Source organism: Acomys minous (genome assembly GCF_964271855.1).
Source record: "Acomys minous genome assembly, chromosome: 8".
In the NCBI taxonomy this organism is placed as follows: domain Eukaryota; kingdom Metazoa; phylum Chordata; class Mammalia; order Rodentia; family Muridae; genus Acomys; species Acomys minous.
Window position 1 is genome coordinate 46,605,046 of NC_140489.1, and position 72,089 is coordinate 46,677,134.

Consider the following 72,089-nt stretch of genomic DNA (forward strand, 5'->3'; position numbering starts at 1 on the left):
GTTAGTGTTAAACCACCATTCCTATTAGAAATGAACTACTTTAATAAATGAATTATATAAAGTCAAAAATAAATGCTCAAAATTAACTTTAAAAATATTTGACTATTTTGCTAATATGTGTGTTTTCAAGGTTGCTTATGTCTCTTGTGTACATATGGACAAATAACATGTGGTGGTGGATACTGGCTCTGAACTTCTTGGTCCTTCCTCTTTTTTGACAATCTTGGGCTTCAACAGAGGCTGGAGGACAGCCATGATGCCGCAAAAGAGATGCCAGCCACCTTGTAGGGTAGCGCCGAGGAAGAAGGAAGAGGTGGCAGTGCACAAGGATGACTGTTAATTTTAATTCTCAATAGCTATGGTTATTTGTTATTTCTGATTTTTTTTTACTGTTTTTTAATTTTCATTTTGTATGTACAAGTGTTTTTCCCTACATGCATGTAAGTGCTTCACATACCTGCAGTATCTATGGGATCCAGAAGAGGGCCTCAGCTCCCTGGGATTGGAGATACAGAGTTCCTGAGCCCCATGTGGGTGCTGAAAACCAATGCATGAATCCTCTACTAGAGCTGAGAACCATCACTCCAATCCCAGCTTATTCACTTTTAAGATCTGTATTCTTTCCTCTCTTCTTCAGCTCCATATCTTTTTCTTCCTTCTCCCCCCAACCTCCCTGGCCTAACCCCTAAACATAAAGCGTGGGTATGGGACAATAGCACAATTACTCAAATCTGTTTATTTTTCTTTCCTGCTAACCTCTCACTGCCTTGATAACAAGTCAACACCCTACAAGAGCTGAAGTGAGTAGACCTGCCTTGACCCAGCACTGGATCCCCAGCATATAGCAACACATGCGACACACATTAGCCTTCAAATAACCCTTGCTCTCCACATCCACCCAAGGACAGGCAGGTTCTTCTATTTACTCTGACCCTCTACTTGCCTATTTGATTTCAGATAGCCAACCTTGTAGTTAGGAACTGCAGCTTTCCAATCACTTCCAGGATTGACCGAAAGACTTAGAAAATATTCCAGAACATTCCAGAAAGTTCTAGATAAAATTACTCCAAGCAGCTGTGAATGGCAACACTCTTGGGTGAAGAAGGATGCTTATCGGATGACCTTGTTAAGACTTTCCTTTGCTCCCATCGAAGGTCTTCCTTTTTGCCCTTAACTATTGTGGATGCCTCATTAAGAGCTTCTTTTCAGAGGCTTGCCACCCAGCTGCCTTTGCTGTCAGCAGCCCATCTAATGACCTGCTTCGGTTCCTTCTACTAGAACTCCCTCTGTCCCGTGGCCTTATTCAGCTCTCACTAACTTTCCTTTTAATGCACCTGGTCTTGGATGCATTTTATTTAAAATTATAGGTGACGATTTTGTCCTAACTTAAACCAACACCTACACCTGAATTTTGTGTTGCTGTTGAGCATGTAGAAATATGAAATGGATGCAGTTCGACTGTATATTTGCAGGAGAAAGCCATTTATAACTCCTAAACTGCAGATTATTGTTCAAGGGATTTTTACGTGAGTGGTTTTTGCCTCCATCCCCATAATCTTCCTAAGATATTTTATGATAAAAGTGCTTCAGGCATCTCTACCTAGTTCTTTTATTGATGCCACCAGGAATAATTTGCCTAAATATACAAATTTATATCTTCAAATAATCAGAATGAGAGAAATGAAATTGCAAGATGGAAATGCCCTTTCAATGACCTGGTTCCTAAGTTTCTAAATAACCAACTTGGCATCTTTTATCTTAAGGTTTCACTGCCCAGGTTATTTTTAATAGATTACAGATCATCACTAACACATCCTTTGGGAAGGTGGTTCAGCATCTGGCTTAGGCATGGCCATCTTTGGGGATAATTTAATTGTTTAACACAGACCTTGGTGGTGTCCCAGCTGCAGAGCAGATGGTGCAGCGAGCAGAGGGCAGCTGGGGCGGGGGCAGGGGGCCAGCGGGTGGCAGGGGGCAGCCTGGGTTTGCAGTCACAGGCAGCAGTAGTCTCTTTGTCTCTCTCTGTGTCCATATACTTGTTTCCTTTCCATTTATTTCCCACTGTAGGCTCAAAACCAGCCCCTTCTGTCTCTCCTCCCCAACTCCCAATACAGACTGAGATGAAAGATGACTTTTTGTGCAATAAAATATTGTTTTTGAATGTAGGGAAAAGGCCTGCGCTCAGGGGTTTCCCTCAAGAGCAGGTGTTGCAGTATGTTTGAATGGTGTGCCATCTGCTAGGTCACTGCCACCTGCTGGTCACAGCTGGCTGCCTGACACGTTGGGGGTGTCCCTGGTTAATACATTACACGAAATGTATTAACACTGTGGTTGTAGGTCATCATGGCTAGCCTGGCACGGAGTTTAAATGAAGAGAATAGGCCGTAAATTGCTTGCTGTGCGTTGCTGTGGTCTGATGTGGCAGCTTGCGTTTTTCTATTGAGCACTGCTGCATGAAGCTAGGAACCCTGTCATTTCCTCTCTTACATTATGACGTTCCAATGACATTAATCTTACAAAATGTAAAACTCTTCCTCTATAAAAATGGACATTTTTATACAACCAGCTGATGTTCTACCCAAAAGCATATCTCCCAGAGCTCTAACTCTTTAGAAAAAAAAAATCTCCCATCCTTAAGCCAGAATTTTGTAGTGTTACCAGAATTCAGGATTTGATTTCATGACTATATATGACTGTAGTATGTTACCTTGTTTTGACTTCACTTGAATAGGGCTCTTCTGTCTCATAGTTCCTGCTCATTTTTCTGAGTAGCATAGATATGTGGCCATTTGCAGCCATTATCTCCATTTTCAGAATATTTTCTGTGTTATCTGGGAGATCTGCTGACTCCTCTTACATCTTTCAGACAGCAAGTTACTGTCCCAACTCTCTACCATGAAATGCAGCTGACAGAAACTAAGGAGGCAGTTAACTAGGGGGAAACATTATGAATGGATTATAATTTTCATTTCCAAAGGGAACACAACTATTTAGACATGGGAAATATGCTGGGGAACATAAACTGAGCGGCAGGAGCAACTGGATCCAGAATAAATGACAGATCTTGTGACTTCAGTGAAATTAGAAAATCTCTTTCCCATGAAGGAAGTCATAAATAGAGCACTGTGTTCTGTTTTCTTTTTCAGGCTCTTCCTGTTTTTGCAGGAACTACAGTCGTGAGTCATTTAAAGATGGGGGTGCATCACGCGGCAACGTCACTTCATCACTGGATGCGTTTACGCAGACCTAGGTGGTTCGCTGAATAACTCATTGTGGCTTCTCAATGCGCTCCAGAGTCCAGGTAGATACAAGATGTGTAGGGCTACTGCCCGAATGACATGGCGTACTGTTTCAGTTACATGTTCCTTTAAGAAGTAGCACTGCACTCTAAAATAGCATCAGAAGTGTAGTGTCAGGTATTATGTGTTGTACATAACAATGCGTCATGTGTTTCTCTATGACAGACAGTAAATTTGTTTACACAGCAGACACAAGCCCATGAATAAGGTATTACACTGAAAGGCAGATCTGGCCAGACCCTCATAACGTGGGAATTTCCCGGCTCCTTTTCAATCTTAGGGAACAACTGCTGTGTACGCAGTCTGTCACCGGCCATGTGGTGCGTGACTGTACAGATGGACTACAGTCATGTAGCCACACTCCTCAGGAGCAGAAGTGCCACTGGCAACAGAGTTTCTGAGTTTCGCCTAGAAATCCTCATCCAGGCCCCTTTCTCCTCAGTGTAGAGCCAACCAGGTCTCCAGGAGTCCGGGAAGCTAGGAGGAAGATTTCGAAATAAGATCCAAATGTCTCATGGACTCCAGCTGATCAGTGTGGGCCTCAATATATAATCAGTGAAGGCATTCAAACAACAGCAGTTGGGAAAGGGGGGGAAGAGACTGAAGAGAAAAACATAGGAAGAGATAGTTCACACTTCCATGGGAAGAGCCCACTTTTGGGTGAAGGGGGAGGGGGAGGGGGGTGGGGTGGGCCTCTTGGTCCCTGCACTGGGGTAATGCCCACATACATGAAGTCTACATAAGAATATTGACACTAAAGTCCAACTCCCTGGATCCTCTCCATAAAATGGAACAGCCTTCTAGCAGCAACTCAGTCAGGCTTTCTCTTAGGGCATGAGAGAGGGTGACACAGCTGCTGTCATTCATAAGTAGTGCTAGGACATTCTGTGGCTTATTAGCTGCATGCCCTCTGGATGACACAACTCTACAGAGAATCTGATTCTAACGAAGATGGACATTATTATAATTAGATAAACTAAAGGTTTTTTTCTCTCTAAAAACAAAATATAAATTTAAGATGCTGTACGCAGCTGATGAAGGGGAGCGGAAATCCGAGCTGTGAGCTGTGTTCTAAGGAGGTATCTTTTGCAAAAGCAGGGAGGGATACAAAAATAGAAATCCTGGCAGTGGCTCACAGCCAATTTTATGCCATTTGTATTGAGAACAAATTGTACCACCACATTCGTCTTTAGTAAAGAACACATCCTGCCCAAATAGGCTGCCTGAGTATGATTTATGGGGCACTTTTAAAGAAAACTTGACTTCTGGGAAATAAATGAGAGGGAATCAATGGAACAGCTGTAAACAGTGATTATTAAAATTCAGGAAGGAGCTGGGCATGGTGGCACATACGCCTTTAATCCCAGCACTCGGGAGGCAGAAGCTGGCAGATTGATGTGAGTTCGAGGCCAGCCTGGCCTACAAAGTGAGTCCAGGACAGCTAGGGCCACACAGAGAAATCAGTCTCAGGGAGAAAAAAAAAAAAAAGACAAAATTCAGGAAGAGAATTCTGGAGCCACATAAATGGAAACTTAAGCAGGAAATGTACAGATGAAATAGCTTCAGACCACAATGCATCTCAGGTTCTTGGAGATGAAATTAGCATAACCAAGTCACACTCCTGGCATTTTTCCAAAGAAGATAAATTATAATTGTGTATGTCCTGAAATTACAGCTGTTTCAGGCTTCTATGTACTTAGTGCACACACACACGCACACGCACACTCACACACACAAGCAATTTCATAGTTAAGAGAAAATCACTCACCAAAAGGGCATCCTGTCCGCTTAAGAAGGTCAAGTTTAGAAAAGTGTAGGTCCTTTTAAGGATGCAGTAATTTAAATAGCTCAGGCGCGCTGGTCTGAAATCCTGGAAGGATCTTCTGCTCTCAGTCGCTTCTGATGGGATGAAGCGATTCTGTATTTGAGAGTCGCACCAGATTCTTAGTTGAGGGAATTCTGAGCCATCAGAGCTGTGGTTCAGGCTGGACTACAATGAGACCACACTCACGCACACACACGTGGCTATACATGCATACCTGGCTACTCGTTCCGTGCTCCATTTGACGCACAGAGCTCCTAAAGGAGTAAGACATCCTAAGAGGCAGGGGTGCTGGGCACATCTTTTGGTGTAATGTTTGGTTTGGTCCCTGCTTCTTAGTACAGAATTCTCTCTCTCTCTCTCTCTCTCTCTCTCTCTCTCTCTCTCTCTCTCTCTCTCTCTAGATTCCTTGGGAATTTCACATCATGCACCCCAATCCCACTCACGTCCCAGTCCTTCTGTATCTTCCCTCCACCCTTGTAACTTCTCCCCAAAAGAAAATTAAAAAAATAAGACGAGCTGGGAGTAGTGGCGCACGCCTTTAATCCCACCACTCGGGTGGCAGAGGCAGGCAGATCACTGTGAGTTCAAGACCAGCCTGGTCTACAAAGTGAGTCCAGCACAGCCAAGGCTACACAGAGAGACCCTGTCTCAGAAAACCAAACCAAAAGCCAAACACTCCTCCCCCAGTCTCATCAACACCTCTAGGCAATGACCTGTCCTCTGCCAACCCCTGCCTTCTCTCTCTCACACTGTCACAGCTGTCGCGTCTCCAGTTCCACTGTGCACGCACGATTCCTTTCTCTCTCCTACCTCTCTCTCCATCATATATTCCGTTGGTGTAGAGGGTTAGAAGCTTCCATGTGTCAAGCCGTAGCCCTTTTGCTCAAACAGTTGTTCTGTTTGTTGGTTTGGTTTGGTTTGGTTTTTGAGACATGGTTTCTCCGAGCCCCAACCCCTAGAGTTCAGGGATTTTGTGGCAGCTTCATCATGTAGGTGTGACCAATTAGCAACTCTATCTCCAATCTTTCTCTCCTTGGAAATACAAAGGTAGAGGTGAAAGTTCTGGGCTTTTATTCTGGGCTTAATCCTTCTAGTAACCAGATCCCATCAAGTAACTTACCCAGAGTTACCTCTTTAGGGCAAAGTAGGCCCATACTACCCAGGAAATCCTATACAGTTGAGAACTCTGACTGGAGAAGTGACTGCGGAGAACGGCCTGGTTTGTTTCTTTGTTTGTTGTCTTGTTTCGTTTGTTTGTTCATTTGTTTGTTTTTTGGTTTTTTCGAGACAGGGTTTCTCTATGTAGCCCTGGTTTACCTGGACTCACTTTTTAGACGAGGCTGGTCTCGAACTTACAGCAATCCATCTGCCTCTGCCTCCCAAGTGCTGGGATTAAAGGCACACACCACCATGCCTGGCCTACAACAGCCTGATTTGAGTGGCCTGCACTGCCACCTGAGATCATGGCGATGCCTGTGCTCCTGTCAAGAGCTGTGTCAGGGTACATGATCCTACTGTAGCCAGGTCTGTGTCCGTGGCCCATGTTACCACCAAAGGCCATGTGAATGAACATCCATGGTCTGTACCGCAGCCTAAAGCCATATTAATGTCCAAAGCCATTTGAACCAGCCCCTCACCTGCTGCTACATGTGGGAGAGCTGGCCACGTCCCTCACCTGGATGGCAAGGGAGAGTGGGACATGGCGGTACAGGTGCAGGAGAGCCGACAGGATGACCAAGTCAGCTACCATCCAGGCTCAGATCCAAGGCTTTGAGTTGGCCCACCCCAATATCTACCCTATGTAGGAGCTTCTAGAACGTATGTAGGAGCCAATCCTGCAGAACCAAAGCCACAAGATCTCTATGACACGGGGTAACATCAGGATATTTGAGAGGAGTCTTGGTGAGGATTCAGTATTGATGGGGTAGCAGAAGCCAGAGGCCATGAACCAGACCAATGACTCATTGCAATGAACATTTACAAGTAAAGCTGTTTAGGCAGCCGGGTGTGGTGGCACAAGCCTGTAATCCCAGCAGTCAGGAGGCAGAGGCAGGCAGATCTCTGTGAGTTGGAGGCCAGCCTGTTCTAAGAGTGAGTCCAGAATAGCCAAGGCTACACAGAGAAATCCTGTCTTGAAAAACAAAACAAAACAAAAAACAGTTAAGTAAATGTTTCCATTAATTCTTTGAATCATTCCAACAAATTAATTGAACCCCAAAGGGGCTTCTTGGGAACCCCTACTTATAGTCGTTGGTCAGTACTTCTGGAGACACAGACAAAATTGGCATCTGAAGTTGGAGGCAGTGTCATAAAGCTGAGACTTGAAGCTGTAGCATCTGACTCTAACTCCAAGTAGACAGTGCTAGAGTTGAAGTGTATGGCGTCCATTTGGTATCTGCGCAAGACTTCCTTGGTGGGGGAAAATCTCGCAATCTGGTGTCAAGTGAAATACGATGATGAGCAGTGAGTGTGAGAACAGGAGAAACGATTGAGTTTCTTCTTCTGTATAACAAGCCCTCAGTCCACGCTGTGAACAATCTCTGGCTATGGCAGTGATGCAACTCTTCCCCTGCCTTCATCTTCTCTTCTCATAGCCTGCTTTCTGGCCACTACTGGCTGCTGTGGCCACTGTGCAGCATTTGTTAACATGACAGAAGGAGCAGTGAAGAATAGGAAGAGCCAGTGCCGGTGGAGGATGGGACCCGAGCTGTTCTTCACCAGGGAACTGCCCCTAGTCTTCACCTGATTCCGGCATGTCTTCAGCGCCCATGGGTGGGGTCTTGGTCTTCCAGTACTTGCTTGTGGATGGTGGGAGGTACTTATGGCAAGGAGCGATGCCCATCGTTTTCACCATGACTTTAAGAGATCATGATTTCATCATTTACAAGAGAGAACTGCCAAGCTGAAGTACTGTTAAACCCAAGAGCACACCAGCTAACTTCCAGCTCCCCACCAATATGCTCCCATACCTCAGAGCCAGAATTTCTGAATAAAAATGTGGTCTCTGTATAAAGTGACTTAGCAAGGGGGGGGGGGGAGGAGAGAGAGATTCAAATGTGATAAATGTGTAGTAAGAAGGAAATGTATACAGATTGCATTCAATTTTTCATTGATATTTTTTCTCAGATATTCATAAGGAAGTGAGATCTATCTATCATCTATCTATCTATCATTTAACTGTTGACTATGAAGATTTTCCAATATCTCCCAGCACAAAGGTTATTACTTTATGTAAATGTAATGAAATAACAATAAGCAATAGCTTATTCTGTGTTCATAAGTATTACAAAATAATAACAGTGGTGAATAATAATTAATTAAGAAAATATAAGTATGGTAATCACTCTTTAATATATTTGCATAAATATTTTAAGCCATGCGTGCAAGGAGAAATCTGCCCTCACTCCAAGACTTGATTTTTAAAAACAAAATAAAGATTAAAAAAGATTTTTACATTCTTAAGTTGAGTAGTCTCGAGAATTTCAAGGTCTCTTATGAGTTAGACTCACCTAAAAACTAAAATAATCAACATTTTTACTACACTAATTTTGTTCCTGTATATTTTTTCCTGGATATAAACAGGAACTCCCACATAAACTTCATTTGTAGTATCTAAAAAAACTATTAATAAATGAAAATAATAAGTAAAATTGACATATGTCAGGGGAAAATAAGAACTATTGTATCTCACAAGTGCCACTAATTTAGAGCCCTGTTTTAAGGTCCTGTATGTGAAAGGGCCCTGACTTGCTTAATGGACAATAAGGGGACTTGTATCTGATGTTTAATAAATTATTCTGCACACTTGAAACGTGTTTTTATTAAAATTCTATGTAATGAAATTTATACCGGTGCTTCACATATTCAGAGGGGCTGTGAGCACATGCTGCTGGAGACCTGGATCTTAAAGGCTTGTTAAACTCGCTCACTCTCCACCTCACCTGGGGTAATTAGAGTGTGAGCCAGTAAATTCTACGTTTACCCACTTGCCATGTTTTGCTTCTTTCTTCTGATACTGTGGGAGTATGTTACCGTTAAAGGTAATGTTCTTTCTGGAAATAATACATGGGGAAGAAGCCAGAAATTATTAGCTATGAGTGAGTATTGTACTGCAGGTAGGAAGCCTTGGGAATTCAAAGCCTTCTCATGAAACCAAACTCCCGGGACATCCACCCCTCTGAGGCTTTGTTTCCCCGTGGAGGTTCTGCTGTGCTTCTCTTAATAATTCTTGCTTTGCTTCCTGTGGGATATGGGTGGGTAAGAGAAAAACCCAGCCATTTCAAGCTAGGAAGGGAGTCCCATGCATCACTGTGTCCTGACGCGGTCTTTAGAAAAGCTTGTGCCAAAAGGCTCTGGAAAGGGCATAAAAGATCACACAGCAGATTCCAGCTAGACATACAAAGAACCTCCTAAGAGCCCAGAACAGGCTGTGAGCTGGCTTTTACATAGAAGATATTTATTAAAAATGTCATTGTCTACTTACTTTGGATAACCATAGCAGCTTAGCTACAGGCAGTAGCTGATGAGTGTGGACGGCTGTGCATCAACAATGCTTCCTATAGGGGCTGTTTACCCTGAGTGAAGCTCCCAGTTCAAGGCCCAGCTCTGGGAGGGAATATTTGTCTCCACAGAGCTTTTTGGACAGCTAAGAGAAATGCTGCAGGGTATGCGTGTGGGCATGTGATTATGTGGGCATGCAGGTATGTGGAGGCCGGAGGTTGACACTGCCTATCAGTTACTTACTGTTCACTGTACTTTTTTGAGACAGGGTCTCTCACTGAGCTTGGAGTTTTCTGGTTTGGCTGACCTGGGTAAGAAACAAGCTCCAGGGATCCTGATGTCTCCACCTCCCTAGTCCTGGGATTGCAGCTTATTTAGGTGAGCATTGGAGGTACGGGGAGTACCAAACTCACATCCTCACGCTGTGCAGCAAATAATTACTGAGTTATCTCCCTGCCCTCTACACCCGACATCCCTTTTTAAATTGCTGGTACAGCATACCTATGCTCACAGAAATATTCTGATCACAAAACACTGGGAGACTGATGAACCAACTGACTTCTGGGACAAGAAGACAAGCTGTCTTTCTGTCTGTTTTCAACAAAGATAATAGATTAAAAAGGGAAAAATACTTATTTTTTTTGTCCACATATGCAAGAATGTCTTGCATTCCTCAGGCTTGAATTCATTCAAGTTTATTTTGTATTCATCTAGTACATTCATTTCCCAAAAGATTATTTCCTAAGTTATACTTAAAAGCTTAAAAGAAACGGATGGATAATGAAATAAAGAGAACTGTGGTAGTTTGAACGAGAACAGCCCTCCTAGGCTCATATGTTTGAATACTTTGTCTCCAGTTGGTGGAACTGTTTTGGAAGGGTTCAGAGGTGTGGTCTTGGAGGAGGTGCATAACTAGGGGTGGGCTTTGAGGATTTAAAAACCCGTGTCATTCCCATGGTGCTCTCTGCCTCCTGCTTGTGGATGAAGATGTGAGCTCTCAGCTACGACTCCAGCATCAAGCCTGCCTGCTGCCATGCTCCTCACCATGATGGTCATGGACTCACTCCCTGAAAGTTTAAGTTCTCAAATTAAACACTTCCTTCTCTTAGCTGCCTTGGTCATGGTGTCTTATCACATCAAAATTGAAAAAAAAAATAACTGTGGAAGCCTGTGTAAAAAAATCTGTAAATTTACTGTGAACTACGGATTGCCACATCAACTCTAGTAGATTCTGGGTGACAAGTTCCACAGACTGAGGCATTAACTTCAAAGGAAGGAGGTCTCCTGGAACCAGTTGTAGAACTCTTGGCTGGAGAAAAAATATTGAGCCATAATTCTCATGGCAATTAATCTATTCTATTCCTCTTCTTATCTACGAGATGTTCCTGATAGCCTAGGCTGAGATTTTTAACAAGAAATTGGACAAGAAACCATCCCTTGAGATCGAGTGGCCTTATCTCTGGGAGAACCAGCGCTTCATTTTATAACTCATTTATAAAATTACAAAACAGTATTATGATTGATAAAAACTTTCCCCAAAACAAAATTTCATATGGTTCTACATGTGTTGTCGCAAGTGGGCTTTGGTATATGGTTAAGCGAGCCTTAAATAAAACATTAAAATAGTTTAAATTCACCCCTTGAAGATTCACAGAAATATAGGTTAGATACTACTGACCATAAGAATTTTTAACCTGCCCTCGGAATTATGCCATTTGCCTTGGATAATTTTGTACTTTCCTGTGCCTAATAACAATGATGTTCTCTGTCCTATCCGTGATTGCTTCACTGCACACGTCTTCTGTGTTCTATTTGTGATTGCCTCACTGAACACATCTTCTAAGAGTTATAATACTTGTTTCACTGTGTATAAAAATCCTTGCTTGAGAGCTGCAAAATACACTCAGATTCAAACTGCCTCTGTTTTGTTTGTTTGTCACCACTGAATCCTTACCCACCTAGTCTTCTAGGATCTTCATCCCAAAGACCCCCACACCCGGCTGGGGTGGTCCATGGCAATGGATGGGGCAGAGAGCAGAGTATTCTCACAAAGTAGCCTAGAAAGAACTGCATAAACCGTAGGCGAATGCCCTTGAAAGCAAGGACATAAAGGGGCTACCTTAACATGTCCACATTACCTCTGTGGGAAAGACAAAGGCCTGGGAGGAATAGTCTTGAATCTTTTCACATGACCAAAGATGATAAGACATAACAGCAGGTGTATTCCTGCACTGTGCTTATATTTGTTTAAGCGAACTGTTAACAGCACCTCATGTTTTCCTGCTTTAATAATAAAAGTGAGAAGTGGTCTTTTTCGCTCCTCTTGAGCTCAAAATGCTTGGAGTCTTCTGGTTATTGCACAGGTCTTTGGCACAGCCTCCAGCCAATGGAGACCGTACCCTTACTAGCCAGGAGAGGACAGCAACTAGAACAGGGATGAGTAAGTGTGCCCTGTGATATCTTTGGGAGAATTTGTTGAAGTTGCTGGCTTAAAATCCCCTTATGAGATAAATGCTCTTTCTATCTACTCTGTGTTCTAACATAGAGAAAATTAAGTTAACGGAGATTAAATTGCTACCTGAAGCATGATTGGAGATATTTTTGAAAAGGAAATGTCAAACTGCCTTAAGATTCCAGATGCGTTAGGATCACTGCTTACGTTGAGTTCTTCCTCAGAGAAGAACACAGGCAATTGGAAGGAATAAAGTTAGTGAAATATGGCTGATCATGTGCAGAAAAAGAGAAGGGAGTCACATCTAATCCCAGGGCAGCGATAACTAGACTAAGGCCACAAAGTGGAAGGAATCCCTGAGTGAAATAATTAGGGGAAGGATGAAAGCACCTGTCTCTCTCAATGACAGAGATTTCTTTTTTTTCTCCAGTGTCAGCACACCAGTGGAAAGCTTGTGTTCTGTCCTCTCCAGCACCTAGAGACAGCAACTTCTGATTATGACAGACTTCCAGACCATCAGCCGCATCCTCTGGTTATAAGGTGATCCACAAAGGAAACACACTGCCACACGGGCTCAGCTGCTGTCACAGGACACTAGTCAGAATGGCTAGAGAAAGGAAAACAAGGTGAGTTATCAAGATCTGCACTGCACTCCCTGCAAGTGATAGCATAGAAACAAGCTGTGCATGTGACTTCATAAAGAGTTTGTCCCAGTGAGTTGGCCAGCGACTGCATCTACTTAGTATCCAACAATAACTTTGTAGGCTGCTTGGTCTTGTCCTGTCTCCTTGTGTTGTATTTTGTTTTGAGTTGGGCTCTTTGAATGGGCCCAGTTGGCATAGGATTGGGATTCTCTTTGCCACAGCCTCCTGACTGCAAGGTTGCTTTATGTTATATGACTAACTTCTTTATCCCTCCCTCTTTGCATTCTACCTTAAATTAGAACAGTCATAATGCTTCCCTTATCCTTTAGAATTCTCCTTCCTATTAACTTGTTTCTCTTCTGTTTTTATTCACTGCTCTAATATTAATCACAAGTCCTACTCAACTTATTTTTGTTCTGTTCTTAACTAACACCTCATACAAAACACACCGTCATTGCTCTTTTATTCTCCAAAGTTATTAGAATTGAATGGGTGATTATTTTTGATTGACTATTTGCCTATTTCCATAGCATGTCTGTATATCAGCTTTGATTGCTTCTGCACTTAGTATTCTCCTCTTGGAGTGGTGCCTAGGGCTGTGTGAGCACCATGCACATTTATGTTATCCCCAGTCCAGTGGAAAGGAACAAACACCTCAATGTTAAGTACAACATAGTCCAACTTCAGCATTGTAAATATTTCCACTGAAATAATAAAGGTGGTCAAAACACTCAACCATCAGCCTAACAGCAGATGTGAAAATCTCACTATAGAAACACAAGAAATCAGGCCTCCCCATAGACCTAGGGGAGGGGAATGGGATGAAAGCGAGAGGGAGGGAGCAATGAGAGAATAGAAGTGATGGGATAACAATTGAGATGTAATCTGAATAAATTAATAAAAAAACAAATTACATACAGTCACCTAAAACAAACAACAACAACAACAACAACAACAAAAAACACTGGCATAAAGCAGTTAAGTAGCCTTGACTATCCTGTTTTCTTTAAGCTAAATAAATTCAGCCCAGAACTTAAAAAAAAAAAAGAAACACAAGAAACATATAAAATCAAGGCAACATGACTCCTCCCAATACAGCAGATACCTTAATAACGAGAGTAAATTAGATTAGTTCCCAGATAAAGAATCCAATACAATGATTACAAGAATGCTTAGCAAAACAAGGAGGACAGATATAAATTTAGATAGTTCAATGGCAATATGAATAACTAAGTGAAACAAGGATCAATATAAGATATGGAAGAAGACTTCAATTAAAGATAGAAATACTTAAAGAAGTTACACTGACATCCAGAAATAAAAACCTTAGTAAGGCAAACAGAAACTTCAATATAAAGCCTACCAATGGAATGAACTACTGGAAGACAGAATAGAACATATTGAAAACAAGGTAGATGAATTAAAACATTTAGACAAGAGTAAAGATAAGGGCAGTGGTCTGGAGAGATAGGTGTGTAGTGTTTTTACAGAAGATGGAGTTTGGTCCTCAGTACACATCAGGCACCTCATGATTGCCTGAAGCTCCAGCTCCACAGGGATATGAAGCCTCCAAAGGCACCTTCACTCACATGCACATTAACTCACTCAGACACATGTACACCCACATCATTAAAAATAATAAACTATTTAAAAAGATAATAATATGAACAGAATATGAGCTTTCTGGGGTGTCATTAAAAATTAAAACTATGGATCATGGACATAGAAGGAGAAGTATAAGCTATAGGTATAAAATATATTAAATAAAATCATAGCAGGAAAAAAATTTAAATCTAGGGGGATAGACTGTCATCCATGTGCAGAAAACATTTAGAATACCAAACAGACAACACAAGAAAAGAATCTTCCCGCATTGCATTATAAAAATACTAAGTACATTTAACAAAGAAAGAATGTTGAAAACTTAAAGATGAAAACACTAAGCCACACAAAGACAACCACATCAGAAAGTAGCAGACTTATAAACAAAAGCTAAAAGCCAGAAGGGCATGAGAAAAAATATTTCAAGCTCTGAAAGATAGCATGTGTCAACCCAGATTACTATACCCAACAAAACTATCTTTTGAAGAAAAGAAGAAGTAAGAGTAGAAGGAAAAAAGGAGGAGGAGGAGGAGGAAAATCTTTCCATAACAAACAGAAACAAGAATTAACGACTGCTAAGACAGAAGGATAGAAGATACTTAAAGGAATTTACAGACTAAGAAGAAAGATAAATACATCCACAAAGTCTCCAGAAAGAGTAAGCTGCACTAGAATAGAAGAGAAGCAATTAAATATTATGAATGTACCAAACATGAAAAATCAATAAAATGACAAGAATTAATGTCAGGCCCCAAAGAAACTCAGGACAAATGGCTAACTGTGTTGCCTGTTAACATACCAAAGTGCACACTGGTGACCAGGCTCACACTACCTCTGTCTCATCTCTGCCCTTCTCACCCCACCCCCTACCCTAAACATCTCCAGCCCAGGGCTATGTTTCCTTCTCCAGCTTCTCTTTCCTACAAAATCCTGCCAATTTAGCCACACATTCTCTTTGTCCTCTCGGTTCTTCTTCTCTTGCTCTCCTCTCTTGCTCCTTTCTCTTCCTCTCTTGTTTGCCCTCCCCCTCCTCACCCCTCATGGTTCAGTCTATTGGCCATGTTCTTTCTGGACCCTTCCAGGTGCCTCTGGCTATGCTTCTCATATCCGCAATAAAAACCTTCTCTTTAATTATGTCAAGGATTGATCATGTCCTCATTTCCAGTCAACTAATACATATCTTTCCACTGGAAGTTTAGATGGCCATGGTCCCAACTCTCCAAACAAAAGGAACAGAGTCATAGAATGGATTGAAAAACAGGAGGCATCTATTTGTTTCATACAAGAATTAGGGCCCTGGTGCCAGCCTGATTACCTTGGCTTGTTAGGGTTGTCAGGACTCAGGCACCGAACCCCTCTAATGACAGGTCCATCCCACTTTGTGAAGTCTGCCACCTGGAAAGTAACACTTACTAGGAGAGACTCTCAGCATCTCCCCCACTCCTTAGGCTGGACTCTAAGTGGCTCCCCAATGTTGATGAATATTAATAATTAATATTTATTCATATTAACTTAGTGACTCCTTAGTCAGCAATTTCCCCAAATAACCACACATGGAGACTATGATTTATTCAAAAGCTAAACACAGACCTGAGCATAGAATCTAATTTACTATCAGTTTACCTTCCACCCATCCAAAGTCCCCAATTCTTGTGGTTATTATCTTCTCTGGAATCAGTCCTTTCTCCTCCCTCTTGCATCTCTCTCCTCATGGTCCCTCTCTTGACCCCCCACCCTCCACCCCACCTTCACTCTGCCTCCCTCTCCCTGCTCATCCCAATGTCAGCAATTTTATTATCCAATCAGGGATAATTTGAGAGGCAAGAGTTACAAAGGTCATTTTGGGTATGTGAGTGGAGTGTCTGCTCATAAAAGACAGCAAGCCCACCTCTAGGGAACAAAATAATTAACATTAGAGTACATAGCAACAGACCAACCCCTAACATCCCAAAGTCCTTCCATGGGATAAGCTCCAGGTAGCACAGCTTTTTCTTCCTCTTCATTCTCTTATTATTGCTTCTCCCACTCAAATAAAGAACGCAGGAACATTCTGGTCTAACACGGGGAACCCAGATTAGCCAAACATCTAGAAGTTCATTGTGTCTATGACCACTATAGACTAGTAAAATACATTTGATTAATTAACCTCATTATAATTTGATAATATTCTATTTGCCTTATAATATTTGCTGTTTCTCTTTTCAAAGATGTATATGCATATTTTAAAAATATTTTTTATTAATTTATTCATATTACATCTCAGTTGTTATCCCATCCCTTGTATCCTCCCATTACTCCCTCCTTCCCACTTTCCCCCTACTCCCCTCCCCTCTGACTGTGACTGAAGGGACATCCTCCCTTTGTATATGCCCATAGGGTATCAAGTCTCTTCTTGGTAGCCTGCTATCCTTCTTCTGAGTGCCACCAGGCCTTCCCATCCAGGAGACATGGTCAAATTTGGGGCACCAGAGTTCATGTGAAAGTCAGTCCCCACTCTCTACTCAACTGTGCAGAATGTCCTGTCCATTGGCTAGATATGGGTAGGGGTTCAAAATTTATTACACGTATTGTCCTTGGCTGGTGCCATAGTTTGAGCAGGCCCAGATCCGTCCATCATAATGTTCTTCTTATAGGTTTCTAGGACCCTCTGGATCCTTCTATTTCCCATTCTCCCTTGCTTCTCTTACCTAGAGTCCCACTAGGAAGTCTTCCCCTCTGTCCCACTTTCCTGGTAAGTGAAGACATTTATGGGACATGCCCCTTGGGCTACTTATATCTGGACACTAGTATACATGTATTTTAAAAACCATACATACAATGTCCTAACTCAGTGTTCTTTCACTTCCAGTATTTCTTTTAGATGCATTTGCAAATTAGAAAAATATTACTTTACAAGAGAAATAACACTTTACTACTGGTAGATAGCTACCACTGGATGCTTAAGGAAAAACAGGAAAAATAAGGCTGTTTTGGAAGAAAAAGTGTGAGGTGAGATAGGAGGTTGAGACTGACTGTCACTTAAGAGATTGTGTGGTTGAAGGTGCTAATTACTTCTAGCACTGAAAACAGGCCAGATTGTCTTTGCCGGTGTCCTGCTAAGTCACTGCCTAAAAATTGCTCTAGAATTGGAAAGTTCCGAGGGTTTCTTTCGTCTTTATTTTTTTTTCCTTTAACTGCTGTAGGAAAATCATCTCAGTGTTTCCAGAGCTCCACACCTTACATGAGAAGAAAGGGGAATGTCGGGGTTGGGGGGGGAGGACACTAGTCCCACCCTGCATAGTTAATGTAGTGCCTTACCCATGGAACACCCTTACTAGGCAGGTAAGCGGTCCAGGTTTTTGTTTGTTGTTTGTTTTTTGTTTTTGACACAGGTTTCCTCTGTGTAGCATTGGCTGTCCTGGACTTGCTTTGTAGACCAGGCTGGCCTGGAACTCACAGCAATCCACCTGCCTCTGCCTCCCAAGCACTTTGAGTTGGGGTGGGAGGTGGGGGAGGGGGCCCCCTACTAGAGAATCCAGGCACTCTTTCCCGTTTCCCACGCAACCATACACCAGGAAGAGAAAGTGGCCGCCCTAATTAGATATGCTGATGCAATAACTCTGATCAAAACTGGTGACCCACCTACACTAGCGCCAAGCAGATTCATTCTGGGAAATGTGCCTGCTGAGCCAAGACATTTCAGAGGCCTTTCTGGGGCAGCCACAGGGTGATCGTGTGCTGTCTTCTGTTGGCTCCTCAAAGGTCAAGCAGGAATAGGATTTGCATAGTGCCTTGGGCCATCTCCATTCCAGAGCAGATTCTCTAGTTTTTCTAAAGACTCTTGTGCCACTCCTCTCACTGGACCCACTATTTTCTGCTTGACCTAGCTAGAGTGAATTCTGTTTACCTGCCACCAAGAACGTATTCTTTAAATGAAGAGCTATAAAGAGGTTGGGTCTGTGAATTAATAGTAAGAGGGTGTCCTGACTGTGCATGTGTGAACTTAATATAAGCTAGAGTTGTCTGGGAAAATGAACATCAACTGAGAGAATGGCTCCAATCAGATTGCCTGTAGGCAAGTCTGTAGGGAATTTTGTGATTAATGACTGGTGTAGGAAGGCCCAAACCACTGTAGGTGGTACCACACCTGGGAAGGTGGTCATGGGGTGTATAAGAAAGCAAAGTGGAGAAGCCAAGGGGAGCAAGCCAATAAGCATCACCCCTCCACGGACTCTGATTTAGTTCCTGCCTCCTTGTTCCAGCCTTGAGTTCCTTCCCTGACGTTTCTTAATGGACTGCTACTTAAAATACACAAGTCAAATAAAACCCTTTCTCCTCAAAGTGCTTTTGGCCAGTGTTTTATCACAGCAATTTAAGACAGAAATGCGACCCCGGGTTTTGCAATGTTGAGGTGGCAGACCTGAACATGTTGTTTTGGGGAAGACTGTGGAAAGACTCTGGAACTCTGGTCTGGAAAAGCCACTGAGTGCTGAGAGCTTAATGCACTATTGTGGGAACTTGAAAGATAGGCATGTTGAAAGAAATGCAGATAGCAGATTTGTGACGTTTCAGAGGGAAGCAAAGACTCTCTTGGGCCAATTTCTGTGATGTTTTGAATTATGACTATGTAGTGTCTGGTCAATCTGGGGCTGAAGAAATGGATGTGATGAATAAGGGACCAGCACCACTAAAATAAAACCTTTGCTTGCTGGAGCAATCCATGCAGGTTAGCTGGAGCTGAGACATTACTGGTGATTACGAAGAGGACAAGAGAGTTGAGGTGACATCTTCTGGGAGCATCTCATCAGAATCACACACAGCAGCTGTGCTCCAGAGGGGGAGAAGCTTGTATCTATGCTGGCATTTGAACTTGATAATGTGTGACAGTCACCTGGGTGACACTGGCATCAGTTTCCATCAGTTGCTGGGTGAAGCATCACTGATGACAGTTATGCTAGGCTCCGGTCTACAAGTACAGCAGAATATCATTAATAGTATCAGGGATGGGCTTCCTCCCAGGGCATGGGCCTCAACTGGGCTCATTGATTGGCTCTTCACTCAAATTCTGCTCTGTCTTTTACCCTTGCACATCCTGTAGGCAGGAGAAATTGTGGGTCTAAGGTTTTGTGGCTGGGTTAGTGTACCAATCCCTCCGTTGGAAGTTTTACCTGCTTACAGGAGATGGCCGGTTCAGCAATCCCCAGTGCTAGGAGTCTTAGCTAGAGTCACCCTCATAGATTCCTGGGAGTTTTCATTGTCCTGGGTTTCTAGCTCATTCCAGAGATACTCCCCAAATCCAGTTGTCTCTCCCAGTGTTCTCTCCCTCTGTCCTCCCCCACCTTATCCCTTCTGTTCCCATCCCCACGCCCTCTCCGTCCCCTCCCTCCATCCACCGCCATTGTCTAGTCTATTTCCCCTTCTCTGTGAGACTCAGTTTCCCCCCTTGTTACTTAGCTCCTTTGAGTGTGTAGTTTGTAGCATGATTATCTTGTACTTTATGACTAATACCCACTTATAAGTGAGTACATACCATGTGTGTCTTTCTGAGTCTGGATTACCTCATTCAGAATGATCTCTTTTAGGTCTATCCATTTGCCTGTAAATTTCATGATATAATTGTTTTTAACAGCTGAGTAATACTCCATTGTGTGAATGTCCACATTTTCTTTCTCAATTTTTAAATTTCTTACTATATATTGTTTATTATCAAAAGAAATGGCATTTTTTATTTAGACAGAAAAGGGGAACTTTTGGGGGTTGGTCTGGTGCTATGTATTCTAATGTTGGTCGACTTGCTGTCTTTTTATGAGTAGATGCTCACATACCCAAAATGGCCTTTGTAACTCTTGCCTCCCATATTATCCCTGATTGGATAATAAAATTGCTGACACTGGGATGAGCAGGGAGAGGGAGGTGGAGCAAAGGTGTGCAGCTTTGCGGAGTCAGGAGAAAGACCATGAGGAGAGAGATGCAGGAGGGGGAAGAAAGGATGGATTCCTGAGAATATTACAACAGCAAGTATTGGGGACTTTGAATGGGTGGAAGGTAAACTGATAGTAGGGTAGTAGATTAGATTTTATGCTCAGGTCTGTGTTTAGCTTTTGAATAAATCATAGTATCCATGTGTGGCTATTTGGGGGAAATTGCAGACTAAGGAGTAATTAAACTATATTAATACTATGAATGAATAATCATTATTGATATTCATCAACATTAATGAGTTCAAGGCCATTCCACACTTTCTCTTCTATCAGATTTAGTGTATCCTATTTTATGTTGAGGTCTTTGATCTACTTGAACTTGAATTTTGTGCAGGGTGATAAATATAGATCTATTTGCATTCTTCTACATGCAGACATCTGGTCAGAGCAGCAACATTTGTTGAAGATCCTTTCTTTTTCCTCATTGTATAGTTTTGGTTTCTTTGACAAAAGTTAAGTGTCCATAAGTGTGTGTATTACTTCTGGTTCCTCAATGTGATTCCATTGGTCAACCTGTTTCTTTTTATGCCAGTGCCATGTGACTTTTATTACAATTGCTCTGTAGTACAGCCTGAAATCAAGGATGATGGTATCTCCATAAGTTCTTTTTTGTACAGTATTGTTTTAGCTATCTTGGGCTTTTTGTTTTTCTACATGAAGTTGAATATTATTCTTTCAGAGACTGTAAAAAATAGTGTTGGAATTTTGATGGGAATTGTATTGAATCTGTTGGTTGCTTTTGGTAGGATGGCTACTTTTACTATGTTAATTCTGCTGATCCATGAGCATAGGAGATCTTTCCATTTTCTGATATCTTCTTCAGTTTCTTTCCTCAAAGATTTGAAATTCTTGTCATACAGATTTTTAAGTTGCTTGGTTAGAATTATACCAAAATATATTATATTATTCATAGCTATTGTTAAGGGTATTACTTCCTTTTGTTTTTCTCAGCCCACTTATCGTTTGTATACAGAAAGGCTATTGATGTTTTTTTAAGTTAATTTTGTATCCAGGCTCTTTGCTGAAAGTGTTATCAGCTGTAGGCCTTTCTTGGCAGACTTTTGGGGTCACTTATGTATACTATCATATTATCTGCAAATAGCTATACTTTGACTTCTTCTTTTCCAATTTGTATCCCTGTGATCTCCTTTAGTTGTTTTATTGCTCTGGTTAGAACTTCAAGTTTACACTGAATAGGTACAGAGGGAATTGAAAGCCCTGTCTTGTTTCTAATTTTATTGGAATCGCTTTGACTTTTTATCCATTTAATTTGATGTTTGCTATCAGCTTGCTGTATTTTGTCTTTATTATGCTTATGCGTGTGCCTTGTATCCCTGATCTCTCCAAGACTTTTGTCATGAAGGAGTGTTAGATCTTGTCGAAGTCCAGAATCTAATGGGATAATCTTGTTTTTTCTTTGTTTGTTTATATGGTGGGTTATATTGATAGGTTTTTGTATGTTGAACTATCCCTGCATCTCTGAAATGAAGCTTACTTGATGGTAGATGATGTTTTTGATGTGTTCTTGGATTTGGTCTGTGAGTATTTTATTGAGTGTTTTTGGGTCAATGTTCATAAGGAAGATTTGGTCTGAAATTCTCTTTCTTGGTTGAATCTTTGTGTGGTTTAGGTATCAGGGTGACTACAGCCTCATAAAATCAATTTGGCAGAGTTCCTTCTGTTTCCATTTTGTGGAATAATTTAAGGAGTATTGGTGCTATATCTTCTTTGAAAGTCTGATAGAATTCTACACTAAAACTGCCTGGCCCTGAGCTTTGCTTTTTTTGGGGGGAGGGGGGCTGGAAGTGGGAGACTTTTAATGACTGCTTCTATTTCCTTAGAGGTTATAGATATATTAACCTAAATATTGTTTACCTGATCTTGATTTAACTTCAGCAAGTGGTATCTGTAGGCTTTGACCTTTTAAAAACCTACTTTATTTGCAGCTCTTTAATGTCTCTACCTCCTTTCCAACCCATCTACCCTAGATAGGAGAGGAAGAAGGTTAGTATGGACAGTAGACTTTTTTAGATTCAGTTCCTTAGGGACAATTCTGCTCTTCGTAGTTAGGATTTCAACAGCAAACACAACAGCAGGAACAAAGAGCAGTGGAACTCAAAGTGTTCTCTAAAATGTTTCTGTTTAGGGGTGCCTCAAAGCAGAGTGATGCTCAGCCAAGGAATTCAAAGCAATGCAAAGTATGCAAAGTGATGTCTTTCTGTTTTCTGGGCTCCTATTTATCTCCTCTCAGAGTCTGTACCAAGATGTTTTACAACTGGCAAAGACCATGTGAGCCCTCTCTCAAGTCTATTTCTGGGGGACAAATAACATACACTCTCACATGAAGCAGTTTCATATCCCACACTTGGGATCAAAACAAAAACATGTTTATATCCACTACAAGTATCTATCAGGAAAACAATCCATTTCATTTAGATTTTCAAATTTTATGGAGTACAGGTTTTTGAAGTAAGACCTAATGATTCTTTGGATTTCCCAGTGTCTCTTGTTATGTCCCATTTTTCATTTCTGATTTTGTTAATTTGGATATTGTCTCTCTGCCTTAAGTTAGTTTGGCTAAGGGTTTGTCTATCTTGTTGATTTTCTTGGAGTCAACTTTTTGTTTCATTGATTCTTTATATTCTCTTTTTTTCTATTTTATTGATTTTACCACTGTGTTTCATTTCCAGCCATCTGCTCCTCTTAGGTGTGTTTGCTTCTTTTTGTCCTAGAGCTTTCAGGTGTGATGTTAAGTTACTAGTGTGAGATCACGTTAATTTTTTTATGAAGGCACTTGGTGTATGAACATTCTTTTAGCCTTGCTTTCATTGTATCTGTAAGTTTGGGTATGTTGTGCATTCATTTTCATTGAATTCTAAAAAGTCTTTATTTATTTCTTCATTGACCCAGTGGCCACTAAGTAGAGAGTTGTTCAGTTTCCTTGAGTTTGTAGGCTTTCTGTTGCTTCTGTTGTTGTTGAAGTACTGTTTTAATCCCTGGTGGTCTGATAAATTGCAGGGGATTATTCCAATTTTCTTGTATTTATTGAGACTTGTTTTGTGACCAAGTATATCGTCAATTTTGGAGAAGGTTCTGTGAGCTGTTGAGAAGGAGGAATATTCTTTTGTGTTTGGCTGAAATGTTCTGTTGGATCCATTTGAATCATAATGTCTGATTCAGAACTGAGATGTCATCTTGGTGGATTTTTCCTTTGATGAATATGAAGTGTCCTTCTCCATCTCTTTTGATTAATTTTGGTTGGAAGTCTATTTTATTAGATATTAGAATGCCTACTCCAGCTTGCTTCTTGGATCCATTTGCTTGGAAAATCTATTTCCAACTCTTTACTCTGAGGTAATGCCTTATGTTTGGTGTTGAAGTGTGTTTCTTGTGTGCAGCAGAATGTTGGATCCCTTTTTTGTATCCATTCTGTTACCCTGTGTCTTTTTATTGGAAAATTGAGTCCGTTGATGTTGAGAGATATTAATGACCAATGATTATTTAATCCTGCTATTTTTATGTTGATGAGGGAAGAGAGAGAGAGAGAGAGAGAGAGAGAGAGAGAGAGAGAGAGAGAGAGAGAGAGAGGAAACATGAGTGTACACATGCTCTCCTTCTTTTGATTTTGCTAATGTAGGGTTATTTATTTCCTGTGTTTGCTTGGATGTAGATAGACTCCTTGGATTTTCCTTCTAGTATCTTCAGTAGAGCTGGATTTGTGGATAGATATTGCTTAAATTTGGTTTTGTTGTGGAGTATCTTGCTTTTTCCATCTACGGTGCTTGAAAGTTTTGCTGGGTAGAGTAGTCTGTGCTATCATCTATGGTCTCTTAAAGACTGCAAGATATCTGCCCAGACCCTTCTGGCTTGTAGGGTCTCTGTTGAGAAGTTTAGTGTAATTCTAATAGGTCTGACTTTATATGTTACTTGATCTTTTCCTCTTGCAGCTTTTAATATTCTTTCTTTGTTCTGTAGATTTAGTGCTCTGATTGTTATGGGGTGGGAGACTTTTCTTTTTTTTGGTCCTATATATTTGGTGTTCTGTGAGCTCCCTGTATATTTATAGGCATCTCTTTCTTTAGGTTAGGGAAAATTTCTTTTATGATCTTGTTGAAAATATTTTCTGAGCCTTTGAGATGGGAATCTTCTTCTTCTATTCCTCCTCCTCTTCCTCCTCCTCCTTCTCCTCTTCTTCTTCTTTACAGGGTTTCTCTGTGTAGCCTTGGCTGTCCTGAACTTGCTTTGTAGAACAGGCTGGCCTCAAACTCACAGTGATGCATCTGCCTCTGCCTCCCCAAGTGCTGGGATCAAGGCATGCACTACAATGCCTGTCTTATTCCTGTTATTCTTAGGTTTGGCATTTTCTTCTATTGTATTTTCTACATCTGAGGTTCTCTCTTTCATCTCTTGTATCCTGTTGGTGATGCTTGAGTCTATAATTTCTGTTCTCTTACCTTGGTTTTCCATCTCCAGGATTCCCCAAATTTGTGTTTTCTTTATTGCTTCCATTTCTATTAGGTTTTGAATAGTTTTTTTTTTATTTTCCTTCAATTATAGTTCCATATTTCTTTAAGAGATTTATTCATTTCCTCTTTAATGGCCTCTATCATCTTCATAAGATTGGATTTAAGTTTATTTTCTTGTGCTTCAGCTATGTTAGGATATCCAGGTTGGTTTTTTTTTTTTTTTTTGTATTAGGATAGCTGGGCTTTGATGGTGCCATATTGCCCTGGCTGTTGTTGACTGTGTTCTTATACTTGTCTTTAGCTATCTGGGTTTTCAGTAATTATAGGCTTAGAAGCTGATTTCTGAGTTTATCTTGTTGAAGGTGTGGTTTTTGGATTTCTCCCCTTGGTTTCTGCTTCTTCTTTGTCACATGGCCTGAGTGGCCTGGATTTCTGGTGACTAGAGAATCTCCCTGGAGTTTCTGTGGCCTGCATGGCCTCTGGGTTTTTGGATGCTAACCTTGCCTCTGGAATTCCTAGTACCAGTATGGCTTGGGTTTCCTGGTACCAGAGTGGCCTCTGGAAAAACAGGCAGAGTTGTGTGCCAGAAAATGGAGCACAGTGGGCAGGGTGTAGTCTACTGTTGTTGAGTGTGCTTTAGGGGGACTTCACTTATTTTATTAATTAATTAATTAATTTTAATCTCACAGTTGAACCTATTGTTGAGGAACTTTGGATCTTTAACAATTTGTTAGATTTTTATAAGAGAATTGAAGATTTTAAAAAAATACTGTGTGACTTTTAAAGTTATTTATGATTTAAATCGTGACATTAATATTAATATGAGATCTTGAGGATAAATAAGAAAGGAAACGTTATGATTTAACAATAATGTGTTCACATATCATGTTGGCAGGGGGCCAATTTTCCTGGTTGTGTTTTGTTTTTTAGTCACCTTGACACAAGTAGAATTACCTGGAAAAAGGAACCGCAATTGGGAAACTGCTTTTATCCAGATTGCCTATAGATAAGTTTGTAGAGTGTATTCTTGATTAATGATCAATGTGGGAAAGCCCAGACTACAATGGATGATGCTACTTCTGGACAGGTAGTCATAAGGTATATAAAAAAACAAAGTGGGCAAGGAAGGGAAGCAAGCCAGTAAGTGGAATTCCTTCATAGCATCTGCTTCAGTTCCTGCTTTGACTTCAAAGGACTGTGACCTAAAATATGTAAGGCAAATAAATCTTTTCTTCTTTAAGTTTTTTTGGGGAAGGCAGAATTTTAAGATAGCAATAGAAGGTAGGCTAAGACAGGTGGAAAGACACAAGGTTGATGATTGCAATATACTGTAGGCTTGGAGATAGCAGAAGACTAAGGTGGTAGGAGATCCAGGACAGATCAACTGTGAATTGTATTGTTATTTTGTTTTGCTGAAACAGGGTATTACTATAGTCATGCTTGATCTCAAACTTGTGGTCCTCTTGCCTCAGCTTTCTGAATGCTAGGATTACAGATGTCTAATAATATGTCCAATGTGAACAGATTTTCCTTGAACAAGTTTCTTAATATCCGTGTGTCTCCATTTTCTATCAGTAAGAGTAGGGATAGAAATACAACCATACTACAGTGTTCTGAGAGAAGAGACCTATTTGCTTCCCTATATCCATTCTTCCTTCTAGGAACATGACATGAGACAAGATAAATAGCTACAATGTACCGTAGAGTTGGATAAGGCCAAAGTCTGTTGTAGGTGAGACTAAACTTCCTGGAAGCAACTCCAGGCCAGATCAACTGTGAACTGCGTTGCTGTTACTTTGTTCTGTTGAAACAGGGTCTTACTGTAGCCAGGTTTATCCTCAAACTTGTGGGCACTAGATATTATGTTACTGAATAAAATGAGAGCAAAAACAATATATACAACCTCAGATTTCCTTGGTTCAAAGGAAAATCCTTATCTTGGCTTATGTTTTTTTTTTCTTTTCTTCCTAATTAGTAGTAAATGGGTGATGAGTGGTGGTGAAGCTGAAAACTGAGAACATCAGCATCATCTGACTTGTCTGGAGTCTGGATCACTCTGTGGAGAATAATCCATGCGGCATTATTGGAAGGCTTAAGGAAGAAACAAATGTCTGTATTATTTGCTGATTGTCTTAGTTACTGTTAGATTGCTGTTAAGAGACACCATAATGAAGGCAGCTTATAGAAGAAAGCATTTAATTGGAGGCTTGATCACAGTTTCAGGGAGTGAGTCAATGACCATCATGGTGGGTTCTGTGGTGGCAGGCAGGCAGGCACAGTGTTAGAGCAGTAGCTAAGAGCTTATATCCCAATCCACAGGTAGAAAGCAGAGAGAGATAGAGATAGAGATAGAGATAGAGATGGAGATAGAGATAGATAGATAGATAGATAGATAGAGAGAGAGAGAGAGAGATACACACCTCCTTCAACAAGGCCACACCTTCTAATCCTTCTCAAAGAGTCTACAATCTGGAAACCAAACATTCAGCTATGTAAGCCCATGGGGCCATTCTCGTTCAGATTACCCAGCACACTCCCATAGTCAACCATACTGAGAACTGAGGCTGGGGCCTTGTGTGTGCCAGGCAACTGGTCTACCACTGAGCTATAGCATCGTCCCTTTATTTTATTTTACTTTTTAACTTTCAATCTTATTTTCAGGCTATATGTTTATTAGTTGCCAAGGCTGGTGGCCTTGAACTCTATCTATAGCCTAAGACTGACCTAATCTGTGATCCTCCTGCCTCAGTCCTTGGAGGAGCAGAGATTATTTGTTTATATCATGAGGTCCAGCCAGAGACTGGCTTTTTATATCACCAAGATGCCCTGTCTCTCAGGAATTTTTACTTTTATCCTAAACACTATAGTTATTACTGGACTAAATATACATGCTTTATACATCATAGCTAAAATAGTACCTGACTTGAAGCATGCACTAAATATGTTTTAGCTAGCTCCACCTTTCTTTCATATGAAGACACCAAGGCCCATTTCAGATTAAGCATGGAACGTTCAACACGTCAGATTTAGGATTTCAGCCTTCAACTGTTCAGCTAGCTATCTGCTATGGAACTACACATGAATTTCAATTTCTGATTTTTTGATATGTTATTATTTTATGCAAGTCCTACACCTAGATAGGAATAATGAATCACCAACCAATCCTATGATCCTGGAAACTGAAATGTGTTAGAGGTGCTTGGAATTAAGAGATGTCTTCTGTCCTAGGCTTCCCTATACGCTATCAGAGGGGCAGGGACTGGGAGACACCTAGGTCTGTCAGGAGTAGGAGCTGATGGAAGTCTGTGAGACAAGGAGTCCAGCTAGCTAGAAAGAAAAGGAGCACAAAAGAACCAGGAGTTTTGAGCACAGGGCCTGGCTGGCTGCCACTGGGAGGCCAGAAAGAGCAACTGAAGGACAACGACGACAGAAAGGCAAAGCCATAGGGAGCGGCAGTCATAGCAGAGGAATTTAGATTTAACATGAAGTCTGCCTCAGTTTTTCTCTTTCTTTTCTTTTCCTTTTTTTTTTTTTTTTTTTTTTTTTTTTGAGTCAAAGTTTCTCTGTGTAGCCTTGGTTGTCCTGGAACTCACTCTGTAGGCCAGGCTGGCCTCAAACTCACAGATATCCACCTGCCTCTGCCTCCCTGATTCCTGGGTGCCACTGAGCCTGGCTTCAGTTTTTTTTTTCCTTGATGATATGGACATACTTATTTTGATTCTACTTTATCAGCCAGTGAGATTTTTCTATAACTTTCATGAGAGAGTAAATTGTTTCCTATCAGCATCTCATATAATTTCCCTATAGTGAGCGTATAAAGAGATTTACTCATTTTACTGGTTTATTTGCTGAGATTGATCCTTCACTACCCATTCAGATAGCTTTTCTAAGCTCGATTGCATATGGGTCTCAGGTTTTGACTGACAGCTATACACCAGCATCAGAGCCTCTAGGGTGACAGAGGAAGGGCAGAAGGAACTTGGATTCACTGAGCACCCACAGGTACACATTTGACATTTTGAGCATATAATTTTCTTTGCTTCTAATTACTCATGACATTTTATTATCTCAGTTTTTAAGGCGAGAAACCTAAAGTTCCAAGAAGTTACATAACTTATCAAAGATCACAGATTTCTCGAGTGGAGGAAGTGCTGTTCAGGCTCAGCCCCCTCTGACTCTACTCTGTGGTCACACCCATGAAGATGCTGGCTTTCAGACAGAACTAAAGTTCATGCGGAAAAAAAATGGGAGTGGTAGAGGAACTCACCCTGTATAAAAGTGCATGATGAATCACACGTGGCTCTGCTTAGAAAGCACACACAAACTTCCTGCGTAAAATCGTGAGAGTGATAATGGCATTACATTTATTTATTCAGGTATGTGTGTGTGTGTGTGTGTGTGTGTGTGTGTGTGTATTTGTGCATGCACACACACACAGTCCACAGGGAGTATGAGGAGGTCAGAGAACAACTCTCAGGAGTCATTTTTTTTTCCGTTACATGAGTCTCAGGGTTAAGTTCACGTCGCTGTGTTAGCGGCATGTATCTCTACCCACTGAGACATCTGTCAGCACAGGGTTGATAAGGTCTTAATGATAGTTCATTTTTAATAGAAGACATGTGTGAGGCCGGCTTGTCAACCTGGTTGGGTCTCTAAACTATGGGTTCAGAGAGCTGGACTAATTGCTCCATTTTGGCATTAAGTGAAGAGTTAGATTAAGTCAAAAAGTATGTGACAATTGACTTTTCTTAGTTGCTCCAGAAGATAAGCAGGAGAACAAGACTAAGTTACCAAAAGACAAACTCCAACAATACCGGAAGGGGGATTTCTAGTTGTGTAAGGACATGCAGGTCAATGGACACGTCCAAACGGCCCAAGGGAGCCTCTAGGAAAGGTGCTGCATGACAGCATCCTGCACTGCCCTCCAGACTCCAATAGTCCAATCCTGTCTCCTTACTGAATCTGTCTTCGTTCTGGGTTGGTTAGAGCCACTGTCTACTTCCTGGGTAATTTCAGGACATCTCAACCTTTATATGGATTATGCTGGGTTGAAGACTGTTTTCTTCTTCAAAAGCCCCTTTCCCATTCGTCTCTCCCTGCACCTTCTGAGGGAGGAACCGTGGTGAGCATCTGCTCTGGGACTCATGTCCTGTCCTCCAGCTATGCAGAACACCCCCGTTCCTGTGGGGGCGGGAGGCTTGGCTCTCCTTTTAGAAGCTCCCTTCTGTGCTGTGCTAATCACACCCTCAGTACATTTCACATCTTATTTTTAGGAGCAAAGCATAAAGAACCCCAGCACCAACAGCAGTTTCTGTGGCAACCTGCATCGCCCCCTTGCTTGTCCAGCTGTGCAGAATTAAACTCTAAAAGAGGCCATTTGCATCATGTAAAGGAGATTCGTTTGCAACGACGGCTCCTTTGAAAAGGTCTTCTAAGTGAGGACTATATAGGAATTAGGTTGGGGGGTGGATGGGTGAATGAGAGAAATAGAACCTTTACTTAGAGCTAGAACTATTATAAAATCCCAGGTGTGCCTAGGCATGCCCTAGTTGCCTTGATTTCTTTTTTCCCACAAGGCATCATCTCAGATGCAAAAATAGGATTTAGACCAATGAAAACTAGTTTGAATATTTATATCGCAGAGGTTTGTTGATGAGATCGCCTCCACTCTCTCCCTTCACAGGGTCTTCCTGTAGGACCATCCAGGGCTGGAGTAGATTCTGTTGACACAATTCTGGAGTTTTCTTGGCTCTCTCTTTCAAATCAACTGTCCTAGTTCTCCAGGATGCCTTCAGCAAACCCTCTTTTCCTGGCAGTCAACGCGAGCTGGGCTTTCCTAGGCCAAGTACAAGGGTGGGCCCTGTGGAAATGCCTTCCTAAAAGTGTGATTTTAGGACACCCAAAGACAGCCACCCCCAATCATCCCCTCACCCCCACCTGCGAGCCAGGTCACACGTGCTCAGGATTACTATGGTAACTACTGTTTGGGGTCAGGTTAATTGATTATTCATGGCTCTAAACAGGTGCACCTACGCTTTGGACCGGGCGATATCTTGTTATCTTTTTTTTCTATTTTATGTAACACCTGCTCTTAAGGGGGAAAAAAAAAGGCACAACCGATATTTTAAAAATATCTCTTTTCTAAGAATGTCTGCACAGACAAACAGGAATAGATATGCCCAGGCCTAGGGGGTGTCATTGCTTACCTTAACTAATAATTGAGCTACGAGTTTTCAGAAGCCAGTCAAAGAAAATCTTTATTATAAACCCTTACACAACTAGATGGTTCATGTCCTTATATAGTTCAGAAGCCTATAATTGGTAGTCTAGAAACCAATACTTAAAAATCATGTGAAAAGGAACCTCAGTGCCTGCCATACTGTCCTATGACAGTTTTTCATTAGTGTAGTATCCAGTGTGTGCTGGGTGCCAGAAGATGATTTTTTATAAAGATTAACAAATTAAGTGCTGATCTTAAGGAACACAGACTTGACTTTTTAAAACGTGGACTAAGTTTTCACGTCACCTTTAAATTTCAGTGGTGCTACAGTATCAGCAAAATTGATTTAGCTGAAACAACATGAGACCCTTGTTCTCTGTCTTTTACCTCAAAAAATAGTAGCAACAGAGATAAATCAATGTCTCACAAGGCCGCTGGAGTATAAGCAGTGTGATGGGTGTGGAACTGTATCTGAGGACCAACGGTCAGGGAGCACAGTGGGAAGAGAAAGGAGGCCAGTTCATCCTGGGTTAGTCTCTCCATTGGATCATCACAGGTGATGGACACAGATGATCCATTTTGGAATCCTTGATACATGCATTCCAACACTCAGGACGTCAACACCAAAGGAGCTGATAAAAAAGACTAATTACTCAAGTGTAATCTGTAACATTCCATCAAATCTCACATAGCACTGGCCTAGATGGATACCCTTCACGATTTTGGAAGGGAAGGGAAGACCCCTGATTCCAAAGGGTGATGAGAAGGGAGGTGGTGCTCTGTGTCTTCATCTCCCACTCATGCCAGTGTGGCAGCCGCTGACCGGTGGCGTTCTCTTATTTCTCTCTGTGGATGACTGGGAGGATTTGTGTAGTCTTCCCTGGCAGAATGGCTTGGACTTGGGGCCGGGTTCTCAAAGTAGGTACTAATGATCCAATGAAGTCCAGCCAAGTATCCTTACAGGAAGCTAAGACTAGGACGAGTGACAATAACAGCAGGCTCCTGTGGGGTGGCCCACAAGCAGACACCCAGAAACATCCAAAAGCTGGGTGGTTCCTCATTCCCTCTATCCTAGGGTAACCTCAAAGGATGATTGTTTCTTCTTCACCACTGATAGAATCAAGTCTGTGCTCTGTATGTCTCCAGTGGCAAGAAGCCCCTCCGTGGCACAGTTACACAGATTTCACTAAATGTACAGAGGTCAACACTGCACAGCACGTGCATGACTTCCCTGTGCTTGACCTCATTGAGTTGAACTTGACCTGACCACTGTCATCTCTCCCTCCCCGTCTCTCTGATTAGCCACCCTTACGTGAGAATTAAGAGCCCTTTGGCTCACTCAGGGAGTTTTCTCCATCTTGCTTTTAGGTTGAAGGATTATTCATTTTCTTAGTCAATTTGCTAACACCTGGAATTTGGCACTTTGAGTTTCTTGAAAGTGTAGTTCTTCATTTTCTGGGAAAATTCTACCCACACCAAATCCTCTCTGTTGTTGCTCCTCTGAAGCTTTTTTTTTTCTCTCTCTCCTTTTTGTCTTAATGCCCCAGATTTCCCAACAGCTCATTGTTAGCAATGATGCCTGACTCACTGTCTTACCTGATGAATGCTAACATATTTAGCAGAGAAATGTAGCCCACTCACATTTATTTTAACCACCTATTTTTAGTCATATTCTTGACTTTACATTCTTTGTTTTTCATATTTCCTATATGCTGGGTTTCTCCCTTTTTCTTGACTTTTATTAAATGGACCAGGGCTTCTTTTTCTTTCTCTCTACGGCAGAGATTCTGTTTCCTGGGGCTGCGTGATAATGCCATTGTCCTAGGACTCAAGACCCTCTCTTAGGGTGCTGGCCTTGTCACTGCCCTCACCTTGAAGGCTCAGTCAGTGGAAAGGAGGTGGAGAACCCTTCTCCTTGGGTAGACAATCCCTGCAGTCAAAGTTAGCAATGGCACACACTTGGCTTACAAAAGGACCTGTGGATATGCAGCCAACCTCTGAGTCATAAAATGGCTACACATTCCGAGAGTATGGAACAGGAAGGATGGATATTTGCGGGCAGTCTGGCAGCCTTTGCTTCTGCTGAAGTTTTGACTTGCTGACTTGCTGGAAGGATTAATTGGCAACGCAAATTCCTTCCCCAATCCAAATGAAGCCATCAATATAGTGCTATGTTTTACATAAGTGCTCTGATTCAATGCAGTTTAAGAAGATGTTTAACCTCAAATGTCCATTTGCTAAAGGTTTGGAGCCCCAGGCCAGCCCTATATGGAGGGTGTGGAACTTTTAAGTGAGGTGAACTTGTGGAGTGTCCTGTCTTCCATGGAATATAGCTCTGAAGAGGATCGTGGGGCCCATGCCTCCTTTTGCTTCCAGATTTGTGATGTAGGTGAGTTTGCTCTGTCACTTGCTCCCTCCCTCCCTCTACATCTCTCCCACTCCATTTGGGGCTGGAACTGCTAGGAGTATGAGCCAAATAAACCTTTGCTCGTCATAAGCTATCTTAGGTATTTTGGTACAGTAGCATGGTGCTGACTAACACCCATGTATCAGCTTTATTCAGGTGCTGCTCTTATTTTCCTGAGGCTCAGGTGTTTTTCAACTCCCAAGTGAGATTTTGGTGTTTCATTCTTCTTCTTCTTCCTCTTCCTCTTCTTCTTCTTCTTCTTCTTCTTCTTCTTCTTCTTCTTCTTCTTCTTCTTCTTCTTCTTCTTCTTCTTCTTCTTCATCTCCTCCTGCTCCTCCTCCTCCTTCTTTTGGTTTTTCAAGACAGGGTGTCTCCGTGTAGCCTTTGCTATCCTGGACTTGCCTTGTAGACCAGGCTAGCCTCTAATTCACAGAGATCTACCTGCATCTGCCTCCCTGAGTGCTGAGATTGTAGGTGTGTGCTACCATGCCCGGCTTCATACCTTTTATTTAATAGATATGACTTTTATTTTTAGTGTTTATTATTTTTTATTCTTTTCTCAATATTACATCCCAGTCACAGTTTCTGCTCCTTCCTCTCCCCATAGGCTCTCCCCTCCTTTCCCTCCCACCCACCTCCCCTCAGAAAAGAGCAGAATATCCACCAAGCACACCATAACAAGGTACCATCACATCATGCTGGACAAGGCAACCCAGTAGGAGGAAAAGGGTCCCACGAGTAGGCAAAAGACTCAGGGACAGATCCCATTCCCACTATTAGGATTCTACAAGAAGTCCAAGTTACTTATCCATAATAAGTATGCAGAGAACCTAGGTCAGACCCCTACAGGCTCTCTGATCTCTGCAAGCTCCCATGAGTCCCAGTCAGTTGATTGTATGGGCCTGGTACTCCTGGTGTGTCCCTGACCCCTGTGGTTTCTCCAGTCCTTCCTCCCTCTTCTCCACAGGACTCTCCAAGCTCCACCTCATGTTTGACTGTGGGACTCTGCATCTGTCCCCATCAGTTGCTGGATGCAGTCTCTCTGGTCTGTTTGATGACGAATCTGCTAGGCTCTGGTCTCAGAACACTCTTCAAGCAGGAAAATCTGTAGGTCAAAAGTCTTGTGGCTGCGTTGGTTTTCCAATCCCTCCACTTGAGGCCTTGCCTGAGGACCAAAGCTGGCCACTTCAGGCCCATTACAGGGAGTCTTTGCTAGGGTTACTCTTGTAGATTCCATGAAGTTTCCATTGCATTAGGTTTCTCTCTTGCCCCAGAAATGAATATATACACACACTGCCACCAAATTCCAGTCATTTCTCCCAGTAATTTTTCCTCCCTCCTTATCACCAGATCCTTTCTGTTCCCAACTCTATCCATCCCTAGTCCACCAGTGAAACCTCTTCTAATACCTCTTTCCAGAGAGATCCTTGCATTCCTTCTTAAGCTGTCTTTGTTACTTAGCCTTTATAGGTCTGTGGACTGTAGCATGATTAACTTTTACTTTACAGCTAATATCTACTTATAAGTGAGTATATACCATGTCTGTCTTTCTGAGTCTGGGTTACCTCACTCAAGATGAATTTTTAAATATATTTTATTAATTTATTCTCAAGATGATTTTTTTTAGTTCCATCCATTTGCCTGTAAATTCATGAGGTCATTGTTTTTAAAAGCTGAGTAATATTCCATTGTGTAAATGTCCCCCATTTTCTTTATCCATGCTTTGCTTGAGGGACATCTGGGTTGTTTCTAGCTTTTTATTCACTTTGTTATGAATAAAGTTGCTATGAATATAGTTGAGCAAGTGTCCTTGTGATAGGATGGATCCACTTTTGGGTATATGCTCAGGAGTTGTATAGATCAATTTGGAGTTTTCTGCCATATAACTTCCAAAGAGGTTGTACAAGTGTGCATTGCCACTAGCAATGGAGGAGTGTTCCCCTTTCTCCCCATCCTTGCCAGTATGAGGTGTCACTTGAGTTTTTGATCTTAGCCATTCTGACAGGTGTAAGTGGAATCTCAGAGTCCTTTTGATTTGCATTTCCATGAAGGCACAGGATATTGAACACTCTTTACATGTTTCTTGGCCATTTGAGATTCTTCTGCTAAGAACTCTCTGTTTATAGCTGTACCCCACTTTTTTATTGGATTATTTAGTTTGCTGATGTCTAGTTTCTTGAGTTCTTTAAATATTTTGGATATTAGCCCTCTGTCAATATGGAGTTGGTGAAGCCCATTCGGTAGGCTGCCATCTTGTCCTGTTTGGCAGTGTCTTCTGCCTTGCTAAAACGTTTCAGTTTCATGAGGTCCCATTTGTTAATTGTTGACTTTAGTGCCTGTACTATAGGTGTCTGTTCAGGAAGTTGTCTCCTGCGCCACTGCATTCAAGATTACTCTCTACTTTCTCTTCTATCAGGTTCAGTGTATCTAGTTTTATGTTGAGGTCTTTGATTCACTTGGACTTGATGATTTTGCAGGGTGATATATATGGATCTATTTGTATTCTTTTATATACCAACATTAGTTAGACCAGCACCATTTTTTAAAGATGATTTCTTTTTTCCATTGTATAGTTTTCCTTTTTTAAAAAATAAAAAATCATATGTGTATAGATGTATAGATTCATGTCTGGGTCTTCAATTTGATACCACTGATCCATGTGACTGTTTTTAATACCATGTGGGTTTTATTACTATAGCTCTGCAGTACAGCTTGAGATGAGGGATGGTGATATCTCTAGATGGTCTTTTAATTTTCAAGATTGTTTTAGCTATCCTGAGCTTTTTGTTTTTCCATATGAAGTTGAGTATTCTTCTTTCAGAGTCTGTAAAAAAATTGTGTAAGAATTTTTAAGGGGATTGCATTGAATCTGTAGATTGCTTTTGGTAGGATGGCCATTTTTACTATGTTAATCTTGCTAACCCATGAGATGGGAGATCTTTCCATCTTCTGGTATCTTCTTCAAAGATTTGAAGTTTTTAATCGTACAGTTCTTTTGGTTACAGTTACTCTCAAGATATTTTATATTATTTGTAGTTATTGAGAAGGGTACTGTTTCCTTAATTTCATTTTCAGTTCATTTTTTATTTATACATAGGAGGGCTACTGATTTTTTTTGAGTTAATTTTATATCCAGGCACTCTGCTGAGAGTGTCTATCAGCTCTAGTAGTTCCCTGGTAGAATTTTTGGGGTCACTTATGTATACTATCATATCATCTGCAAATAGTGATACTTTGACTTCTCCCTTTCCAAATTGTATCCTCTTTATCTCTTTTAAGTTGTCTTATTGTTCTAGCTAGAACTTAAAGTACTATATTGAATATATATGGAGAGAAGGGACAAACAGCCTTGTCTTGTTCTTGACTTTAGTGGAATTACTTTGTCTTTCTCTCCATTTAATTTGATTTAGGTTATGGGCTTGCTGTATATTACCTTTATTATGTTAATTATGTCTCTTATATTCCTGATCTCTCCAATACTTTTATCATGAAGAGTTATTGGATTTCATCAAAGGCTTTTTCAGCATCATGTGTTTTTTTTCTTTCAGTTTGTTATATGGTGGATTACACCGACAGATTTTCCTATGTAGAACCATCCCTGCATCTCTGAGATTAAGCCTACTGGATCATAATGGATGATACTTTTTATGTGTTCTTTTGTTTGACTTGTGAGTATTTTTGCATCAGTGTTCACTAGTAAAACTGATCTGTAATTCTCTTTGTTGAATCTTTGTTGGTGACAATGGCCTTATAGGATGAATTGGCAATATTCCTCTGTTTCTATTTTGTGGAATAATTTGAGAAGTATTAGTATTAGATAGTCTTTGGAAATATGGTAGAATCTGTGCTAAAACTTTCTGGCCCTGGACTTTTTTTGTTGGGAGACTGCTCCTATTTCCTTAGGGCTTATAGGTCTATTTAAATTCTTTATCTTATCTTGATTTAACTTTGGTAGGTGGTATCTATCAAAAACATTGAACATTTGTTTTAGATTATCCAATTTTGTGGACTATTGCTTTTTGAAGCAAGATCTAATAACTCTTTGGATTTTCTCGGTGTTTGTTGTAATGTCCCTCTTTTGTTTCTGATTTTATTAATTTTGATAGTCTTTCTGTCATTTAATTAGTTTGAATAAGGATTTGTCTATCTTGCTGACTTTCTCAAAGAACCAACTATTTTTCCATTGATTCTTTCTATTATTCTCTTTGTTTCTATTTTATTGATTTCACTGAGTTTCATTATTTCCTGCTGTCTACTTCTCTTAGATGCGTTTGCTTCTTTTTGTTCTAGAGCTTTCTACGTGTGCTGTTAAACTGCAAGTATGAGAATTCTCCAGTTTCTTTATGAAGGCACTTAGTGGTATGAACTTTCCTCTTAGCACCACATTCATTGCATCCTGTAAGATTGGGTATATGTGCATCCATTTTCATTGAATTCAAGAAAGTTTTTAATTGCTTTATTTCTGCCTTGACCCTAAAGTTGTTTAATAGGGAGTTGTTCAGTTTCTATACGTTTGTAGGTTTTCTATTGTTGTTGAAGCCCAGCTTTACTCCATGATTTTCTGATAGGATACAGAGAGTTATTTTTTATTTTCTTGTATCTGTTGAGACTTGCTTTGTGTATATGGTAAACTTTTGAGAAGGTTCTATGAGGCACTGAGAAGAAAGTATATTCTTTTGTGTTTGGGTGAAATTTCTGTAGATATCTTTTGGGTCCATTTGATTCATAATGTGTGTTAGATCCATTATTTCTCTGTTTAGTTTTTGTCTGGATGACCTGTCCACTGGTGAGGCCTGGGTATTGAAGTTTCTCACTATTAATGGGTAAGGTTTTATGTGTAATTTAAGTTTTAGTAAATTTTTTTTTTAACAAATGTGGGTGCCTTAGTGTTTGGAGTACAGATGTTAAGAATTGAAACATCATCTTGGTGAATTTTTCCTTTGATGGGCATAAAATATTCATCTATATCTAGTTTGACTAATTTTGATTTGAAGTCTATTTTGTTAGATATTAGAATAGCTATACTAACTTGCTTCTTGGGTCCATTTGCTTGCACCCAAAATCTTTTTCCAACCTTTTACTCTGAGGTAATGTCTATCTTTGATACTGAAGTGCATTTCTTATGTATGGCAAAGGATGGATCCCATTTTTATATCCTTTCTGTTAGCTTGTGTCTTTTTATTGGGAAATTGAATCCATTGATATTGAGAGATATTAATGACCAATGATTTCTAATGTGAGATTATTTATTACGTGTATTTTCATAAGCATAGTTAACCTCCTTGGGTTGGAGGGTTTTTTTCCTAGTACTTTCTGTAGTGCTGGATTTGTGGATAGATATTGTTTAAATTCCACTTTGTTGTAGAATATCTTGTTTTCCTTATATATGGTGATTGAAAGTTTTGCTGGCTATAGTAGTCTGGGCTTGCATTCATGTTTTTTAGAGTCCTCAAGACATCTGACCAGACTGTTCTGGATTTTAAAGTTTCCATTGAGAAGTTGGGTGTAAGTCTACTAGGTCTGCCTTTATATGTTACTTGACCTTTTCCCTTTGCAGGTTTTGATATTCTTTCTTTTCTGTATGTGTTTTGATTATTATTTTGTACAGGGATTTTCTTTTCTGGTCCAATCTATTTGGTGTTCTGAAAGCTTATTTTACCTTGATAGCCATGTTCTTCTTTAGGTTAGGGAAATTTTTTTCTATGATTTTGTTAAATATATTTTCTGGGTTTTTAGCTGGGATTGTTTTCCTTCTTCTATTCCTATTATTCTTAGGTTTGGTCTTTTCATAGTTTCCCAGATTTCCTGGATTTTTTTGTTAGGAATGTTTTAGATCTAATTTTTACATTGACAAATTAAGTCTATTCCTTCTATTGTATCATCAGCCCCTTGAAATTCTTTCTTCTATCTTTTACGTTCTGTTGGTGATGCTTGTGTTGTAGTTCTTATTGACTTACCTAGATTTTTCTATCTCCAGATTTTCTCAGCTTGTGTTTTCTTTATTGCTTCTGTTTCCATTTTCAGGTCTCAGTTTTATTCACCTGTTTGTTTGGTTTTCTTGGCTTTCTTGGCATTCTTTAAAGGATTTATTTGTTTATTTCCTCCATTTTTTGTTTTTCTCTCAATTTCTTTAAGGGATTCCCCCCATTTCTACTTTAATGACCTCTATCATCTTCATAAATTTGATTTCGTGGTCTTGTGTGTGTGCGTGCGTGTGTGTGTGTGTGTGTGTGTGTGTGTGTGTGTGTGTGTGTTTCAGCTACACTGAAATAGTCAGGTCTTGTTGCCATCAGATAGCTGGGCTTTGGGGGTGCCATATTGCCCTAGCTGTCATTGATTGTAGTCTTACACTGGCATTTAGGCATCTGGGTTTGTGAAGCTTGTAGGTCTAGATGCTGATTTCTGAGTTTATCTTTGTTGGGTGGGTGTTTTGTTCCTTGTTCTTTGGTATTGCGGTCTTCATGGCCTGGATTTCTAATGGCCAGGGTGACCTCTGATCTAGTAGGGAATCTCTGACTGGGGGAGGGGGCAGTAGAATGGTTTTGGGGGAACTTAGTCTAGGGAATGGGGCAGTCCTTCTGGCAGGCAGGTCACTCTCCTGTTCTTCGGACTGGTGCAGCCTTCACCCAAGCAGTGGCAGTCTGCAGGAAGTGGGGCTGGGGCCCAGCTGTGGAGCGCGTAGTGAGGTAGAGTGGGGGTGTAGAGTAGGTCTTTGGGAATGGAGTCTAGGGAGTGAGGCAGTTCAGCTGGCAGGCGGGTCCCTCCTAGATGTGATGTATTAATGATCATTTTCTAGTGTCTGACCTCCAAACTCAGAGGATAGTCAGCCTACATCTTCCTCATTTTTCTTCATGAAGAAAAAGAAAAAGGAACAAGAGAGAAGCTTAAAATATTTGCTTTGTATGGCCTCGGTTTTAATTATGGTAATTTGCATGTGAGTTTTCTGTTTAGTGGTGGATGACGTGAAGTGAAATGTTTGCTGATGTGACATGACACTAAAGGGAGAAAACAGCCCTCCACAGACAACATGCGCCAGTGAATTAATTCCCTCTGGTGAGAAGTGTTCTCAGAACCTCAGCACCCTCTGCCTCTGTGAATAATTTCCCATCCATATGTATGTCTGACAGTTTGTTTACATGTGCTATGGGGGGAAAAGCCAAAATTATCTGGCTTGCCATCAAAAACAGGCTATTTTTGTTGTCTGCGGTGCCCTGATTGGGTGCATTTTAATAAGCTTTTTAACAATGTGTGAATTTGAGTCCAGGGAGCTAGAGGAAAGGCTAGGGTAACACTAATTTATCATAGGATCTAGCAGGCTGAGACACCATCTATTGTTTGCCATGCCAACAGCTCTTAAGTTAATGCCCTTCTCTGTCAGAAGTGAAGTGTTCCCGTTATAGCTGGGCACACATCGCTTAGTGTAATTTGCTGAGTCTCTATAAAAGCTTTTAACGCTGAAATCATGCTTGAGTTGTTCTCCAAATTTCATCTCTTCCATTCTGACATCAAACCTTCAGTTGGGTCTTGGTGTGCAAGGCTTCTGCCCTCCATGACAGCTAGAAGTTGTAGTTTACTGTGTGCATATAGCTTGATGCAAATGAAGGCAAAGGGTGAAAGGAATGGCACTTCAGTAAAGGAAACGATCCCTTTCGCTGGACGCTTGGCCTCCGGCTTTTCGGCATGACATGGAACCAACTGTGAGACTTCAACTGTACATCGATGACTTTTTTCCTTGGCTGATAAAATAATTTGGAATCTTTCAGTAAGCCAGCTGATTCAAGTTACTGCAGCTTTTCTCTGCTGCTGCAGAGAGAGTCTGAATTTTAAGTGGCCCAAACAGAAAACCTGCCATGTAGAGTTCTGTAACCAATTTCTGTGTGCTAAGGTGGAAACTGCAGTATGTTCTGCAAGCAGGTTCTTATTGGGATTGACATTGAAGCTAGAAGCAAGGCAAGCTGCTCTACATTGACTAGGGAAAACTCTAAACTAATATAAATACAGATGTTTCCAAAAGATGTGTGCATTCAGTTTAGTGGTGGGAGTTGAACAGGTCTGTATCTTTTAAATATAGTCCTGGATTCACTTTATAGACCAGGCTGGCCTCAAGCTCATAGAGATCTGCCTACCTCTGCCTCCATGAGTGCTGGAATTACATGGATGTGTCATCTCATCTGGATTATATTTATAGTTTTTATATCTTAAAATATTTATTTATTTTTATATATTTATATATTGTATATATGACCTATGGGAGCCATTTTCATTCAAACCACCATGGATAGAATGAAGAAATGTGGTCTTCGGACTTGATTTTTTGTATATATATATACAAAAAGTGACTTGGACTTTAGTTAACATGCTGTCCATCAATTACTGCAACTGAGGTCAGAAAGATGGCTCAGCGGTTAAGAGTGTTGCCTATTCTTCCAGAGGACCCTGGTTCATTCCCAGTATCCACACTACAGTCACCATGGTCTGTAACTCCAGTCCCAGGGGACCTGATTCCTTCTTCTGGGTTCCATGGGCCGTGTACACAAGGAATGTACATGAAGGCAACCCACGTATACAAATAAAATAAGAATAAATGGAGATTTGTTTAATTCCTTGTAGCAGATGAGACGAGGCACTGAACCATCACTACTTTCCCTCATCAGTTGTATTTACCTGGTGTCTTAGTGTTTTGCTGTGAAGAGACACTATGGCCACAGCAACCCTTACAAAGGAAAACATTTGACTGGAGCTGGTTTACAGTTCAGAAGTTTAGTTCATTATCTTCATGGTGGGAAGCACGGCAGCATTCAGGCAAGCATGGTGCTGGAGAGGTGGCTGAGAGTTTTACATCCAGATCGGAAGGCAGCAGGAAGAGAGAGAGAGAGAGAGCCACTGTACTTGGCTTGAGCTTCTGAGACCTCAAAGCCCACCACCAGAGACATTATCTCTCCAGTCATGCCTCATGCCATACATACATGCTAATCCCCTCAAATAGTGCCACTCCCTGTGAGCCTATGGGGGCTATTCTCATTCAAACCACCACAGATGAAGGACGGACTTTGACTTGAAGAAGGAGAGTGTTCTCCACCTGGAAGACTGAGAGCAGTGAAGCATCGGGCCTTCCAGAGGAACTGGCATGGGATGCGTCAGGCCTGTTTATACCGACGTGTCAGGAGAAATGATCTCTGAAGAGGCACGTTCCATTCGTGTTCCTTCCTATAGCCTAGAATTGCCCAGCTTAATCAAACAGGGCATCCCTCCCATGGGCCACATTTGTTAATATACCACAGAATACGCCACGAGGATGGGGCTAGCTAGACTTTAGCATGGCAGTCATGGAATCGTCTGGCCCTTCCCACACCATGTCGGGCTCCGGTTCTGAGGACCCGAGGACCTACATTCTCACACGGATGCATGCAGATGGCCGCCGGGTCCTGAAGTCACACTGGAGGCCGTGTTGCAGACCGACATGGACTTGTTCCTCTTAGTGTTTCTAGAGTGACACAGTGTTGAGCTCATATCCTGCCTGAGTAGCACACGCAGAGCCTATGGGTTATGGGGACACAGAGACCCCCTGCTGTTACAGACCCCAGGGACAAGGCTCAAAGGACAAGTCACCTCTCATTTGTAGCAAGACAATCTTAGAAAAATACGCAATATAGTTGCAAGCTTCCTCGTGGTGCTGACCGTTTACAACTCCGCCACGTTTTGTTTTCAAGTGTAAAATAATTGAGGGGAGATGGCACATCACACATTAGTATTAGTTGTAGTGTGCTGTCGTCTTGTCACCTCCTGAGCCATTTGGGCATGCTGGGCCTTGTTGTCACAGCGGGTTCATCACGTAGTTAATTGCATCTGAAGAGATTCAGCCATTAGGTGGTTTGGGATGGAAAGCAGTAAACAACTGGTTTTCTTGACTGTTTTGGCTGAGTTGATGAAATGCCTCAGAAAAAGCAGAAATGGCTCACTGTGCGCAATTTACATTTTTGCTTTCCAGTAATTACAGCGTGCGTTGAGCCAGGACTCCCAAAGGAACACCGCGACACGTTCTGAATGGGTATGTCATTCGCAGAACACCGTTCTCTTCATCATAGTTACCTGAAATAAAGAGTGACAAACACAAGACTGAAGTGCATCAGAACAGAGGGGTGGCCTGTTCCCCCATCAAATTTCAACAAGAAAAGTTACTCTATCTCTGTGGCTATTTGGAGATTTGAAAATGGTACACAACACTCCATCAGCCCACAGATTCAAATACACGTAAGATCCTCGAAGTCACTGCCTCTGGGTACAGCTGCTTACAGTCTCGAGCCCCAAGAAAACATCCAGGCCACTTAGCCTGTGTTTCAAAGACTTAGGGAGCCATCCCCCTGCCCGGTGTCTTGTAAGGTGCATCTGAGGCTGTAGGGATGTTGAGCACTCATCACTCAGCTATCCCAATGGGAGAAGTGTCATTGACTCTGTGGGTGGAAAGCACTGGCCACCGGTACCATTTTGGGGGCCTAATTCCCACGGCTGCCTCTAGCCAGTTACTAAACAAGATAATGAAATAATCATGACACTTGAATGCCCTGGTTCTCGTTTGAATGTGCTGTTCCTACCAAAATGTATGCTAAAACCTATTCAACAAGATAATGGTGTTGGTGAATTGGTTCTATTAATGGTAATAAATAAAAAAATAAAATAAAAAGTAAAATAAATAAATAAATAAATAAAAAGGACTCCTCCCTCATGAATGGAGCAGTGAACTTCAAAAAGGATGTGTTGAAATGGAAATCCTTGTCCTCTACCATATGAAGAGATGGGGAACACACCTGGTCCTGCCTGGCATGCCAGGCCCGCTGCCTTGGTCTTGTGCTTTCCAGTTTCCAACCCTCTGAGGAAATTGATTTCTGTTCTGTCTCAGCTACCGGAGTATGCGCTACTTCTCTCATCGCTGTAACAGAATACCTGACAAGGCAACTTGAGGGAGGGCATTTTTATTCTTGCTGACGGTTTCAGTACGTGACGATCAGGGAAGGCATGGCCTAGTGGCTCTGTAGCAGTGGGAACAGATGACGTGGACTCCACATTACAGTGGACAGGTCACAGGAAATGAAGACCAGAATTACAGAGTCCCTCTGCCAACCGGGCCCCACATCCCAAAGGACACACACCATCCCCAAACCACACCAGTACTTGCACATATGAATCTGTGGGGGACATTTAACATTCAAACCACCACTGCATTCTGTCCTTGGCCAGGGCACACAGTCATGGCACAGCACAAAACATTCAGTCCCGCAGAGGCCTCTTAGTCTTCGCACTACGATGACTACTCAGGACGGAAGTCCCGAGATTAAAGTCTGTTCTGAGACTGAAGGCAAATTCTTACCGGTAACACCACAACACCAAAAAGCATGTTAGATACTTCCAATATATGACGGTCTCTTTAGTACACACTGCCATTCCAGAAAGCATGGAAAGATCATGAGGAAAGATCAGGAAAAAAGCAAGATGGAAACCCACAGGGAAATCAGTACACCTCTGGTTCCTTATCTTACACTTCATTATTTGAGCTCCAAGAGACTTGAGTGGGATACAGGTATTTCTCTTAGGCTGACTCCACTCAGGTGCCAGTAGCTTTCCTCAGCAGACATCCTATAGTCTTAGCACATGCAACACCCTTGGGTCCCCATACAGGAAATCCGACCTTGCTGCACACTGTGTCCCCACATTTTCGCAAACTTTGCTGCATGCCCTGTAGTCAAATAACTCTTGCATTCTGTAAGCCTGCAAAACCAGTACCACATGGACAAGGTTAAATTCTGCTGCAGCCTGAGATGTCGCTTTGAACCAAGGCTTCAGGAGCCTCTGGGTACCTACATCACAGAGCCTGACAAAACATTTCCCTAGGTGGTCATTTTCTGAGCAGGGGACCCCTGGAACTGCTCTGTATTTCCAGCCACTCTTTTATTGAAAAGGAAAGTCTTTTAAATGTATTTTTATACCCTTAGCCCTTTTATGGGAAGATTTTCAGCCTCCGAGAATCTTTCTCATTGTCCTGATTTTAAAAAAAAAGTGTTCAGCATCCCTTCCATGGTGCTAATTTGTTTGGCAACTGCCCCCTCTTGGTCCCCAGTGTTTGCTCTGTTCACAACTTTAAGCATATTCACGGTCCTTTCCTTAATAAACTGCACATGGGGGTGCTGCATATGTATCTGTGGAGGGGTGCATGCGCACGTGATGTGTGTGTGGAGGTCAGAGACAACCTCAGGTGCAACTCTTTCTTACGCTGCCTCCCACCTCTCATTTGAGAAAAGGCTTCTTGTTGGCCTGGAACTTTGCCAAGTAGTCTTAAATAGCTGACCAGTGGACACTTGTCCTCCGCTTCCCAATGGGGTGACAAGTGTGCACCACGATGCCTGACAATTTTTTATGTGAAGTGTGGAACTCAAACTCAGGTCCTCATGCTTGTGAGGCAAAGGCTTTCCCACATGAGCATCTTCCTTGTGCCAAACTATGGATTCCTTTTATGTCATTCTGCTCCGCTTTTTCTCTACCTCACTGTAAACAACAAACAATAACAATGGCACATCCTAAATACGCTGGCTTGAAATTTCCTCTGCCGAATAAGTTAGTCCACTACTTTTGAATTTGGCCTCGTTCAACTTTTCAGGACAAAGGCAAAACACAGCAAGATATTTCATCAGGAGGCCACAGAAACGGCCCAAGCCCCGGTGGAGCTCTTGTTCCCATGGGAAACCTTATTCATTATTCACCTTCTATCCTTCCTCACTTCCACCAGAATCAACCACTAGGCTCTGCTTCTGGCATTCTGGGGTTTCTCCGGCCTGCATCTCCAAATCTTACACATCCCTCCCAGGTCTGAAGGTCACACAGCAGTGCTCCACTTCTTACTGGGAGTCTTCTGTATGTTCTCATTATTGTGACAAAAATGCCAGCGGGAAGCCCGGTAAAGGGAGAAAGGATTATTTCCTTTTGTGGTTTCAGAAGGCACAGTGCCCCATGATGGGAAAGGCACGGCTGAACAACTCGGTGCTGGTAAGATTAGGTGGAGTGATTCCTTACATGGTAGTGGATGTTGTGGAATAACTGTGAATCCCAAGATTGTGTTGTTTACTAGAAAAACCTGTTTCTAGTTGTAGTGTGGCTCAGCCCTAGCACATTCCTTTAATCCAAGAGCTTTCTACTTGAATATTGTAAACAAGATTAAATAAAGTAACCCTAAATCAAGAGGTGGAGCAAGCAACCAGTTGACAGGAAATGAAATAGGAAAAAAAACCAGAGAGAGTAAGAGGAAGTCAGGAGGATGGATAGAGAGAAGCCCAGGGAGTAGAAGGCAGGGATGTTTAGCTTGAGGGTTTTTAAGACAGCGTGGAGAGGGAGAGTTTATTTTGGCGATATCAGCTGACGAGGAAGGTCGGCTGGGAGCTTTCTCTGCGTCTCTGAGCTAGCAGGCTTTCACTCCAGCATCTGGTTCCCGAGTCTTTATTGGTAAAATGGAGCAATTAAGAGTTTCTTGGAAACAGCAAGTGGATAGGTGCACATAGTACAGACTGGAACAAGAGATGGGTGAGGCCCACCTCCAGCGAGACCAGCTGTGCCCCGCATTCCTGGGGTTCCACAACATCCACACTGCCACTAGCTGTGGGGCCAAGTGTCCAAGCACAAGAACCCATGGAGACATTTTACAGTCAAACTGTAACCCTGAATCTCAAGTGTTCTGTTACAGCAACACATGTGGACTTTCAATGCACAATTTGGCTTGGGGAACTGTCTCATAGCCTTGGTAGATGGTGGGTTGATGGCTTTTTTTCTCCACTGTTCACTCTTTCCCCTCGTCCTTCACCAGGGTTATCTCAAATTTCTTGAGGTGAATTAAATATTGAAAACATTTAATATGGCAATTGCTATCCAAAGACTCAAACAGTGTCTATGAATTTTATACCATTATAAGTAAAAAATTAGGAAGAATATTATTCATAGGGAGAACAGTGTCTGGATTAGGGTAAAAAAAGAAATCTGAACATTTAACCCCATTTATTTGCCAGGTTTACAGCTGAAGTGTAAAACCATTTGTGTGTGCATGCATGTGTGTGTGAATGTGCTCTGCAAACACGTAACACTACACATGCAGACGTAGCATCTTGCTTTTCTCTATGTCTCGGCAGCATTACCAAGTTTGTATTTTTAAAGGCTACACACTGTTCCATTTTCTAATTACCCAACTATTTACTTAGTATCCCTTGTACTCTGTCCTTAGATTGTCTCTTATTGTCTGGCTAGTATAAGTAGCCATATACATAGGCTTGTTTGCATTTAGGAATTTTCTCCTCGTTTCCCCCATGAGTCTGTATCTGAGAGAAAAACCCACAGGCTCGCTCCCCACATGGTGTGTTAGAAGAGCATAGCCTGGGGTCAGAAGCCTCATATTGGCTCGCTGAGTCTCTTTCTTGAAGCAGACATCTTCAACCATGATGTCTATGACCACAAAGCTGAGGAGTTACAGTGGACAGTTGTCACATCAGAGTTTAATAGTCATTGCTTTGCTTCCCATCCAATGCCATCATTTTTCTTTTTTTAAAATTTATTCATATTACATCTCAATTGTTAGCCCATCCCTGTATCCTCCCATTCCTCCCTCCCTCCTGCTTCCCCCCTACTCCCCTCCCCTATGCCTGTGACTGAGGGGGACCTCCTCCCCCTATATATGCTCTTAGGGTATTGAGTCTCTTCTTGGTAACCTGCTATCCTTCCTTTTTGTTCAAGGTAGATACAAGGAAGGGATGCCATTGAAGATGGTCAAGGGCATAGTGACGCTTGGTGCCCTGGCAAGTCCTCACCATTATAGTACAGTAAGGTTGGTTCTATGCGTCAGAGAACTAATTGTGTCATTATTTGATTTTGTTTTGTTTTATTGTTGTTGGGGTTTTTGTTTGTTTGTTTGTTTGTTTTTTGAGACAGGATTTCTCTGTGTAGCCTTGGCTGTCCTGGACTCACTCTGTAGACCAGGTTGGCCTCAAACTCACATAGATCCGCCTGCCTCTGCCTCCTGAGTGCTAGGACTAAAGGTGTCTGTATGTTTTTAAATTACCTTTGGCTCAGATTGTGAAGTCCATTAGAGCCAAAAGATCCTGCTCTCCAATCCTCACACAAACCATAGCTTGTTTTTTAGATGCCAAAACCTCACACTTAAGGTGTTCCTTTGTGTTCACTGCCTTTATATTTGGCTCAACCTTCATTTTTAAAAATGCTGTTTTAACAGTGTCTCTCTGGCATAGCCTGTGCCAGGAACCGAGCTGCAGAGACACCACTTTGAATGTCCAGGAATTTCCATTCGAAGGGTCAGGACACCGAGGAGGGGCAGGGAGGACAAAGGGACATCTGAACAGCCAGTCTGTGCCTCAGCGCCTGCCAAGGGCTGCCGCTGGGGACACAGGAAAATGAGGGCAATGACAGATACTGATCTTGGAGGCTGGAGCCAGTCCATGTCCTGCTCCGCAGAGCTGAGACGTGTTGGCCAATAACATTTCTGAAGCTTTGCTGTACTGTGGCCAGACTCCAGCCCTGCCGGGGCTAGCATTTCAAGATGTGAACTCTGAATATATGGACGTCATTTCTGATAGAGATGTCAAGAGAGCCGTGTAATGTTTTACAGGACGAAAGCAAGACAGTTCTGGGATAATTAGGAATGACAAAGAGTTAGGTTGTAGTGAGTGGCGGCTGCACCACCTCGTGGGGGCTGCGTGGAGAACGGCAGCTCAGGGGTTGGCTCTGCGTACACGAGGAAGTGCAGTTCTTGCCAGTTCTGCCACACTTCTGCCTAGGCATCCTCCTAGGGACTGCAGTGGTGAGGTCGTTCTAGCCTCTGCTCTTGCAGAGCCGTATCCAGCTTTGTCATTAATAACTGTTGGCTCTGTTTCTTAACAATTAAACTTTATTATACAACCCAACTAGCATACACAAGAAGGAAAAAAAGGTTAAAGGGAAAAAAGAGTGAACCTTCCGGTAGCCGTTCCACGGGACGGGTCCTTAGGTGTCTCTCTGGCCCGCGTGCTGGTCCGGTCTGGCTGGTTGCTGCTCTCCACACGCTCTCGCCTGCGCTCAACTTGTTGTTCTCTCCTCCCCACCTTCCCAGTCACATGCAAAGGGCGGTCTCCTTCTCCCTTCGAGGGTCAATTAGGAAAACAATAGCCACGGTGGGGTTCCCAGGTCGGCTTCCTGAATTCCAAGCCCGGGAAGGCTCCAAACAGTCTCTCACAAGGTATTCATGGGGTGCCCCAAGGGTAAAGCCCGCCAAGAATGCTTCCACCTGTGACAAAGCTTAATCTTTCCCACAAATAACTCCAGGGGCCTTTGGGAAAACACAGACCAAATGTTGCTTTCCCTGCAAACAGGTTTTAACAACAGAGGATGAGTTGTAGGATTTTGAGCGTGCTGATGTCAATCAGTGCTGAACTATGACATGTTTTCTGAATGAGAATTCTTAAAATAGACTAACCGGTACCTAGAATACCATGCTACCCAGACATGAGTTTTATGGCCCTGTCCATCAAGCACAGAAGACCCTCTGATGAGGTTCCTTGGAAAACAGCCCAGACAAGGCCTGGGTGTGGTGGTGAATTTAGGGAAGGGTCCTGGGGACCAGGAGTGAGGTTGCGGAAGAAGTGACATAGAACTAGATAAAAGGCCAAGGCTCAGTGACTGTGAACGGCTGAGGACACCAGGAGGCCAGTCCCTACCACAGACCCTTGAAGGAACTGAGAAAAATGTCCCTCAGACTGGCCCATTGAGGAACAGAGAACTAGGGAATTTATTTGCTAACTTTTGTTCCCTGTTCATTGGAGATTGTCCCCAAACCAGGGGACTCTCCAGAAATTCTAAAACAATAAGAGACAGATTAGATAGATGATAGGAGAGAGAAAGAGAGAGAGAGAGAGAGAGAGAGAGAGAGAGAGAGAGAGAGAGAGAGAGAGAGGGCACAGAGACAGAGACAAAGACAGAAAGACAGAGACAGTTTGTCATCTGAAAGCTGGAAAGCTGGGAGTGCGGGGAATGCTGGGCCTATAATTCAATCTGAGACCCCAAAACCAAGTACCAAGAGCAGAAGAAAACAATTTTTAAAAGCTTTTAAAAGGAGTAAAGAAGAAAAAAAGAAAGAAAGAAAGAAAAGAGACGAGGCGGATAACACAGATTAAAGAGCAATCAGAGACGTCGCCTGTCTTTGTTTTTCTGTCACATCTGGCCCTCATGGTGCTGTGCATATTGGTGACAGTATATTATCTTAGCTGACTCAAATGCTAACAGCTCTGGAAACATCTTCACAATCACACTTAGAAACATTTTTTTCTCCAGCTACTGGGCATCCTTTAACACAGGTGAATGCAAAAAGTTAACGGCCACAGTCTCCTAAAATGTCAACCCCCTTCCACCTTCTAGATCTCCTGTGTGTGGGATCAGGATTTTGGGGAAGATCCTTGGGGGGCAGGGAATAACAGAGAGGTTCCCTAGTACATTCTTGAGGCAAGACATTGACGCTGTCCTCTAACTAGTTCTGGTGTGCCGCCTTGAGTCTGGCCTGGAGTCGACGGTTCTAATCTACAGAAGATCGCCACCATTAACTTCTCAGTCAGCGCCTCCCTCACTGCTAATGAATGAGTGTAGGTACGTTTTAAGATCTCTGGTAAACCAAGAAGCCTAAGCTTCTCAACCTGTGGGTCGCAACCCCCACAGGGGTCACACATCGTACACCCTGCAGAGGAGATAGTTACATTATGACTCACAACAGTAGCAGAATGACAGTTATGAAGTGGCAATGAAAATAATTGAATGGTTGGGGGGGGGGCTCACCACAACATGAGGAACTGGAGCAAAGGCTCACAGCGTTCAGAAGCTGAGAACCACTGAGGTGAGGCAGTTCTAACATGCCTTCCTGACTCCCCTCTCTGCAGGGGTAATAGCAGCACATCTTCCTCAGCTGTTGTCATTCTTGTCCACACATCGAAGAACCTGACTCCAGCAATCTAGAAAGCTCTATAGGAGGCTAAACCCTAGGTCAATAAACAACTTCCCTAGATGACTTTACATTCTACCCCCCTCTCCCAACACCTTCCAGACTCACTCCTACGCACACACGTTCTCAAGTTCCTGCTGGGACATATTAGTAATGTCCCATAGTCCTCCGGAGAAAGGCTGTCTCTCCTACAGCAGACACTGTTCAGGCTGTGCTGAGAATGGATTCAATTAATACAGTGGAAATGATGGCAGGTGGGGTAGATCTTGAGAAAAACAGCAATCATCCTGTTGCAGCTGAGACTTCTGTGCTTCCTTGGCAGGGTGTGGGTGGGGCGAGGTGTGGGTGGGGCAGGGGTTGGGTTGGGGCAGGGGTGTGGGTGGGGCAGGGGTGTGGGTGGGGCAGGGTTGGGGTGGGGCGGGGGCGTGCTGCTATTTTCCAGCTGGGTAGCAGGGACTGACTCTTTCATTCAGTGAAGTATGGACTTGGCTCTCCTCAGGCGCATCTACCAACATGTCTTCTCATTTCTCAGCAGCCGGCCGCTTCTGTACAAGGCCTCTGACATCACCAGAGGACACTTGTCGAGGATGCGTGATCAGAATCCACAGAAGCAAGCTGCCTGCCATCGGCAGGAGATATGCATTCCTTTAGTGCAACCATGTACTTTCTGAGCTTCATGGCTTGCCGTAAACTGAAGATCTACAACCCTCTTTCTTCAAGGTTCTAGAACCGATAGCGTATCATACAACTGAGTGGTCTCCACGCTCAGCCTCTCAAGTGTAAGCACTTCAGAGAGGTCGATGTCCCCACCCACCGCTCATCTGTGTCGTGAGCCACTGGGACGTGTCACTGCTGCGGGTTCTCGGCAGCTCACATAAAAATGGCAGCAGGGTCCCTGTAAGTATCTCTTTTCCCTGGCCCATCTGGGAGTCTGAAACAAGGAATTTGTGTGGTGGCTTGAAGGATGACCCCAGAAAGCTAAAGCAAAGGATTATTGAGTCAGACTGAAAGGGGGGAAAGAGAAAGTGGGGGAAGGGCGTGCATTTCGATGGGCTTAAGTTCCTTTGGCAATTAAAACGATAGGTGCTCACCACAACCGAATGCAGAAACACATTTTTATAGCAAGTCCCTTTAACTGCCGACCCATCCCTCCCTGCTTCCATTTCACAATGTTTACGTCATAATTTATTCAGGAGTAGGGTTGGCAACTCCTGTTGAAGCCCCTGGGTGAAAGTTTGAGAACAAGATAGTCATCCCAAATTATCACACCACGGATCATTTTTAATTAAAAAAGGAGGAAAGGATGCCTTTACAATGACTGCATCTGGGAGAAACTCTATAAATAAGAAACCAGATGTGACCGCTTTATGGATACCATAAGGAGTAGATTCCTCTATGGGTGTGATTACCATTATATAATAGATGGATACGTCTTTCAACTGACGTTTGAGAAGCTTCTTTAACAGGTGGTGGTTAACACAAGACCCACAGTAGGCTAAATGGAAGAGAGACCTACAGCTGCTCGGCCTTAAAGGGAGCAAGTGTGCTGCACCTCCCCACCTCCTCTCAGGGCTCAGGTATCCTTGCAGAAGAGGGGGCAGAAAGAGTGGAGGAGCCAGAGGTGGTGGGTGAGTACAAGGAAGGAGAGCAACCTCACATGTGAGCGCACAGTGACTGTGACAGCATGTACAGCGTCTGTCCAACCCCAAGACAGACCAAATGCCGGCGTGGAGACACCCTGTCCCATCCCTCGCAGTGGCGTGAGTGGCAACCATTAGCTACAAGGAGAGGGAGGGTCTGTTTTCTTTAAGAGCAAAGCCCAGATAAATTGACCACCCTCCAGTAGAAGACCACACATCTAAGAATATTTGGACAGTCAAATTGGACTTGGAGTTTTTTTTTTAAAGTACAGAAGGTTGGGTGGTAGAGAACGGGATGTGGGCCTGAGAAGAGTTGCTGTGAGGGGGCAGTGCATATAGTCAAAATAGTGCATGGACTCAAAACTCTCAAAGAAGTAATACCGTTTAAAAGGAAAAGGACAAATGTCGAAGAATCGAGGTTTTGTCCTGTCTTCCTACAAGTACTGTAGCCCAGAACATTGCTTTATAATAACAATTTAACCAAAGAATGAGAACAAATTTTTTTTAAAAAAAAGAGTATTTCATGGTGTGGACATACAGCTCGGTGGTTAAGAGCACTGTCTGCTTTTCCAGGGGACGAACAGAGGCCACAGCAGTTAATGACTACCAGTGTCTCCTCAAATAAACCATGAGAACTGCCCCATGTCTCCTCACCAGGCCAAAGGAACCAAACTGGGACTGTTATGGTTTCTGGGAGCCAGCTGCCAATTTTCAGGAACAGATGAGCATATAAAATTGCAGGGGTGTGTCTGATCAGTAAATCACCCTAGAGGCCCAAGGGACTCCCAACCTCAAATAAAAAAATAAAAAAATAAAAAAAAAAAGAAAGAAAGAAAAGGAAAGTATGATCATACTGAAACTCCAAACATATCTTCATCAATGGGCACGATGGGGTTATATAATGTGCAGGCATTCAATTTGGTGAGGAAAGTCTTTGCACAGCAGCAATTACTATAAAAGTTTTGAGAGAAGCCAGGCATGCTCTAGAGGCAGAGGCAGGCAGATGTCTGAGTTCGAGACCAGCCTGGTCTAGAGAGTGAGTTCCAGGACAGCCAGGGCTGCCCAGAGAAATCCTGTCTCAAAACAAAAACAAAGTGGAACCCACCGCGGAGATAAGAAAATGTGGGAAGGCTTCTAACGTGGAGAACAAGGTTTGTTTATTCATTTATTTATTGTGTTGCTGAGGCTGGCTTCAACGGGGTTACGGCCTTATAATCCTGATCTGCTTCCTGGCAGATGAAGGTCTGGTTTTTGCTTTGCCGTTGTTAGAGTGATAGTGGCAAAACTGTTACTTTAATCCCAGCGCTCAGGAGGAAGCGGCAAAAAGGATCTCTGTGAGTTTGAGACTAACCTGGTCTACAGAGTGAGTCCCAGGACAGTCGGGGCTACCTGGAGAACCTCTGTCTCAAAAATTAATACAAACAAACAAATCACTATAAAATAAAAATTCATTCTTATAATTTTATGCACATATGTGTACACGTGAGGGGGTGTGCACATATGTGCACGTGCAAGCCGTTGTATGTGCACTGCACAATTGTGTGGAAGCAACAGATTAGCATTGGGTCTTCCCCCTCTATCACTCTGCCCCGGTCTCTCACTGAATCTGGGTCTCACTGATTGATTAGGTAGGATGGCTGCCTAGCAAGTCCCAGGGGTCCCGCATCTCCACCCGAGCAGTGCTCGGTGGGTAGCAATGGGCGCTGACTCTCAGGTCCTCATACGTGCACTGACTGTTGCTTTTGTGTGGTCTCATATATCTTTGTTTTACATCCTAAGTAACAAAAGTTAATACACGTGGAGTATATCAAAGATACAAATAGCAAATTTAATTTTGGTTCTCATTTGGTTCCTGATTTAAGTAAACCAGAAAAAAATGTATTTATGACGTAAATACATTTATTATTTTATTGCACTTCTTACATTCTTTATTAAACAGATTTTTATTTCTTTAAAAATTTTTATTAATATGAATGTATACATATGCATGTGTGTGCACCTATGTGTGTCTGTTTGTGAGTGTGTCACAGCATGTGTGGAGATCAGAGGACAGATTCTGGGAATTGACTCTCTCTTTCCACTGTAAGTTCTGGGGATTATACTCAGTTTGTCAGGCTGGGGAGGTAAACACTTATATGCACCGGGCGATCTCTCAGGCCTTGATCTTTTATATTTAGAAATTATTATTTACTTCTAGGCACAACATTGGTATTGTGTGTTTTGGGGAAAGTCTGCATTAAAAAATACATATAAACGTTTAGATAATATTCAGGATTTACTTTAACATAACCCACTGGGAATCGAACAATCAGGTACAGGCATAAGTGAAACAACCTGGCTGTAAGCCGATAGACTCTGACTGTGGGGGACGTGGCCACTCTTATGCTATCCCGTCTACCTCAGTGAGTACTTGACATTTCCCATAAGACGAAAATGTCTTGTATTTGTATGATCTGGAAGAGAGGTTCATGGCAAAAATAAAGGCGCATCCCACAAATCTTGTGTATGGATTATCAGGCAGCGTCTCTCTCTCTCTCTCTCTCTCTCTCTCTCTCTCTCTCTCTCTCTCTCTCTCTCTCTCTCTCTGTCTGTCTCTCTTTAGTCTATAGATTTTTTTCATATTTTTTTATTTTATTAATTGCATCCCCTCTCTTTAATGAACTATTGAAGAAAGACGGTTAGGCAAGCAGAGTATTCAGGGCATGGGTCACCTGTCAAATGTCCTTGCGTGTCCCCTAGCACACTGCTTCTTCTGGACCAGACTGGAATCAAAACAACACATTCTACCTTCCCCTTGAAGAGTGCCGTGGCTGTGCAGGACAAGCCCGGAAGCCTAGGTTCCATTACCTTGCAGGACAGAAAATGGCATTCCGCAGAGTGAAGCCCACGCCTAGAGCCTGTCTCTGCAGTGCCACCCACACTTACCGGTGGCTGCTCAGTCTTGTGGACACCCAAAGTAAGACACAATAAAATGTGTTGTTTTCAAGGCCTTGCTGCTTTCATTCCCAGCTGGCAGCAGCACCATGTGCCTTCTGGGGTGTCAAGCTGAGGAGAAAATGTTTTTACTACCACCCTGCTGCTTTTCAAAATAACACATCCAGTGAGCCAGCTGTGGTAGGACAGGAAGCGTCACAATGCTTCTGCAGTCGGTGTCATGTAACCAGTTCTAGAACTCTCCTCCTGCTTTCCCCCCACTGCAAGATAAGCACCACATGCATGGCTTATGGAACGGGGTTTGTTATCAACAGGACATTTGGAAAGAGCATTGTTCCTATCCAGAGGTGGAAAACTTTCCATTTCTACTGTAATTTTAAATGTGGTTTTGAAAAAATGCTCATATTTTACAAAGTAGTGTTATGAATTCATGAATCCACTGTGTGATTCATCTTCCTGAAACTAGAAAGAGAGAGAAATAAAGGGTTGCGCTCTGCATCTAACTCTTGGCATTAAGAATACAGATCTAGGGAGAGACAGCATGGCTGTCGGGTCAGCAAGACTAGACTAGACGAGGATGAGTATGATGAGTATATTCCAGTAGGCAAGGACTGTGTTCTTCCCAATGTTCCAGGGGTGGCAAACTCCCATAACACAGAACAACGGTGGTGTAGCATGCTAAAACATGCCAGGGACTCTGGCCTATGAGACGCTGAAGCCCACATGGGTATCCACCTAATCAAGAGCCCTCACAGAGGCTTGAATCTTGAGTGAGTCAAGGTCCTGTCAAGTTAACAATCTTAGCCACCAGAGTTGGCTCAACTCGAGGCCCTGAGTGATATAAAGTAAGACAAAGGCCACCTCTGCTATGATCCAGAGGCATCAAATGTGGAAACTCAGGGTATGCAAACTAGAGTGTGGTACCCTAACCTAGCTCATAGGTGGGTTTGTTTGGCTTCTGTAGCTTTGTTTTTAAATGAGTTAACTAGAAATATAATTTAAAATGAAAATGCTTTTCACATGAACTCTGGTGCCCCATATTTGACCACATCCCCTGGATGGGGAGGCTTGGTGGCACTCAGAGGAAGGATAGCAGGCTACCAAGAAGAGACTTGACACCCTATGAGCATATACAGGGGGAGGAGGTCCCCTTCAGTCACAGTCTTAGGGGAGGGGAGTAAGGAGAAAATGGGAGGGAGGGAAGAATGGGAGGATACAAGGGATGGGATAACAATTGAGATGTAATATGAATAAATTAATAAAAATATAAAAAATAAATAATTAAAAATTACTTTCAAAAAAAGAAAATACTTTACATAACAATTGCCATATTTTACTTTTCTTAAAAATGCCCATATTCTCATGTGGCAAACAGTTGAATAGAATTAATGAACTGTCTCCCGCAGGGTTCTTTTTCCCTTCCACTCTTTCTTTGTTCTTTTTTTAAAAAATTAATTTATTCAGATTACATCTTAATTGTTAACTCATCACTTGTATCCTCCTGTTCCTCCCTCCTTCCCTCTTCCACCCTATTCCCCTCCCCTAGGTCTGTGACAGAAGGGGACCTCCTCCTCCACTATATGGTCACAGCCTATCAAGTCTCATCCTGGTAGCCTGCTTATCTTTTCTCTGAGTGCCACCAGGCCTCCTCACCAAGGGGAAGTGGTCAAATATGGAGCATCCGAGTTCATGTCAGAGTCAGTCCCCGCTCTCCACTCAACTGTGGAGAATGTCCTGTCCGTTGGGTAGATCTGAGTAAGGGTTCGAGGTTTACTGCATGTATCGTCCTTGGTTGGTGCAGTAGTTTGAGTCTTCCTTCATTCTTTCCTTTGCACCTTTCTTCTTTCCTTCCTGTCTGTGTGTGTATATGCATGTGTGTGCATAAATGTGTATGCATGTGGATAGAATACAACGAGTTGTTCCTTGGACGCCGTCACCTCTTTACTTAATTTTTTTGTTTTGTTTTGTTTTGTTTTAGAGACAGGATCTAGCATTGGCTGGACCTTACCAAGTAACAAAGCTGGCTAAACAGCAAGCTCCCGGAATTCATATGTCTCTGCCTCCTCAGCTGTGGATTGCAGGCACACACTATCTTATCCAGCTTTTCTTGATATGGATTCTGGAAACCAATTCGTTTAACTGACTGAGATCTCTCCCTCAACCACTGTTCTCTTTCTTGTTTCGTTCTTGGGCGCATCTCCATCGACTCCCCCAGGCTACCACCTTCCACTCATCAGCAGTTACTTCTGCTTCCTGTGTTCTTAGACCTTGCTCCTACAGTCTCCTGATTCTAACTTGATTTCTTTTGACAGTCTTCTATAGAGAGATATCAAGTTTGCCTTGATTGGAGGACTCCTTTTTATGGGGAAGTTTTATGTGTGACACTATATAGAGGAATGTTAATTGAGAACATGGCTGTTCTGGCAAGAGATCACATCCAAAGATCTTCTAGGTCTGTGTGATCTAGCTGGAATACAGATACTCGTTAAATCCAGGAGACAGGCAAGCAGATCTGAGTTCAAGACCAGCTTGATATAGAGCAAGTATTAGGTAAAGAAAAGCTTAGGTAGAGGCATGGTGGTACATGCCTTTAATTTCAAATGAAGGTAAAGTTTGTTTGTAGAAAGAAGCTCCCATGTTTGAAAGTGATGTCTAATTGAGTGGCAGAAAAGGCGAAGAATCGGAGAAGATTTGACGGAATAGGATATGCCCAACTCTCACAAGAGAAAGGAAAGGGAAACTACTTAAGAGGTAGTTTTTCAGAGAGAGGAGGCAGTTGTACCAGGGTGGGTTGGAGAGAGATATAGATATAGATAGATAGATAGATAGATAGATAGATAGATAGATAGATAGATAGAACCAACTAGGTGAAGACAGAATGAGCTAGAAAAAGAGAAGAATCCAGAAGATTAGAGCAGATTGGTGAGTTAGTTTGCTGCCAAGCAGAGCAATTCCAGGCCAAGAGAGAAGCCAGATTAAATAAGTCAGCTGGGAGAAGAGCTTGAGCCAGAACAGCTGAGTTGAACCAGCCAGCCCAGAGCTCAGTAAGAACAAGTAAGGCTGAACTTATTAAGCAGTAAGTCTCTGGGGCTGAAAACATCCTAGGCCTAGGTTAGATTGTACAGAGGCTAGAAGCTTCCAGGACTAGACCTAGGTTAGCAGAAGGAGGCAGTACGTCTCCCAGACAACAATTGAGCCAAGAGAATAAAATTACATTTACAATACTGTGATTTTGGAAATTGACTGTGCTCCTCAGTTAGTACAAATTGGCCCTCCAAGATCACTGTTGTATGAGCAAAACCAAGTGTCAGCCTTCAAAGTTAAAGATCTCAGCTTTGTCACTAAGTTCACTGTGGTCAAGTTACTTGAAATAAACTACTCAGTGCCACCATGTTTATATTTAGAAGATACTTTGTGAATTGGTTGGTTTTGGTAATATGACATTTTATGGTGTGTGCGTGTGTGTGTGTGTGTGTGTGTGTGTGTACATGCGTGTGCATCCATGTTATGGAACATTAGTGGAGATTAGAGGACAATGTACAGTAGTCAGTTCTCTCCTTTGACCGCGCGTGTTCTAGGGACCAAACTCAGGCTGTCAGGCCTGACAACAAGTTCCTTTACGCACTAAGCCATCTCACCCACCCCCTGATTTATTTTTATAAACCATATTTGCCTACATTATACTTTTGTATGTAGGTGGTGTGTGTGTGTGTGTGTGTGTGTGTGTGTGTGTGTGTGTGAGTGTGTGTATGTGTGTGTGTTGGCATGAAAGAGCACAAAAGTGAAAGTTTCAATTAAAAAAAAAAATCTTTGCCTTTGTTGTCACCATTTCCCGAAGTGCTGGATGTGTATTTTCAATTGCTTTATTTGATTAGTGTTGCATTCCATGGCTCTTTGTATTCTGCGAAGGGATTTTGTTTCCTTTTCTAACTCTGGAACTGTCTTCTCTCTACTTCGTTAATGTCATTGCCTCTGTAGTCACCCACTAGCCTCCTTTATTTCGTAAATCTAGAAAACGTCCACCTACATACTGCACCTTAATTGTGTCATCTGCCAAAAGAGAATCTTAAAAACACTTCCTACACATTCACACATTGTGGAGGCCTTGCATCACGGGCACTCTGGAGTCCCGCTGTGTCTGGAGAGAACTTTAGCATGATTCATGCAGAAAACAACTTGGGAAGGATGAACTCTCGAAGATTCTCTGAGGTGTGAGTGTCAGAGTTCTGGCTCACAGATCATCTCCAAAATGGTCAAGATCTTTCATCTCTTCCCCACCACAGCCTGGAGCACAAGCATTTCATTTATTCATTCACTCAGTCAGTCACTCACTCACTCATTCATAAACCGGGCATGAAGGATTCACCTGAGCAAGTGGCCAAAGAGCCTGTATGTACCGCCTACAAGTGGACTGCGTCATGTCTTGGGTCCTTTGTATATAGGCACTGCTTTGTATTTAGTAATAGATGGTTCCTAAGCTCAGAAGCAGTTGGTGATGTTGCTGATGATAATAACACAGACCAGATATCTCCAGTTTGCTACCACATATGTGAGCGATCACAGTTGCTTTGTTTCCTATACTCTGGGGTAAAGCCATTTGGCGGCTCGCAGGGGTTTCCAGAAAATGCCAAGGAGATTTCACTTGTAGTGTGTGTTTGCCTTGTGTAAAAAGGCATCTTTGGATGACAAGTTGGATATTGCTATAAAATTTAAGCTAAGCTAAGAGCTGAAAACTACTTAAAGACTATTTCTAACTACCACTTCCAAATAACCGAAAAGCGAGACAAAACACCAGAAATTAAACTTCTGTCTATTGCCCCCCTGTTGCTGCATCCTGAAGTGAGTGGCGACTGTGTGGCATGCTGAGAAGACAGTCCCTGGAGACGGTTTATGAATTCATGGTCTTGTTTGATTAACAAATCAGTCACAGAAAGAAGGGTCCTGCCCGAGCGATGGCTCAGACTTCCAGTTCCTATTAATTCAGGATTCCAGGAGCCTCGTTCTCGCAGCTGCTGTAGAGCAGATGGCAAGGCCATCACCCAAAGACTCCCAGGATTCTGTGACCACCCGCCCCCCCCCCCCACAAGCTCTTCAGGCACCCAGATTCCAGGAAAACAATGTTAGATTTCAGACCAGACACACACAGACATGCTCCATCTCGCTAACTCAGCCTTCACAGCTGAGTCCGGCCCACTACTACACAGAGAGGGAGACTCCCCGCTGCCGCTGCCGAGTGACCTTCTAAGACAGCCCAGGCAGCTGGATTTGAGCACAATGGTAGATGCTATTCTCATTCCCTCCAGGAAGCTTCAGGCCCAGGCTACTGGGCTCCAAAACACCAGAAGGCTGCTGGTGTAATAGGAACACCGTAGCCAAATGTCCTTCTCCCTAATACTCCTGTAAGCTCTAAGGCACACACTAACAACATTCCTTCCGCCCTTTCCAAAAATGCAAAATCTCCCTTCTCCTACCACCTAGGAATCAGAGGCCACCTAACGCCAGCAGTCCCATGGACCATCAACCCAGCCCTTCCTCCGAGACTTGTAGAAAAGGGTCCACATTCTGCCTCGTGGGCTTGGACTCAGGGCCCCACCAGATTGTCTTTCATTGCTATTAATAATTCTGACAAATCTGTTGTCTGTCCCAAATCACACTCCACAAGGTCCCCCCTTAACCCAATCTAAGAATCTTTAAAATAATAATAATAATAATATGGCGGCAGATACTCCCTAACCTGGAGTCTGCTTTGACAGGCAAGGACCGGCCGGAGTGAGTCCATCTCATGCCGGAACCACAGGCTTCCAAATTCAGCATTTAAGATCTATGTGACTTTGGCCATCGTCTTAGTCCAAAAACTTTCACCTATAACTTTAATAAATTCTATTCTATCTAGACAGAATCAAACTACCTATCCCATAATAATATAAAGCTACTGTAAGGATCACAATGAGTCTGCTTAGCACTATCCTTCATTGATTCCTAAAGCAAAGGAACAGAGATGCCCCCTTGGGGCAGTGGGGCTATAGTCACTGCCCCCAGCTTCTGCTACAGGAAAGGGGTGTACACTAGTGTCATGAAGGATTCGAGGATCTTATTGGTATTGGTGAGATGCCACCGAGGGAGCGGGCCTACCTTCCTGAGGAGAGCCAGCGGACAGTTCCTTAATGGGCACTTCCGAGGAGCAAGTTGTGCTGGACTTCCCAGGGTAACTTAATGGCCTAGGTAAAGCCCTCGTCCTTAGTCCTCAGTGTAAGTGGGGTGGAGCTGCCCTGACTCGTGTCACTGCTCAGACCTGGCCTGCTTGATGGGTCCTCTGACCGCTGTCCTGATTCTCCAGGGGTTCTCTGTGTTCCCCTTGCCTAGCTCTCATAACCTGATATTTAAAAACAAACAAACAAACCTGTTTTCAACTTTATTGCATCTGGATAAATTACCTTTCTGTCTTTTCCAAGCTGAAATATCACCTTCTTGTGGGACAAGAAAAAAAAAATCTCTGTCTATTTTGAACCTAAGACAATTGACAAATCGATTGAGTGAACAGATACATGGGTTGACTCATAAACTCTGTGCATGTCCAGAGATAGTCTGAAAGCTCCCTCAAATAGTAGGTCACAGAAGACTGGGAGGTCTGGCAGAGTTGGGAAAACAGTAGGAGGAAGATTTCAAAGTTTGCTTTTTTTTTTAAACTATGTAAGGTGCATATTTGCATCTCAGACGTCACTCTGACATCACCAGGCATCTTGAATATGCCTGACTTATCTTTCTCCCCTCACTCTAAAGAACCTTCCCTCCCTTCTCTCTCCCCTACCCCCCATAATTTCTCTGTCACATCTCAAAATAGCAAGTGTCCTTCCCACTGCAGACACATCTATACATATTGTTTTTGTGTGTGTAAATGAATGTTTTAAGAGAAGTGTGAAAATGAACTTCAGTTTCAAAAAACAGAGATGATCTAATTAAATATGCCATTATAACAAAACGTCTCGAGTGAGGACTCACTGAGCAAGAGCAGCAACAAAGACTGAATTGATTGACAGAGGAAACCAAGCCTGCAGTCTCTAGAGGTCTGAGAAAACTAATGTAAGCAGAGATGACTGCTCTGACGGGCATTAGGTCTCATTGCCGAGGCCAAGGACGAAGGTCCATTGACTAGCAAGTAAAGTGAGCTCGGGGTTGGCTGTGGTGTCTGGGGTACTCACCAAGCATTTTTTCTAAGGTCAGGATATCTGTCCTTCCAGGCTCCAGACTCTCATCCTATGACCAGAAAACTCATTGGTGCTATGTCATCTGTGGCAAATGCCTCAGGGAGAAGAGAGAAGCAAGCAAGCAGATCTGCAGCACAGTGCAAAGAAAACAGAAGGAGCTGTGAGCACAGGGGTGGGGGGGTGGGGGGGTGGAGGTTTGGGGGGTGAGGAGGGTGGGAGGGACATTCAGTGTTATAAATTCATTTCCACCGTTGGCAGCAGAGGCAGCATGATTTCAAGACAAAGATCACCAGTATGTGGAGACCTAATTGAAAATTTAAACTATATATATATATATATATATATATATATATATATATATATATATATATGCGTTGTCTTTATCCTTCCAGCCTCTATTCTCTCTCTCTCTCTCTCTCTCTCTCTCTCTCTCTCTCTCTCTCTCTCTCTCTCTCTTTGAGACAGGGTCTCTCTGTGTAGCCTTTGTAGACCAGACTGGCCTCGAACTCACAGCGATCCGCCTGCCTCTGCCTCTGCCTCTCCCTCCCAAGTGCTGGGATTAAAGTGTGCACCACCAAGCCTGGCCTGCCAAGAGGTCTGGCCCAGCTTCTTCTTCTTCTTCTTCTTCTTTTTTTTTTTTTTTTTACCCCTTTCCTGTACCTTTCATCTACTTTAGGCAAGTGAATTATTGTTCAATCCTAATTCGTCCAGCAAGGAAACCATAAACAGTATCCATCTTCATTCCTAGACTGTGATAAAATACCTCAGACACTGATGGTACCCGCATTTTATTGGACTTGGCTCACAGGGAGCTCATGGCCAGCCACTAATACTCTGTGCTAAGCAATGCACACATGTGGGATGCAGCCTCGTGAGGAGCACCATGAATTCCAAATTCTTAAACCTTTATGCAGAAAATTAATTTCTTCTTACTACATGAAGATCTGACCAGCTCTAGGTCCAATACCTGATTTTTATATAGTCTATGAATTTTAATTACACAAATAAATAAAGCACAAAGGGGTCGTTTTAAATATAAGACGTAGTGCAGTAAGCATCAAATCCCTACCCAGATTCAGCCAATGGACAGGACATTCTACACACTTAAGTGGAGAGTGGGGTCTGACTTTCACATGAATTCTGGTGCCCCATATTTGACCATGTCCCCTGGATGGGAAGGCCTGGTGGCACTCAGAGGAAGGACAGCAGGCTACCAAGAAGAGGCTTAATACCCTAGGATCATTTGCAGGGGTAGGAGGTCCCCCTCAGTCACAGTCATAGGGGAGGGGAATAGGGTGAAAGCAGGAGGGAAGGAGGAATGGGAGAATACAAGGGATGGGATAGCAATTGAGATGTAATATGAATGACTAAAAAATACAATAAATAAATACATATAAGACATAGATATAGTTCTCACAAAATTATTTATATATATATATATAAAGAAGTTAGTAAATTCCAGTGCAAAGAACATATCAGAATAATACATCTCGGTGATCTAAAAATGCCTTGAATTAAAAATACAGCCAAAAAATACTTTAATTGATTTTTTGGGCTTATATTCACTCCATTGACATAAACAGTCATGTTGGTGTAATTGAAAAACAGCATTATTTAAATTTTTGTGTGATGTTTCTTAGTGTTGGCTACGGCTTCTATACTGAGGCTTTGACATGCAGTGTATTCCCCTAACAGGACTGCCACGTCATGCCAGAGCAGGAAGAAGTGGTTCCACTCCATTCACGTCTTCGCTTCTCCCCTCCACCATACACACACTTGCTAATGATTTCTCAACTGCAGAACTGGAAGGGGAGCAGATCCCCCCATGCCTCCAACTTACATCTGTTCCTATCCCTGGGGAACACCCGGAACCCCAGAGCCACTGGACAGCACCCTCACTGCAGGTGCTTCTCACTGGAAACAGCAACCTTGCTATGAGACGTGAAAAGGAGTAACATCTCTCTTATACTGCCAAAGTGCCCTTCAGTCTGAATACTGGGTCCTCCCGGAGGAGCCAGCAGTCACAGCTCAGTGGCCAAGGGCTGGAGGAAGGGCCCAGGCAGAACCCGGAGCTCTAGCGGTTGCCATGGCAACAGCAGGACTATGTAAAGCTTCCAGAAGCAGATCCGTCTCAAGAGTTTATAATGCAGCCATATGCTGTCTGTGTGCAACACTTGCCTGGGGAGGGGGCGGGGAGAGACTGTTTTTCCACAATTATTTGCTGACATCTGGAGACGCAGGTCAGACGAGGTCTCTGACCCAGGTCTTCAAAGGATTCTGCAAGAGGGAAGGCTTGGCTCTTTCTGCTTGTTTGGAAAGAGCATGACAAAGCAGACACTGCTATGTGTTTAGCCATTGGCAATATGTCTGGTCCTGTGCTAACTGATACCCCTTACTACAGCAGAGTGGTTGATCTAAGAGCAAAATTGATCCCACTGTTGTGGACAGAATGTGACCTTGCCTTAGACTGGGCCCAAGGTGAAAGCAGTCTTTGGTGGCTGAGACCCCACTGAGACCCCACTGAGTCTAGCCAAGTGAAATAAGCCAGCACAAAGGGCAAACAGTACATTATTTCTCTTATACCAGGTACCTATGAGATGGCCAAAGAAACTCCGTGTTATGCTAGGCCTCCATTTTGATACCCAAAAGCTATTTGTCTCTGACCCAAGTTCCTGGAAGGTAAGTTCCCTGACAACTGAACTCCTTGACCTCCAAGCAGAAATGAGCAGTTATGACCATCTGCTGTGTTATGATACGACTGACCACGGTGGTGTTTTGTTTGTTTGTTTTTTGCGTCTGTAACTCACTTAGCGGACATTCAAGAATTGTTTTGAAGTCACTTTGACTGTGTAATCTTGGCAGAGCAGAACAGCTCTGTGGTTTTCACCTTTAAAGACTCTTCCTTATCCATCTCTGTGTGGCACACCTGTCGTTTGGCTTAGAGGCTGCAGCCCTGCTGGCAGTTTTTAATAAATTTGGCTAATTGTAATCTAGGTTGAGTCTGGAGGTCTTTCCCCAGGAGTCGTGGACTCTATGACATCACAGAGCTTAGAGTAGGATGTGGTTGCCAGAGGCTCCATGGAGGAGAGCCCATGACTTCATGTTGGGTACCAAATTTCTCTTGGATTGATGAGCAATCCTTCTGGACATGGATGTAAACAGTGGTTGCACAACATTGGAAATGCCCTTAATGCCACTGAATACTCATTTGACAAAAGCTAAAATTGTACATTTTAAGCATGTTTTTACCAACATTATAACAACTAACCAGTTTGAAATTTCTTAGGATAAAGGAAAAGTGGGATTTGTCTAAAGAGTGGACTTTTCATCTGTGGGCCTGGCCACTTGTTCCAGAGAAAGATCTACATTTCCAAACTAAGCCTATTTTCTTTTCTTTTTGTACTAGACTTGGGCAGAGTGTTGGGGTGGGCACTGGCTCAGATGACTGTGGAGACTGAGGTGCTCCACCTCCCACTGCCTGCCTGCAAGCTGAGCCTGAGTTAAGCCAGTGGGTAGGCCAGTCTCCAAAAGCCTGAGATCCAGTGCGCCTGCTGGTGTAAACCTCAGTCCCAGGGCTAAGGAAGGTGGAAGATGAGAGGACAGGTGTGAGGCTCAGCACTGAAACAGGGGGAACACAATTTTGTCCTCCCTTTCTCTTTATTTTATTCAAATTCTCAAAGGCTAGATGGTGAGAAAGCACACTAAGTGGGGTAATCGCTTGCTCACTCCACAGACTCAAATGTTGCTGCCCTCTGGCAGAAACAATATTTAATCTGGGAAGTCCATGTCACCTCAAGTTTACTAACTTAGATTATTAGAAACCCAAGGGTGTCAGTCAGTTTGTCTGTCTGTGTCTGTCTCTGTCTCGCCTCTGTCTCTGTCTCTGTCTGTGTCTCTCTCTCTCTCCTCTCTCTCTCTCTCTCTCTCTCTCTCTCTCTCTCACACACACACACACACACACACACACACACACACTTACACATGCACTTATATTTTATTGAAGGGTAAAAGGTTTAAGTATCAAGTATTTCCTGAGATGCACACTTTAAGAATTTAGTGGTTGGAACAGTATGGTCTTGAAGTCAGGCTATATTATGTTCAGCAGTGTAGTAATCAAGAGGAAAGTGATTATGAACAAATTAAAGAAAAAAAAACATTTGAAAAGATTTCCTACAGTCGTCAATTATGGGTTGTCTGTTATTTCCCCCTCCTATTCTGGTTTGCTCAGGACCTCAGTTGCCACGCAGCTGCTTTCAAACACAGGAAAAAGAAGTGTGCCCACTGTACTTTTCAGATTTAGATGGCTACGGATTATGCCTTCATTTTTATCTTGAAAATTCTTCAGCCACTTTTGCAATGTTGTGTGACACAAATTACAAAGTAAGTTAATCATTGTCCTCACCTTTATATTTGAAAAGCCTGTGGAAAACCTACACTGAAAAGGAAGAGTGTTTTAAATTACTCAGCCTCTCTCTGCTTAATGCTTTTTCTGGAAACTGTCTTTTCCTAGTATGGCCCTTCCCCCCATCCCCAACTTTTTTTTAAACAGTCTTCAATTTTTCACAAAAAAAAAAAAAAAAAAAAGAAAGAAAGAAAAAAATGAATTGGGACCTGCATTTGTGCTTCAGGTACCCTGCCCTTGTTCTTAGGAAGATGGAAAGTGTTTTAAAAACCCCTTTGTGAATGGGGTAACTCCGGGCAGTTACTCTTCTTTTACAGAAATGCAAAACAAAATGTACCATTAGTCATTCAGCCCATCGTCTCCCTTTGTGAAAACCACCCAGCCATGCCAAACCGGAGGATAATTCACATTAACCTAGTAGATGGAACTTGATAATCCCTCCCTATGCTAACACTGAAGAACTAGATAATTCTCAAGGATGAACACCTCTAAAGCTTGAGAATTAATTGCTGCAATCCCTTATACCTTTGCATGCGATTAAAGTGCTATTTACAAAATGGCTTCTTCCAAAGCCAGTCGATGGAAAAGTTCACCACCCCAAGCAATTTTTTGCGGATGCTTAGGTCACTAACGAATGGCCTGTGTGGATGCCTTTGCTAATAGATGAGCAAAGAGGCCCCCCATTTGTACCATTTATCTCCTAAAACAGTTGACACCAGGACGGAGGATCATCAGTTGGAAAGTAGAAATCTCCAGAGCAGGAAAATCCAAGACACGATCTCCAAGTGCAGTGCCATCTTCTATGGTCATCACCCATTCTCGAAGCCTCTGTACTCCCTGCAACTGTGCTGTGTACGCAAGAACCCTCCTCTAAGAAGCTGAAATATTCTACTAATTTTACTCAAACTCATTTGTTGGGCAATGATTTTCTTTTAAAAATTAATTCTAAAAAGTGGCAATGGCAGCCAAAAATAACATTACTCAATGGCAGCATTCCACTGTAAAGAACTTGTCTTTAAAAAAAAAAAAAGACTTTTAATTGATTCTTTGTGAATTTCACATCATTCGCCCCAATCACTCATCTCCCAATCCCTTCGTATCTGTCCTCTGCCCTTGCAACCTTCCCCCTCCAAAAAAAAAAAAAAAAAAAAAATTAACTCCCCTCCAAAATCAAAACAAGACAAAAAGAACCCACACCTTGTTGTGGAACCTGTAGTGTGTCACAGTGTGCCCCACAGTATACCTTTTTGTCCACAGATCTTTACTTACAAATGTTGGTTGCAGGAGTCATTGGTCTGGTTTGAGACCTCTGGCTTTTGTTATACCATCTGTTAGGGCTCTGCTTCAGCCCGCCTACCTGTGATGTCACTGCTTACCTGCCACAGGGTGTGGCCTGAAAGAATAGACCCTCCTCATGGTTTCTACTCTCTCTTCTTACTTTTCCTGTCTCTGTCTCTGGGGTACCCTTTCCCCTTTCCTTCTCCCCCTCCCCCTGCTCATTTAAGAAACTCCTCTACAACATATCTGGTACCTTTATTACCTTATCTTATCATCTTATTACCTTATTAACTTATATCTTACTACCTTAATTATTAATTATAAAACCATCAATACTGGATCCTCACCGAGACTCCTCTAGGATACCCTATTGTTACCCTGTGTCATGGAGACCTTGCAGCTTTGGATCTACAGAACCAGCCCGTTCACTTGCTCCAGCAGATCACAGATGCGGTAGGTGTTGGGATGGGTCAACACAAAGCTCTGGATCTGGTCCTGGGTGGTAGCTGAGTTGGTCAGCCTGAACCCTCTCTCTCCTGCACCCACACCACCATGGTGAGCTCTCCAGCATTTTCCTGGCTAGCTCACCCAATGCTGGAGCCCGCAAAGGGTGGGGGCAGCTCTCCCACACTCACACCCTCAGAGCCTGCTCACCACACCCCTGCCAGCAGGGCCAGCTCTATTGTGCTGCCCAGGAGAGGTGCAGAGCAGTCGGTGAGAGGTAGGGCCAGTTCTGCCTGGCCTTTGGACATCAACTTGGTCCCAGGTGGCAGCCCAGAGCAGAGATGCCTTTGGTGGTAACATGAGAACAGTGACACAGGCCCCTGCTGATGCGTGGCCACTGACTCAGGTAATGGCCCTCAGAGGCAGCAGGGGCTGAGACTTGACCGTGGCCTCAGGTGGCAGGCTGCTCACATCAGGCTGTTCCTCTCCACCCTGGAGTCTCCAGTTCTGCCTTTCTTCACAGTGCTCAAACCATTCAGCTTCTCTTTCTCTCTGTCTCTCCACCACATACTTGCCCATCACAGTGGCACCTGTAGGGCGTGGACCTCTAAACCCCTGTATTTTTGCATCAATAGCCTCTAAAGCAGTCTCTCTTCAACCCTCTTTCTTTAAACTTGTCTGGGCATGACATGGCAAGACACCACTGTTTCTTTTTAATAAAATTAAACTCAGGTTGTGGTTCTTTGGCGTGCTGAGAGATTCTTCTTTTCATATCTGTTGAAGAGGCAGTTCAAAGGGGCACGGGGTTGCGGGAGTGGGAACGTAAGCTCACTTTTCTATGAGCTAAGTGTGTTGCAGAGTGAGCCCCCTCAGTCCTCAGGCCCACTCTGCAACTCAGAGGCCATCGCCCTGGGTCTGTGATTACAGAAATAAAAAAGATAAAATGACTCACCCAAGGCCACATATAGAATCAGAATTTGGTCCTACATGGGTCTGCCGCCTTCCTCCTCCTCCTTCTGCTCTTCCTCCTCCTTCTCTTCTTCTTCTCCTTCTCCTTCTCCTTCTCCTTCTCCTCCTCCTCCTCCTCCTCCTCCTCCTCCTCCTTCTTCTTCTTCTTCTTCTTCTTCTTCTTCTTCTTCTTCTCTCTTTTGAATGAAGCTCCTGATGGAATTTCACTATGTAACACAGACTGGTTTTGAACTCCCTGCATAGGTCAGGCTGACACCAAGCACCAGTCCCTTGTCTCAGCCTCCTTACTGGTGGGTCTTAGGTATATGCTGCCATGCCTGGCTCAAATCTTAACAAAGTTCACTTGGGTAACATTTATATTCAGCAATATTCCTCTAACATAATTTCTAGAGTTTAATTTTCTTTCTTTCTTTCTTTCTTTCTTTCTTTCTTTCTTTCTTTCTTTCTTTCTTTCTTTCTTTCTTTTTTCCAGACAGGGTTTCTCTGTGTAGCCTTGGCTATCCTGGACTCACTTTGTAGCCAAGGGCTGGCCTCGAACTCACAGCAATCTGCCTGCCTCTGTCTTCCGAGTGCTGGGATTAAGGGTGTGCGCCACCACCGCCCGGCTGAGTTTAATTTTCTAGAGCTAGAATTCCCCCTGTGTTTAAATTACATCTTTCTTCTGACACCTTTTATTGCCCCAGATGTAGGTGGTGCAGTTAAAGCATCATCTCCCACAATAGACCAAGTTGCCATGGCCATAGGCTGGAGAGCCATCCCTGTCTGTGCACATCCACAGGAAGCATCCTGTGGGGGTCTGCCTCTGGCATCAAGCAGGTCTGCGTTTATTTAGTGAGCAGTGATGTAACTCAGTAATGTTTTCAGGATGGCAAAACAAAAGTGAGTCTGCTCACAGTCGCCATTACATAGCCAGGAATGTAATGAATAGGGGAGGGGGAGGGGGGAGAGAAATAAGAAGTAAAGGAAAGTGATGAGGGACACCAGAAAGGTCCTTAGGGCCACAGGTGGAAGGCAAACTAAAAGTACAGCGACTCAAACTTCCACTTTGCAAAGCCAAGGACAGTGGCTTTTCCTATTGTCTGGGGCTTGATAAAGCTTCCTTCTGTTGAACCTTCTAGCTCTCACTTGAGAGGAAACAGCTAAGCTTGGCAGATAAACAGCACTGTGATGACAACAGTGCTCAGACATCACGCCTGGCGACGGAACAAGCTGCCGGAGTTCGTACCCTCCTCTACCCAGGATTTCAAATTCACAAATGTGTTCTGCCACCTGCATGCATGGCAGATGTATTTATTGATGACTTTATTACAAATTAGGGTTTTCCACGTGGTGCTAAGCTGCCCCTGCCATTTTGGCAGGTGGAAGGGAGGCGGTGGAGGTGGGCTTACAAATGGAGCCACCATGCTACCCCCTGCCGTGCCACGTGGAGGATCAGCGGGATGTGGCAACGACTCAGTTCCTGCTGGTATTTTGTTCCATGGGGGCGGGGGGGGGGGAATAAGTGACAACTGCTGCTAGGAAAAAGGCTTTCAGACTGAGAGCACCGCCACCCCCGGACCCCCTCCCCACACACAACCCATTCCTCACCCCCAGGCTTCCACACTTCCCGGGAACTCCGCTACGGAGCTCACAGTACCGTGCGTGGTTGTCAGTGCTACAACTGCGTTCCTGCATCAGCCCATGAGTTAGGCGCTACCTTAGCCCCATTCCACAAGTGAAGGAATGTAATCAGGCTATAGATAAATACTTTCTCTTGTCTGAGTCGTGTTTGTAACTACGCAGGGAGACACTAAAGTCCTCGGGACAAGGTGGGCAGGGCCTTGCGTGTGAACAGT

At 42.8% G+C, this 72,089-nt stretch overlaps 2 long non-coding RNA genes across 2 annotated transcripts; both read left to right on the forward strand.

The window, feature by feature from the left end:
* Positions 1–3,161: 3,161 nt before the first annotated feature.
* On the forward strand, positions 3,162–44,036 carry LOC311603351. The gene is made up of 4 exons (XR_014781063.1): positions 3,162–3,301; positions 9,893–10,002; positions 12,507–12,702; positions 43,364–44,036. It is a non-coding gene; the product is annotated as an uncharacterized lncRNA (long non-coding RNA).
* An 8,104-nt stretch (positions 44,037–52,140) lies between these two features.
* LOC311603014 lies at positions 52,141–65,656 on the forward strand. Its single transcript, XR_014780923.1, has 3 exons — positions 52,141–52,279; positions 63,195–63,321; positions 64,857–65,656. It is a non-coding gene; the product is annotated as an uncharacterized lncRNA (long non-coding RNA).
* Positions 65,657–72,089: the final 6,433 nt, after the last annotated feature.